General features: G+C 40.9%; 3 protein-coding genes and 1 non-coding gene across 4 annotated transcripts; 3 read left to right on the top strand and 1 right to left on the bottom strand.

Annotated features, from left to right (window-relative positions):
• The first annotated feature begins 3,334 nt into the window (after positions 1-3,334).
• Positions 3,335-6,485, top strand: LOC119736335 (cytochrome c oxidase subunit 7A1, mitochondrial-like). Its single transcript, XM_038210365.1, has 3 exons — positions 3,335-3,505; positions 4,783-4,935; positions 5,333-6,485. The coding sequence occupies exons 1-3, from the start codon at positions 3,434-3,436 to the stop codon at positions 5,468-5,470; spliced, it is 363 nt and encodes a 120-aa protein (XP_038066293.1). The 5' UTR covers positions 3,335-3,433; the 3' UTR covers positions 5,471-6,485.
• A 515-nt stretch (positions 6,486-7,000) lies between these two features.
• Positions 7,001-19,662, top strand: LOC119736363 (coiled-coil domain-containing protein 170-like). Its single transcript, XM_038210378.1, has 10 exons — positions 7,001-7,433; positions 8,512-8,582; positions 9,702-9,753; positions 11,074-11,172; positions 12,027-12,416; positions 13,250-13,435; positions 14,841-15,158; positions 15,777-15,977; positions 16,509-16,925; positions 17,518-19,662. The coding sequence occupies exons 1-10, from the start codon at positions 7,236-7,238 to the stop codon at positions 18,037-18,039; spliced, it is 2,454 nt and encodes an 817-aa protein (XP_038066306.1). The 5' UTR covers positions 7,001-7,235; the 3' UTR covers positions 18,040-19,662.
• A 2,118-nt stretch (positions 19,663-21,780) lies between these two features.
• On the bottom strand, positions 21,781-53,493 carry LOC119736351. Its single transcript, XM_038210366.1, has 19 exons — positions 53,365-53,493; positions 50,931-51,158; positions 49,782-49,967; positions 47,988-48,184; positions 46,563-46,677; positions 46,002-46,178; positions 44,934-45,137; positions 42,675-42,788; positions 40,568-40,762; positions 38,717-38,866; positions 37,266-37,471; positions 35,758-35,881; positions 34,155-34,358; positions 32,441-32,641; positions 31,555-31,671; positions 29,595-29,739; positions 28,027-28,301; positions 24,697-24,833; positions 21,781-24,337 (listed from the first exon to the last, which is right to left on the bottom strand). Exons 2-19 carry the CDS (start codon positions 51,097-51,099, stop codon positions 24,068-24,070), a joined length of 3,186 nt encoding a protein of 1,061 aa, XP_038066294.1. The 5' UTR covers positions 51,100-51,158; positions 53,365-53,493; the 3' UTR covers positions 21,781-24,067.
• On the top strand, positions 32,130-32,202 carry Trnam-cau. Its single transcript has one exon. It is a non-coding gene; the product is annotated as a tRNA-Met (tRNA).
• Positions 53,494-60,607: the final 7,114 nt, after the last annotated feature.

A 60,607-nucleotide genomic window follows, 5' to 3' on the forward strand; every position in this document is an offset into this window, starting at 1 on the left:
TTAAGCACTGTGTAGATGCTGTAGACCCCTTAAGCACTGTGTAGATGCCGTAGATCTCTTCAGCACTGTGTAGATACTGTAGACCCCTTAAGCACTGTGTAGATGCTGTAGACCCCTTTAGTACTGTGTAGATACTGTAGACCCCTTAACCACTGTGTAGATGCTGTAGACATCTCTTCAGCACTGTGTAGATGCCGTAGATCTCTTCAGCACTGTGTAGATATTGTAGACCCCTTAAGCACTGTGTAGATGCTGTAGATCTCTTAACCACTGTGTAGATGCTGTAGATCTCTTCAGCACTGTGTAGATGCTGTAGACCCCTTAAGCACTGTGTAGATACTGTAGACCTCTTTAGTACTGTGTAGATGCTGTATACCTCTTTAGTACTGTGTAGATGCTGTAGACCTCTTTAGCACTGTGTAGATACTGTAGACCCCTTCACCACTGTGTAGATGCTGTAGACCTCTTCAGCACTGTGTAGATGCCGTAGATCTCTTCAGCACTGTGTAGATATTGTAGACCCCTTAAGCACTGTGTAGATGCTGTAGATCTCTTAACCACTGTGTAGATGCTGTAGATCTCTTCAGCACTGTGTAGATACTGTAGACCCCTTAAGCACTGTGTAGATGCCGTAGATCTCTTCAGCACTGTGTAGATATTGTAGACCCCTTAAGCACTGTGTAGATACTGTAGACCTCTTCAGCACTGTGTAGATGCTGTAGACCTCTTTAGCACTGTGTAGATGCTGTAGATCTCTTCAGCACTGTGTAGATACTGTAGACCCCTTAAGCACTGTGTAGATGCTGTAGACCTCTTTAGCACTGTGTAGATGCCGTAGATCTCTTCAGTACTGTGTAGATATTGTAGACCCCTTAAGCACTGTGTAGATGCTGTAGACCTCTTCAGCACTGTGTAGATGCCGTAGATCTCTTCAGTACTGTGTAGATATTGTAGACCCCTTAAGCACTGTGTAGATGCTGTAGACCTCTTCAGCACTGTGTAGATGCTGTAGACCTCTTTAGCACTGTGTAGATGCTGTAGATCTCTTCAGCACTGTGTAGATGCTGTAGACCCCTTAAGCACTGTGTAGATGCTGTAGACCTCTTTAGCACTGTGTAGATGCCGTAGATCTCTTCAGCACTGTGTAGATGCTGTAGACCTCTTCAGCACTGTGTAGATGCTGTAGACCTCTTCAGCACTGTGTAGATACTGTTTATCTCTTCAGCACTGTGTAGATACTGTAGACCTCTTTAGCACTGTGTAGATGCTGTAGATCTCTTCAGCACTGTGTAGATGCTGTAGACCTCTTCAGCACTGTGTAGATGCTGTAGATCTCTTCAGCACTGTGTAGATACTGTAGACCCCTTAAGCACTGTGTAGATGCTGTAGACCTCTTAACCACTGTGAAGATGCTGTAGACCTCTTTAGCACTGTGTAGATAGTGTAGACCTCTTTTAGCACTGTGTAGATGCTGTAGATCTCTTCAGCACTGTGTAGATGCTGTAGATCTCTTCAGCACTGTGAAGATACTGTAGACCCCTTAAGCACTGTGTAGATGCTGTAGATCTCTTAACCACTGTGTAGATACTGTAGACCCCTTAAGTACTGTGTAGATGCTGTAGACCTCTTAACCACTGTGAAGATGCTGTAGACCTCTTTAGCACTGTGTAGATAGTGTAGACCTCTTTTAGCACTGTATAGATGCTGTAGATCTCTTAACCACTGTGTAGATACTGTAGACCCCTTAAGCACTGTGTAGATGCTGTAGACCTCTTAACCACTGTGAAGATGCTGTAGACCCCTTAAGCACTGTGTAGATAGTGTAGACCTCTTTTAGCACTGTATAGATGCTGTAGATCTCTTAACCACTGTGTAGATACTGTAGACCCCTTAAGTACTGTGTAGATGCTGTAGGCTGTGTAGATGGTGTACAGTACACCTTTTGATTTTGTGTGGGGCATTGTGTGCATGTGCTGTACATAGAGGGTACATTCCTCTGTATGCATATCGCTCATGCTTCCATAAGCCCATAAGATATGTCACGCTGTCGGCAGGTTGTGTTCGTCGATCTTTATCCCTGCTGCCTTTTGAGGGCGCTTTATTGGTGTAGTGTGTAGTGTATCTACACGCATATAGTGCCAAAATTTTTGGTCTCAAATCTGGCGGGGTATAAAAGTTAAGGTTCGTAGTCGTAGAGCAACTCATACCTTTTCGAAAAAACGTTGTTTGATCTCAATATTTTCATCCATCTGGCCACAAGACGAATTTCAGTCATCAGATTCCACAAATATCGTCCCCCATGCGATCCCCCATGCGATTTCAAAATGGCGGCCGCGCTGTAATGTATGCAATATGCAGGCGCGCCCGCGCAAACTCATGAATATGCATAACAGTCTGTGACGTACGACCTTGTGTTTTTGGACGTGCGTGCGGCGGGGCCGTACATCCAAAAACACGAGGTCGTACGTCACAGACTGTTTATGCATATTCATGAGTTTGCGTGGGCGCGCCTGCATATTGCATACATTACAGCGCGGCCGCCATTTTGAAATCGCATGGGGTATCGCATGGGGGACGATCTTTGTGGAATCTGATGACTGAAATTCGTCTTGTGGCCAGATGGATGAAAATATTGAGACCAAACAACGTTTTTTCGAAAAGGTATGAGTTGCTCTACGACTACAAACCTTAACTTTGGAAATTTGTGTCCTGGATGAAAAGATAATTGCGATCGGAAGATGTAGCAAACTCGCTACATCGGCGGCCAAAAAAATTCAGTCTTTTTGGAAGCATTCAGCGTCTGGCCGTACTACAGAGCTTGCGATAGTACTGTACGGCCAGACGCAGTCAGGCTAAATGTGTGGGTGACGGTATTTTTAGTCCAGTATTTCAGTCACATTTTATGACACTAATTCATTACTCACTCTAGCTAGGGCAGGGTGTTCCAAAAAGAGTATACCTTTTTAGACGTAGACGGTGTTCATGTACAACAATGTATCTGTTTTAGTGCGCCCTCTCGTGAACAAAAATTGGCGAACTTCAAAAAAGTAAATTTGTGAACAAAAGAATGAATTTTTAACAGAAAGTACTCAATTGCGAACAAACCTACACCCACTTAATGTATATGCTATACTACAAACTTACCAATGCTCTGTTCATTTCTAATTTGACCGATTTTCAAACGTTCTTTTTCCAACCAAACCCTCAACCTCGCAAATCACGAAATCGTATGGAAAATGGCGTACGTGACCTTTTTTCTAATAAACAGGTACCATTCTTCATTGAATGCAATATAGACTAATTGATACTGGGTACCAGATCGAGACCGGTTTAATGGCGCGCCCTCTTGTGGAGACAATGAACAGCGGCCGGCCGAACTGCTTGCTGATGAGCGGTGATTTTGTTGCTCGACCGAGTCCGAACTTGCTGGAAAATGGCGTACAAATTTAACTCAATGAGCGGTCGAGTTGGTGCTGCACCACCACAAATGGCATACGCACCCGCGGTAATGCAATTTGTGCACTATATTAAATGTTACTCATGAAACTTTGGAAAAAATGTTGCAACCTGACGCCGCGCCACTTCGTTTGTTGTGTACAAAGTCTATGGACATGATGGCGAGTCAAGAAAAGTATTTCCTAACAAAATTGGAAATGTTTCTCAGTACTTTGCTCAGTACCAGATATAGATTCAAATCATGTCTTATCATTTTTGCAATGACTGACCTTCATTGAGATGATATACGAAGAAAAAATTGGCGTCAGGTTGCAACATTTTTTCTGATTCTTTCACTTTCAGTCTTTGTCATGTTTGTTATTAAATTAAAATAGCCTAGCCTAGGCCTACACAGACATGACAGAGTGAAGTAGCTCTCTTTTCACACATTGTTGCTTTGCTCAATTGAAATGTAATCAGCCTATTTTAAAAATATTTTAGTTTTTATAAACTAGCCTTTAATTTAATGCATGTAGGCTAGCCTATGTACATGATGTATGTGAAACTGAGGGAAGAAAGTTTCTGGGGATCAGACCTCATATAATTTTATTCATGATGAAGCCATTTTGGTCAGATTCCCTGAATTTTATTTACACAAGTCATAAGCGATGTTGTCACGCATATTAATATGCATGCACAAATCAATGAGCATGTTTACATTTACGCGACAAAGTCATGCTAACTTCAAAAATAGTGCAACATATCGCGTATTAGTTCATTCACACATGCGCGTGTGCGACATTGCTGCGCGACGTAGTCGTTCCGAAAATATTACGTATGTGTAAATACGACATAGGCCTTGTAAACTGTTGAAAGGGGAAGTGCCTGACTATTTATGCATTCCAAGTGTGGCTTTTTAAATGTGGCTTAAAACATTAGCATACAAATTAATCACAAAATTTAAATTATTCATCAGAGCAAACTGATATTAATTTATTAACTTTATTTCATTACTTTCATTTCTATTCTCAAGTTCAAAAAATGAAGATTTTACCTCGCTTTCAATTTAATATGGCCGACCCGTGAATAAAACCAATTAATCTCCAGGTTCATGGTGGAGAATTCAGGAGAAATTTCAGAAGGAAGAAAGTTTTGGAAAAACCAGTTATTTTCTGAACTATAACTCTGAAAGAAACTGGAATAGCCTGCTCTTGTGTGTGTTTGTACTTTTTTTAAATTTTTTATTAAACAGGTTTGTTCTTCAAATTTTCAAATGCAGATTTTCTAATGCAGTTTTATGAAGTGTACATGTACGGCGTATTGACAATTCTAATTGTTTTATCACAGGGATTGAAACCTGAAGCACCTGCTGAGCCGAGCCAGATTGTTTGGGACCAGAAGCCCAAAGCAGTAGCCAGACACAAGAGCCCCATGGGTGGAGATGGCATTTTGGGCAATCTTATCAGAAACAGAGTTTATGAAAGTCAAAAAATGTTCCAGGTGAGGCAAAACTTCAACACACCCCTTTCCCTTAAGTCCATCATAAGAAGGTAAAGTTTTAGAGGTGGGAGGAAATGCCCAGAAGAATATTCCTGGGAAAACCCACGGAATCGGGTACTAGGGACTGAAAACCCAATCCACAAATTGGTCCAGGCGGGGTGCAAACGGGGTCACAGAGGTGGAAGGCAAGGAAAGTACCGCTACACCAACCTGACTCCCAAACAGTTAATGCAGGGCCTAATTTTTTGTATGATGGCAGGATCTTTGTCAAAACCACCTCCATTTTAGAGACACATGTACAATTGTACATCTCCCAACTTCTCCCAAGATGAAGTCTCAACCATGCAAACCCGCTAAATTGAAATTGATGCACTGTTGTTTTACTTCTTATTTGCAGAGACCCGATGGTCTACCCGTCCATCTCAAGAAAGGTTTCACAGATCGAGTCAGTTACAGCGTCATCATGGCTCTGACTGTCTTTGGCACAGCCTGGACGTGCTACTCCCTCTATAATCTAGCCAAACCCAAAAAGTGACCTTAAATTAACTAGGATCTTTTACTATTTGAATTGTTTTATTTGGTTGCACAAAAGGAAATAAAGATTGATTGAAAAATTCTGTTTTACTAACAATTGAAATTACATGCATGGAACATATTAATTGAATTATTACAGCACAGGGGCTTTGTTCAACATGAAGAACACAAAGCAACTAGATATGTGAAAAAAACTGCTTAATTAAATATTTACGTCAATTCCATACACCCAACATAAGAATACATGTACACGGATATTATGCACATGTACATACTGGTTGATATCATCAGGGTAAACGTTTCTTAGGCTTGCAACTTTTCCTCAGATCTGCTGATTTCCTCATTTTTTACTTCTCATGCCATTATAAACTGAAAAATACAGTACAAAGTCATGTTGGGTTTGGAATTTCCTCGTTTTTATTTCTAAATTCCCAGTTGCATGCCTGGTTTCTGTAACACTAGTACTGCTTAAAATGTCCACCCCATTCTGGCTGCAGTCTACTTTCTCGCTTAATCATTTCCTTGAGATCAAGTCCCAATCTCATGCTTCATGTATGTGAAAATAACTGCTTATCACACATTTTTCTATAAAGCAAAAGGAGGTTACCAGTTGGAATTACATTTGTTTTATATTACTTTTGTCAGGTATGCGTCAAAGGTTTTGGCTTAAGTAATGTAAGTTAGCTCAGCTGTGTTTTCTACTTGGTGGAAATCAGTTTTGGATGTTTTTCCTGAAGATTACTATGACCCGTGAGTCAGCAGTCATGTAAAGTGAGCTTTTTTTGTGGACTGTTGTCTTAACTTTTGAATTACTGATGAAAATTATCAATAGCATTAGAAATACAGTGGTGTTAACCTATCAAGTTTTAACTGAGTGAACATGTTTGACTGAAGAGGTTATATTCTAAAGTTAATTTCAAATTGTGAATTTCAGTGAAGTGGTGATTTCATTGAAGTTGTTGCATGATTAATATGAATAAAAAGTTTGTGCAGCGATATTATGTTTGTCCACATTATGTCTATTGTGTTTGTGCGCATATTTCTTTGCTTGATAGATTATTTCTTAAAAGTTGACAAAACATTTTTTTTCTAAAATCAAATCTGTTTTTGTTTCTCCTCCATAATTATCTCACTTAACTAAATGTGCGCGGTGCGCATCCTGACGGGATAAAAATATTGATGCAGGCCCTAATTTGGCACGTGAAACCGCGGATTCATCACCGGTTGTGGCTTCAGCAAACTTAATTATGGCCGTGGACATGAGGGACGTCGAAGGAATATGGGTGCTCCTTTTTGCTTCCGTGTATTTAAGACCAAAAACAAGAGTATTCTCCACAGGATTGGATACTGATGGTTTAAAACTACTTTTAATGCCAGGGAAGAAACCGCAGCTTAAAATTAGGCCGACGTTTTGAAAACTATGCAGTAAAATATGCGTGACGTCACGTTGACAAACACTGGTGAGCAGCAACCCTTGCCGCCTGGCTTATACACGCGCTCCATCAATTACCGAGTACCAGCTAAATACAGGTGCATTTTTGCAGGGAGAAGTCCATCGAGCGAGCAGGTTGTTGTGTTGATGCAGTTGCCCATATCAACAGCGGCATAGTTTACGCTCGACCAAAATATCCCTCATCAATGAATGAACGGTGGTCGAGTAATACACCACAACACCGCTACTCGCACGCTGCACCCGAACACGTTTTTACAATCTAAACTTTCAAGATACATTCTTCCGATTTAGATCGGGGAAAAAAGTGTGAAATATGTCGTACTTTGGGAGGCAGTCTCCGAGCAATGGACTGCCGAGGATTTCGTCAGCGGGCCGGCCCGTTGATCGCGGCCTGCTGCTTCTTGACGAGGAGATCGAGAGGTTGAGGCATAATCGGTCCGCACCGCCCGTGGGAGCAACACACGGCGGCTACGCTCCATCGCCTCCACAGTCCAAGAAATTACTGCAAGATGTAAGTCCTTTGTCTGTAATCTTATACTGACTTTTTTTCCGACAGATTAAAGGTTATTTATCATAATTTAGCAGCTAATAATATTTGGAATTGGAACTAGATACTTAGCATTTTTTTTTATAAGCAAACCTAAAATTAAAATCAGTTTTGGCTAAAAATTAACATTTACTCTCGGCATTAAAAGAAAAAGCTACCCTTAAAAGAAGAGAGAAATAGATAAATGTCCAAAGTAAAAGAATGTTTAAATTATTAGTTATGAAATGAAAAGGGACAAATTTCTTCAAAACAAACAAATCAGAACAATGAGGTCTAATTAAAACCTATTCCTTTCTAACCTTAAAAACTACATTTTTTGGCCTTTTGCACATGTTGTGCATTGTAATTCGCTTTGAAACTGCAAATATTATATAGCCAACTAATTCAACACTTTAAAAACTTAAGGACCTAAAATGAAAATATTTCAACTGTCTTTACGCACATGTTTGCTGATTTATATTATGCAAATTTGTTGGATTTTAAATGTTTTGCTCCTTGTATTTGTGTGAACAGAGGAGAGATAATTGGAAAAAAATATTGAAAATGAAATGGAATCAATTACTTAAATAATTACTTGCATTTGGGAATATATAAAAAAAAATTTGGAATGTAGGTCACGATAATTTTAATTAATGTCATAGCTATAATGGTGTTAATGTCAACAGAAATTTTACAAAATAATAACATCTCACATCAGAATGATACCAAGTAATTCAAGTTTATTGACCTTAGGATATTTTTGGTGATTCTGTGGTCCTTTTTATTTTAATCTCTGTGTGATGCGTGCATGTATGCGCCATACAATATGCCCATTATGAAAATCTTGTTCACTTGCCTGGAGCTGTGTACGTGCTACAATTCATCACGTGCCTCCATCACTGGTGTGCAATAAATGGGTCCATCTCGTATCCATAGCAACACCAGTCTCCTGTTGCCTTCGTATCTTATGCTTCATTGCCTGCGCTAACCACTTGATGTATTGATTTTGTTGCGTATACGTGTTCAGTCCGAGCCTTACTTTTTTTATGGCCTGTTTGTGTAGATGAACGACCAAGTGAAACTGATGAAGAACGAATTGGAGAAGAAAGATAAACTAATCCAAGAGTTGTCTAGGTAAAGAATATTTCTTCCTCTATTGTTTATTTGCTTATGCTTACTTAAAGGGAATATACAACATTTGCAAACATCGAAAAATAAAACTACCAAGTTTTTACGAAATACCTTACTAGGATGTTGGTAAATGACAGTCTAAAGCATCCTGTAAAATTATGGCACCTGGTGTGAAGTCATTTTCAAGAAAATGGTATTTTTGTATACATTTCCAACGGTGGTCGGCCGACCACCGTTGGAAAAACCTAACTATTTTTCAATTACTGCTCCAACTTTACACTTTTTTCAGTCTAAATTTTGTTTGCTATTGGTTACATGTTCATGAACGGGTGCAGGCCAGCTAGACTGGTTCCCTTACCTTACAATTTTCCGGCATCTATAAATTGGTCCATTTTATCTTTAGTGGAGTCAAGGAACCAGACTACTTGAACATTTTTGTTTTTCTAGGTTTTTTCAGCATTTTCGAACACAAAACTTCAAACATGTCAGTGTAACAATATTTTGATCTATTATACTAACCCCTCAAATAGCTCATTTCTGAAAATTACAGCAAAAGCTAATGATGTACATTCCCTTTAAGTAATTGTGATCAAAAATTTTGACAATTCAAAGTATGTTTAATGTTTTCGTTCAGTTGATCTAATTAATTTGCATTACAACTTTGGATTTTTTTGTGGGGGGGGGGGGTGTGGAATCTGTTGGTTTTTATCCAAATTCATCTTTATGGAAATCTGTGACAACACACAATTCAATGCAGAGACCTTTATTTTCATGCTTTTATTCAAGTTACTGTAACAAGTATAAAGAAATAATATAGAAAATCAGAGGTATAACAGTTACTCAGAGAAAGAAGTCACGAAACAGAAAGTGGTTTTTTTGGCAGTACACATCTATCAGCACTTGTGAAAAAATCTTTTTAGTCATTAACCACAAGCTAATTGTTATCTTGAATACCTCATGTAACTTACTTTTGTATTTCTCAAAGAATTTGTTTTTAAATTTTAATCAATGCCTGATCATGCACTTAATATTTAAAAAAAAAAAATATTTGAAATCATATTTTTCGTTTTACTTTTTCTTTGAATGAAAAACTGATTGAACTTCTTTTGAATCTCTTGACAGGGCTGACCTTGGAACGCCAGTCCACAGAAAGCATGTTTCATTTGACGAAAAGGTAACAAATAATTTACTATTTCTGGTTAAAACTATATTCTGATTAAATAGATTGTAGATAATTTAAGACGCATACCCATGCTCTTAAAAAAAAAAAAAAAATTCTCCTCACGATATTTCAATTTGTATGTTTTGTATTAAAGCTATAGTCCATCATTTGCAGCCATCCGAAAAGTAACTGGCGTAATTATTGTTCAAAAACAAACTTGGTTGAAAGATAGTAAGGGAACTAAACTCCCTGTGAAATTATTCTTTCTGGGAAGCTGTCATTTTGAAGTAATCAACGAAAGAAGGCATTTCCAACGGTGATTCTTAAGAAGCACCGTAGGAAAATTTAAATTAGTATTTCGTTTTGTTATTCAGCAGAGCGCGCACAAGTATTGGAACGACGCACACGCGCGCGCGGTTGTTATGATTCGTCGGATCAGTGCGCGACGTCGCGTATAGCTGCAATTCAAAACATGATTCAGTAACTTTTGATTTGAAATTGAGATCTTAGAATGCTGTTTTTCTCGGAATGTACAGCTGAAGCTTAGCTGAAATTTTATCAGGTTAGTTGCTTAGTATCCTTCATTAGATTTTGAACTCTTTTGTTGCTTCAAACGAACAAAATGCACAAATTACAAATGATGGACTATAGCTTTAACAAAAAACTACTTTATACCGATTTGGGGCATCTGCAACCCCGCGAAAATAACCTGTCCTGTGAGAGCCGAGTTAATTGGCTGGCAGCCAGTAAATTCAAATTCTGTGAAGAAATATTCAAAAACTAATCGTCGGTGGATTGTTTTGTTCAATGTCTGATTCAAAAGTGAACAATACATTTATTGCTAGGAAAATAGCAATTGAAAAATAAATCTATTTTTCAAGGATAGCCCTAACAGTCCTGAAACCTCCTAATTTAATATAATTTTGCACACCCCCTAGGGAGTTGGGGTTAAACTCGAAAAAAGCATGGGGAAGCATCTTTAAACTATTCCCCCCCCCCCCCAAAAAAAAGATTCGGATGACTTGCATGATTGAATTTGAGGGGAAATTAATTTGCTAATATTATTGCGTCTGCCCCGCAACCAACTATTATAAAATGAAAGATTACTTCTTTGCTTGAACTGGCTTTAGAAATTGCAAGGAATCTCAATCCATTCTCGTGTACTTTTCTGATTCAGATTGATGTCTATGCATGTATGACCCATCTGTTTCAAAGAGCACTTGGTATTCACGTATTTTGATGGTTAATCATTTGATGAAGATCAATACTTTCATTCAGTTAATACTTGTAGATCAATTTATTCTGTTTTTCTGTCCATTCAATTCTTTTAAGCATGATGCATTTTACACACGGGACTCCATTTTGAAATCCTCCGTGGACTCGAGCACTTTTGCAAAGCTGCAGCTGAGGAACGAACAGCTTGTTGAAGAAGTAAGTAGATGATAATCAGTTTTTTATTTTTTATAAAATCTTGCCAAGTTAATAAAAAAAATTCCCCCTTGAGTAAATATTCTAATATATATTGATTTATGTATTTTTCGCACTTTTTTTTTTCATTGTGAAAATTTGTGTGGATCAATCTTTAAAATATGTCAGTGCATAATATGTCTTTCAAAACAAGTTGGAAATATTAATCCCACGATTTGATACATGAATCCCCAAACATGGTGAAAATGGTATTTTTTCATCAGCTTTTTTTGATGCCGAACTGCAATTAAGCTGAGACTGACTTCTTTTCAGAAAAATTTGGTTTTACCTTTAGGAACATTCTCCATGGCAAAAATTCCAAGCTTTGAAAAGCCTCTTATGTCGATACACTGTATTTATAGTTACGTTGGTGAAGGGCACAACCCAATATTGAATATTTAAACTCCTCAAATCGATCATATTCATCATGTATTAAGAGTCGCACAGATGGCATTATTCGTTGACTAATAAAATACAGGGCCAGCCTATATTTTGGCCTCTGACCAACTCACTGACTGACTTACAGTGTCACTCAGTACAGTCAACTCTCGTTAGTACAAACACTGTTAATACAAATTCTGGTTATAGCAAACACAAAGCCTTGGTCCCAACTGTGTATTTATGTGCACAATGAATGGGACTGATGTTCCTCTTGAAATACAAAATTGTGATATAACAAACATTTGGCTAGGTCCAAACGAGTTTGTATTAACGAGAGTTGACTGTATAAATAATGCCATAAACAGCCTCAAATTCTGTGAAAATTGGGATTAGGTCGATAGAGTTAGAGGTAAATATCTTAACTTTTTTTCTAACAGTTAAGAGACACTCAGAGCAAGGTCCTTGCCCGGGAGCTCCAAATGAAGGAACTGAAGGCGGAGATTGACAGGCTGAATGAAGAGAACTCCAGCCAGTCCAACTTAATGCTGTCGCTGCGGGCGCGCATCGGCGACCTGCAGGAATGCTCCAGCAGCACCGAGCAGATCAAAGCCAGGGGCCAGTACACCATCGAGGCCCTGCAGCAAGAGGCCAAGGAACAGCAGGCCAAAGTCTTGGAGCTGGAGGCGAGGGTGCGGATGCTGCTGGGGGAGAGGGAGGAGGCGGAGCGAGGAGCCCAGGCCTGGGAGAGGAAGTACAACGAGGTGTTCCTGAACCTGCAAGGGGTGGTCAGCAGGGAGGAGATGACGCCTGAGAAGGTCGTCAAGAAGGTGAGATTCGGGAGTTTGACTTCGGTGAGATCCTGGCAAAAAGGCAAACTGTCTTTCAGCAGAATTTGAGAAAAATTATTTACAAACATATTCAGGCATGCAACTCAAGAACTTCCAAACTTTACAGGACTGCAAAGTGAAAATCAAGGAAATCGAGCAGCCGATTTCACGCAATGGCGCAACTCCGCTTGCGCCAAAATTGACTGCTTAAGTTGCGCAACATTTCACTTGTGACACATTTCACCAAAGTCGGATAGTGTGTAAGTCCGCGCATTAAATTATGGCGTAACTTGCGCAATCATTTTAGGTGGCGTAAGTTGTGGTGTGGCCACTGAAAATGACGTATTTTACCAGCAAATCGTAACTGTCGTGGAGCCCGTTATTGCACAACTTATCGAGGTTGATACAAGACACTCACAACTTTATGTTTGAAATAAACACATTTCTATATTACTCGTAACTTTATTTTTTAGAGTTGCCGAACGATTTCCGAATAAAGGCGGATCAAATAATTTTCAAAATGGCGGGCTGAGTTGATCCAACGACTGTTTCAGGAACGAACAAATTTACACACAAACAGCCGTCGTAAATGCTGCTTTTATCCTCGTCCAAGGTGTTTAAATTATTTAAAATGTCACACAGTTTATTGTGCAGCTGTGCAACAAATTTGTTGCGTAAGTTTGACGCATGGTGCAAGCTGCACATTTTTTTTGTGAAATCGGTTGCAGCTGATCCAAGAAAAAGTTGTATGCCTGCATGTTGCTCAAGTTGCAGTTGTGTACAGAACTGTATTAATTATGTACGTGTGTCGATTAATTACTATCTTCTTTTAGGTGACGGGGCTTACCCAGGAGAATCTGACATTGCGAGGAAAATTGTCGTCGCTGGAAGAGAGTCTGAACAGCAGCGAGTTGGAGTCCAAGGCCAGCCGGGAGACCATCCAGCGTCTGGTGGCTGAGATGAACCGGGACCAGAGGAACAACATGGACACCAGCAACACGATGGAGAAACTCAGACTGGTAAGTTTGCTTGACAGCTAGGTAGTTAACCATTTAAATGTTTCTCAAACTCTCCTTGTATAAGTCGCTTTCCTAGACTCTGGAATCACTTACCTACTTCAATCCGGGATTCTGCAGTGCTTAATTCACTAAACTCATTTCTAGCCAGTCTCAAGACACACTTCCATGACCAGCTCACATTATAGCGCAATTTACTTAATCTTAAGTTTAATCTTCGGGCTTCCCTTTATTGTGTTATTTCCCTGCCATTTGTAATCTTGTTCTTGTGCATGTGTTTGCCTTTTTTGTCCTGTTCATTTGTCATTATGTGCGGGTCCGCATGCTTCCGAGCAACAGTGATTAGATTCGCTTTTGCGGTCCCTGACCCACATAATCGTTTTCTTTGTGATTTTTTGTGTCTTACTGGTTATTGTTCAACTCCCAATTGGGAAGCCCACTCCAGCTGTCATTTAAAGTGCATGCCCTCTACTTCATGATTTTTTTAATAATTTAAATTACATGTTTCTACGTTTCTTTTGTTGTGCGTTTTCAACAACTTTTGCGTAATTTTTGTTTGGTTTTGTATCACTGTTTGTAATTCTTTGTTGAGGTCGAATAAATAATAATAATAATAAAATAATAATAAATCTAAAGAACAATTATAAAACATTGCATTTTCCTTCTCAGTGCACCCAATTGAACAAGAAACTGTCGAATGCAAACCTGGAAACTTTTAGATGATTGACCTAGAAGGAAATTTTACAGTCAATGTAATCACTTTGTCTTGTCTCATCCGACAATTTGGTCATTCTGTACATCTGTTTTTCTGTTGTGTCTGTCTGATTTGTATGGCTCGTCATTTTTATACTCAGTATTTCTTTAATTAGTTATTATTTAAAGGCATCTCTATACAAGCTTCGGCTTCCAAAATATGCCTCCATGTACGTGCCGGCAATTGTATATTTCCTTATATCTTGTTATTTCTTGTGTCCAGGGCCCAATTTCATAGAGCTGCTTAAGCAGAAAATTTGCTTAAGCATGAAAAAACATTGCTTAGTAAAATTAGGTTACCGGCCAAAACTCCATGTGATGTACATTGCTTGTGACTGGTATTTAGCTGTTGTTTACTTAGCATAACAATCGCATGGAGTTTTGGCCGGTAACCTGATTTTATTAAGCAAGACGTTTTTGTGCTTAAGCAAATTTTGTGCTTAAGCAGCTCTATGAAATTGGCCCCAGTGCAGAAGGGCAATAAATGTGAACTGAACTGAACTGACTAAAAAGTCACATTAAACAACCAAAAAACAATTAAATACTTCTGGAATGAGTGTCAGCATAACCCTTCAGTAAAAAGATACATAACAAAATATCCCTCTTTCAGAAGTTGCTTTTATTAGCCATGTGTTTGTTGTCTGTTTATTTGCAGGAGAGGGATGCAGCACTCCAGATCCGCAATGAGCTGGAACGCGAGAACGCCCTGCTCAAGGGGCGTGTCGACGCCAGTCAGCAGGCCTGGAGCAGCCACCGACAGGAGCTGGACCACCACGAGAGCAGGATGTCCACCCTGGGCAAGGAGACCAAGACCCTGCGGCACGAAGCCGAGGTGGCCAAGGCAGAGCTGAGGGGCTTCAAGGAGTCGCTGGCCCTGCTACTGTCGCGGGAGGGCAGCCGGTGCGATGCTCGGGAGGAGGCCATCAAGGAACGGGTCAAGCATCTGCAGGTGGACAGCAGAGAATACTCAACGGTGAGCTTTTCATTCAGCAATCCTAGGGGCTGAAAAAAAAGAACTTGCTTTCCAAAACTGTTAGTTTTCATAATGGATTCATAGAGCTTAAACTTTGACAAACTCCACTAAAGAGTCACTTGCAGCACTTTCGCCAGCGCCGGGCATTAGGGTGGGGGGGGGGGGGCAACAGTACAGGCTAGGGGGGCCCAACACAAGAAAAAACTGATATGTAAGTTTTACGCTTGTGGTTTTTGCTGATGGGGGGCCAGTTGCTTATCGGGGGTTGTCCCCCTTTGGTGACGGGCCTGGTCACATGACTTTTAATGGAGATTTTCAATTTGGAAGAATGTAAATTTTAGTGTTTCGCTCTTTACCAACCTAACTTTACGAGCACTGTATCCTCAATGCTGTCTGAGAGATTGTGACAAAAATTTCACAAGTTCTGTCAGACACTCCGTATATGCAGTGTTTATGTAAACTTGTGTAAAGTTACGTAGACAAGTCACATAGAAAAACAACCTATTCAGCAAACTTCGATTTTCTTATTGCTTGTTTGTTTTTTCCCCAACTGAAATGTCATTGTTCCCGTCGCAATCTTTAAGTTTATGCATCTCGTCTCCTTTTACCTTCACACAGCATGTTGACCTGCTGGAGACCAAGATCAAGAACCTGACCGAGCAGCTGGACAGCCAGGCCAACCTGCACCAGGCGACCATCAAGCGGGCCAAGGAGGCACAGGAGGATTTTGGGGATCAGAAGGCTCGCCTCAGGCAGCTGGAGAGCAGCCTGTCTGCCGACGGGGTCCTGCTGGAGAATCTGCGCGGGGAGAGACTGAAGGTGTGTTGCAGTGGCACTCGATTCCACACAGAGTTGTAGTCAGGTTATTTCAGCGGACGTCCCGGGATTTTCTTTTGGGGAGGGCTCACCAGTATTCTTCTTCAGCCGACTGTGACAATTCAGAAATATGGCCCTTAACTGAGGCTAGTGAGCGCTGTTTACGATAAAGTGCACCGTACATCAAGCTGCTTCTGTGCCGCGTCTTAAATCTCTTTCTGACAGTTTCTAGTGTAAAATTGAAGCTAAATTCAACCCTTTTTTTTGCTTAAGCAAAAATACCCTGAATTACAATATCCAGTTGACAAATCCAAAACAATCTTGTTGCCTCCTCTCAAACTCCATCAAGGTCCCAGAACTTTTGTCAGAAATCTAAAATAATGTAATGTTAAACATAAAGAAAGTAACAAGTTTAATTGCACATCCATCCCCCCTTCCAAAAAAAGGGCACATTTTAATGAACTATAGCTATTTTGATTTGAAAATAATTGAAACATTTTTGTAATGATTTAACTTTGTAATAATTGTCCACAGTACATGGCATTCCTGGAGTCACTTGCCTCTGTGCTGAAACTGGACACCATCGCCCTGGACCTGGGCTTTGACCTGAACGGGGATGCCATCATGGCCCGCGCCAAGCAGCTCATGCGCAACGAGGGCGACACTCTCGCTGACAAGACCACCCACGTCTACTCCCTGCAGCGCAAGCTCAAGGCCAACAAGGAGCAGCTGGAGAGCAAGGATTTGCACTTGGACCTGCTGCGCAAGAAGATCACCCAGTTGGAGGAGGCCATGGCTGGACGCTCCTCACTTCAGAAGGAGCGGGATGATACCGAGATGGGCCGACGCAAGCTGATCAAGGAGGTTGACAGACTGAAAGGAGAGCTGAGCTTGGCCAAGAGGCTGATCATCGACATGAAGGCACAGATGCTGGACGTCAGCAATCTGAAGGTGAGTTTCACTGGTATTTGATAGACTTCTTGGATTTTCTTGTTAGATCAGAATGTTTCTGAATTTTCCTCGCTGAGAATCCGTCGTAAGCAGTTTCCATTGCATGACAGTTTTGTTTGTAACCCGATTGGGGAAAAAATGTTAAAACCTGCGTGACGCCACTTTTTCTTCATATATCATCTCAGTGAAGGTCACAGTCATTGCAAAAATGATGATATGACATGCATCTGAAACTGAGAAACGTTTCCAATATTGTTAGGAAATACTTCAAAAATTTGAGACTTTGTACACAACAGCTGAAGTGGCGTCAGCTGTCATGAAAATTTTTTCCCCCGATTAAACTATGAAATTATTGCTGTGCTAAGCAACTTTTGGTGTTTAGCAGCTTCACGATATATATATAATATACTAATTGACAGGCTCCCTCTGATGATATAGCAAAATTACTTACCACATGACTTCGCCTTCTATTGATACTTCCCTATAACCAATTTGCATTTGGATATTCTGATTTGGTAAACCTGTTGTCAATCTTAATTTTTGTTGAGAAAGTGGAAGTAAGTGTATTGTTTATTCAAATTTGTGTTTACAGTTGACGTCCATGCATCAGTACAACAGTATCTCAGAGCTTGAGGAAGCCCTGCAAAAGCTGGAGAAGACCAAAGAGAAGCAGGCACGCAAGATCGCCGGCATGAAGCAAGAGCTGGAGTTCACAGAGCACGAGGCCAACCAGCTGCACAACCGGGCCGAGCAGTCGGTCAAAGCCCTGAGCGAGGACCTGCAGGCCACCAAGGCTCTGCTTCAGGAGGTCCAGCGGCGGGAACGGCAGCTGGTGGACTTCAGGCAGGTCATCGCCCGCATGCTCGGCATGGACGTCACCACGCTGGCCGTGCCCGACTATGAGATCATCTCCAGGCTGGAGAAGCTGATACAGGCGCACCACTCCCACGCCATCACAGCGTTCGGGCTGGACGAGAGCCTGCAGAACATGGAGAAGGGATTCCGGCAGGGATACGAGGAGGCCACGACGCTGATTGGCGGGCACTCGCGCCGTCCGCGGCCCAGGTCGGTCTCTCCGACACGACGCAGGAAGCACCACGCTGAAGTGTACTAAATCTGGGGCTTTAAGTTTTCAACTCCTTGACTTCATCTCAATTTCTTGCTTTAGGTTTGGTTTGGGCATTCCATGCTTCTATTTGTTTTTGTTTTTTCCAGAGGTATGACCAGAAGCGGAGATGAATTTGAGGTTCAAAATTGGGCCAAGACTACTCTGACTTTAAAGTTACTGAAATATAAAGTAAATGTCAAGAATAGCTGCCGAACAAAAAAAAATGTTAATGTTGTCGCTGATGATGTAAATGAATTGTTTGTGAGCCTAGACTTGTGACTTGTCAGATACATTTATAGTGATAACATAAATCATCCACTTACGTGGTCTAATTTTTTAGATTGCACCCTTTTTAAAGTCAATTTCAGTACATCAAATACAGGGTAAGTCTTTTTTTTCTTCAAAGAAAAATTAGGTTGAATCTAGATTTTTTGTTGTTTTACTTCAATCTATTTTGTCAACTTCATTAACCTTTGATAGTGGTATTTGAAAACATTTTCATAGTTTAAGTAGCTTAAATAAAAAATTAACAAAGGGAGAATACAATCCAGTTGGGAAATTTGCAAGCTACTGTGTTAACGTATACTATAATTCAAATATTTGTGTTACAGCAAAAACAACGAACTCAGTAACTCTTAAAACCAGAAGTTAGTGGAGTGTCATGGCCGAGCGTTTAAGAGCACCGGACTCAAACTCTGGTGTTTGTAATCAGCAGAGTGTGGGTTCGAGTCCCGGTCTTGACACTTGTGTCCTTAAGCAAGACACTTGACCATTATTGCTTCGTCCTTCAGATGGAACGTAAAGCCGTAGGTCCCATGTGTTGAATAATGCAGGTAAAATAAACCAGTAACAAAAAAAATTGCTAAGAGAAGGGGTTTGCCTGCGTTTATCTTCAGCTATGAAGTCTGCACTTGTAAGGAAGAAGAAGTTTGAAAACTACTGCAATTTTTTATTTAAATGTACATGTATTCAAGTTAGAGCATCAGACAAGAAAGGACGTACAATCAGCGCTGGAAAAAATACTATTCTGTACATTGTAAAATACCGTTTTATCGACTCTACATTCCTAAGAATTATTTTTAAAATCTTTTTAGAACTAGAACGTTTTCGTTTTAAAACAATCATGTATAAAACTAGTCTGTAAATTAAGCTGAATGTGCAAAAATATATTATTATTAAAAACTAAAAATATTTTTTCGTAGACAGTTATTGTGTCTTTTGTGTACGTAGTACACCAGGTATGAATGTTGAAAAGAATTTTTGACTTGTAAAATGTGAGTGTGACAATTGTTGGTAGCTACAAACCCCAATAACTCAGGACTTTCTACTTTTCGCTTTAAAAAAGAAATTAAATCTAGTGTATTCTATAAAACGAGAGTTGTATTATAACAACGTAAAAACAACTTTTCGTTTGAAGTGGCACTCCACCATCCGAGTTTGAAAATCAGCCTGGCATTTTTAACTTGTGGTTTGGTAAAAAGTTGATCAAAACAGATGAAGTTATTCTTCAGATTAAATAGACACCCATTTTGATGAACATTTATGTGCTTAATACTTGTACATAAAACTGTTGGTAGGTAGCAGGACAGGTCAATATTAAAATGATGAGCCAAAATTATGCAGACTTAATAGATTTAATTTATTTGCGTTTGTTTGTAGTCTCCTCAAAAATGAAAGAAATAGTCAAAATTATTCTGAAAAGGGTGTAAAAATGGTGTAAATCCCAGAATCTTGGGCATCAAATGGAAACTGGCTTGCTCACTTTTAAAGTTGCTCACCCAGTGAATTTCAATTCTCTTTATGAATTTTCTATTTCTATATTATATTTTAACTATAAAAAAAATTCTTTTTTATTCATCTGTGTTGCTTTTGGGTCACTGACACAAAGATTCATTACAGGACGGAACGGAAAAAAAGTAGAACGGGATAGGAATGTGATGAGAAAAATAGAGTTAAATGGATAGTAATGGATTTAAACCGAATGCTTCCAAGACAAGTCAGGAAAGAATGTTGCAACCTGACGCCCCTTTTTTTCTCTATATATCATATCAATGAAGGTCAGTCATTGCAAAAAATGATGATAAGACATGAATCTGGGACTGAGAAACATTTCCAATTTTGGCACTAAAAAGCTAGTTGTGCACAAGGCACCACCATGGCGCACTGCATCTAGTTCACACTGAAATATTCACAGGGGTGGAAAGATCTAAATCTTTGTCTTTAAGTTGTTTAAATTAATTTTGGGGTGTTTCAAAGTAATTCTTTGATTTCACCGAGGGGAGGGGGGTATTTTCACTGGTGAAAACAATCAGTCAACATGTTTCAAAACTGAAGGTTTCAAGAGAGATAACACACATACAAAATAAAACAACGAAACGTTGTTCGACTGTTGTTCGACTGTCGGTATCTAATTAAATATATTTTCACATCACTCACGATAATCATCTCTGCAAAGACAATTCTACTGAAAAAAGGTGAGGGACTAAAATCCACAACTGGTAATACACAACATATTAATTCATGCTTTTTTAAAATATAGGAGAAAATGCTGTGTCAACTTGGCATTTATGACTATAGGAAGCGCACTGCATCCCAAATTTATTTTATGGTACAATTTTGTGGTGCTGTAATCAGAATATACACACGCTCAGGGCCTAATTTCACGGTGCAGCTTAAAGAGGATGTGGAATGCTCGAAGACATTTCCGTCATTTTTCGGGTATATGTAGCCTAAGGTGTGATGAAATAAAAACGACTATTGTTTCTGTCATGAAATGAGTACAAAAGGTACTTTTGAGAGCTGTTTTTCAGGTCCAGTTTCGACCCGAACGTGCAACTGTGTAAATGTCGTCGTTGCGGGCAGCAAACAAAACACAGTAAATCGTGACGTAATAAACAGGACTCCCGATGCGCAGTATAGTAGCCAGTGATCTCCATATACACAGACTGTGTATATGAAGATATATGTGTCTGTGTCTGTGTATATGGAGATCAATGGCAGTAGCATACACGAGTCCTGTTTATTACGTCACGATTTACTGTGTTTTGTTTGCTGCCCGCAACGACGACTTTTACACAGTTGCACGTTCGGGTCGAAACTGGACCTGAAAAACAGCTCTCAAAAGTACCTTTTGTACTCATTTCATGACAGAAACAATAGTCGTTTTTATTTCATCACACCTTAGGCTACATATACCCGAAAAATGACGGAAATGTCTTCGAGCATTCCACAACCTCTTTAACAGCAGAAGAGTTGCGCTTAGCAAAGCAAACAAATTTGCTAACCTCAAGCACTATTTCACCGCATGGATGTGCTAGCGGTCGTGTGTGCATGGAGATTTCTATTGTTACGTCACTTTAAGCAAATTTTGTCTTTGAAGTAAGGGTACCTTATGCTGTGCTTATGGTCTCCATGAAAAAGACGGAGGCTTTGCTTAGCAGAAAATCATGTGCTAAGCAGCACCGTGAAATTGGGCCCAGCTCAGACATGTCAGAAAACGTTTGCTTTAATAGAAAAAACATACCAAATGTACATGTATATTGATTGCTATAAATGGTTGCTTGATTTTTGCTCGGAAATTCTGCTAGCAGCTTGCAAGAAATTTCCCAAACAGTAATAAGAAAAAAACTATCTGCAAATGTTGGTACTCTGGATCCATGCGAATGCCCTTAGTAATTAAATGTGTAATTATTAATTACAATAAGAGACCCAATGTACAGGTTTACATACTCAACACGCCAGAAGATGTACTTTCCAATATCAAATAAAAGACCAGAAAACACTGTAATGATGTGAACAGTGATGTCAAACATGAATGAATAATCAAATACAGAAAGAAAAAAAACCTTCATGCAAACCGAACCCAAGTCCGTAAGTTCATAAAAGGCCTAACTACAGCAAAACAAATATTCAGATTTTGCTGGAGTATATTTATGATTGTCACAGAAGTGTAATTTATGGACGGCAAATGATTTATGTCTGATAAATGTGACAACAGAAAAACAGTTTCTAATCATACATCCACTTGCCTCTCAACATTAGAAGTGCTTGTTTCGTGGATCCTTTCTGTAATCTACAAATCTGGAAAAATCCCAGCGCTTAGAATCGGGCTTTAGAATAGGTTCCTTTCTTCTTCAAGACCTCTGACCGTGAACAACTAGCAATATATCTGGAAGACCTATGCAAATACTATTGTTTAGGGCATGTTCAACTGATCACAAAACTGTTTTTTTTTTGGTATGTTAATTTGAATACTACAGTCGAACCCTGATAAGAAGAGCACTGTAATTACAACATTCTGCTTATAACAAACAACATTTTAGGTGCCAAGTCTTTGCTCCCCATTACTGTTAATACAAGGTACCTGTTATAACAAGGTACCTGTTATAACAAGGTCATTTGTAAAGTCCCAAGGACCTTGTTATAAAGGTGTTTGACTTTATTATATTCTGGAAGTTAACAGAGAGTCAGGTTGGCGCAGCGGTTCTTTCCTCGCCTTCCACCGTTGTGACCCGGGTTTGATTCCTGCCCTGGCCACATGTGGTTTGGGTTTTCTAGCATCTGATTCCGTAGGTTTTCCCCAGAATATCTTTCTAGGGTTTTCCTCCCTGTAAAACTGTAATTTCTTCTCATTGTCTTCTCTCTACAGGTTTCTTCAGGCTCGCGAGCTACAGTGCCTAGGGCGCTTTTGAGGAATCCTTGGTTTCATTACCAGAAACAAAAAACAAGGTGTTCTTGATGGCATTTGGCAACATTTTTGTGCCATTTGATTTGCACGTTTAAAAAATTCCCACACTGTGACTTAATACAAAAGAACTATAGGGCAAATAAGAACAATGGAGAGTAATTCTATTAATGTTCTTCAAGTCACATAGCCATGATGGTCACATAATTAACCTTTTCCATTAAAAAAAACCTATCAAGAAACAGTGACTTTTTAGGGGAGGGGCTCAGGGGTAGTCCGAGTATCATCCAGTGTGCAGCAGAGCCCTCTCCGTAACCAATGTCTGATATAATTATGTGAGCATGCAAATTTTATGTGACCCCACGCGCCAGCCAATAGGAGTTTACTTTAGAAATTGTGACGTCATTGCGATCAGAAACGTGGACTAAGCTGTTGATTGGTCAATTTGACTGCCATGTTTTTGCAATACAATAGGTTAACTTGATGAGGGGCCCGCTGAATGGTCAGAATCTCGAGGTCAAGACGCAGTCTTGTTTTGCATAATTTTTACCCCTTTACCCCTTGTAATGCAAGGGGATATTCCTTAGACTGCTCAGGGAGAGACCAACACATAAATATCAATCGGTTTCTAAAAGACAAACTCCCTTAAATTTGGTTTACACAATTTTGGTCTTTGGGAATTTAGGGGGGATAATTTCACGTCCCCTTTTAAAACCAAAAACACACATGTAGCATAAACTCGATAAAAATGCAAATTTACACAATGGTTATCCAAATTCAAACATGTAAAATAGAGCTAATTTGATTACGGATGTGAACAGAAACAAAACTAAAATACTTTTAGGTACACACAATTTCACATAGGAACACTCTTCCTATTGCACCGGTGCATCATTTCTTCTCCAAGAGAAATAGCATAAATGCTATACACATATACGTAGCTGCTTTTTTTGTAAAATTTCCTCTTTATAAAAAAAATGTACACTCCTGAAATCATGCATCTACACGTACGATGTGACTTCCTTTAACAGCACATGCATTAATTATCACACTTGAATTTAATTTTTGAGCAACACAGAAAATTAGCGTTTTGCATTTCAAAATTTTTTACAAGTTTCTTTTGATAAGTATAAAAATGTGTGGTTGTAATCTTTCTCCACACAGCGGATTTGGACAAACCCAATTTGTGCTTAAAATATTACGTTTGGTCAGAGTTTTCCAAAAATCGGATATTTAAACTAAAAGTGGCATGCCTACCAAACCTTTGGCCCCTTTTTCCCAAATTCATTTCCAAGGCCCTGAAATAAGTTCCTAAAAAGACATATCATAGCGATGAAAAATGAAGAATCTTCACAAGATGGAGCACATTTTGGATTTCTGAACAGACCCCGACCCTTGACCTCCGACCCCGGCAGATTGTGCTCTGGGTTTCCCCGACGACGCCCTGTTGGCTTTGCCCGCTGGTGTGACGCTCTGGGGTCTGCTCAGGGGTTTGTCCTGGGGTGGGGAACCATTGGGGGAGGTGTTACCAAACGACGTGGCCTTCCTGCGATCGGCGTCTGCCACCGCTGTCTTCAGTGCGTCTGGATCGCTCTCTTTGTTAGCCGTCTTGTCCCCTTTCTGTTAACAAATTGTTCACATAAAGAGTTGTCATATTAGCTGGAGTGCATTTTTGCGAACATGACCAGAAACATGTTTGTGATGTCAAAGTGATAACCAGAAACATGTTTGCCATATGAGCACAAAAATGCTGAACCAAGAAAAGTTGTGACATTTTGACAAGTTCTGGCCAGTCCCAGCGAAATTCGGACAATGCCTTGTAGGCTTGTAGGTTGTACAGCATTTGGCTCGCTGGCTACTTGCTGTACATCTTTGAGTGAGTATTACACATACGTGCATGTGGTCAAATCATTTCCCTATCCATACAAGAGAAAAGGGGAACACAATCTAAAATCTCCATCAGTTTAACTTCAACTTACCTGTGCATCAGTGTAGAGCATCTTAGCAGCGTCGCCCAGCTCCACCTTGATGAGCTTCCCGTTGTAGCCTTTGCCCTTGAGGTTCAGGGTTTTCTCCGCGACCTGCTCTACACCCCAATCAAAATCCTGCGTCATCTCTGCACGAACACAAAGAAATAAAGTGGGAACAAATTTCAAACTTCCGATCAGGTTGAAGTAAAGATGACAAGTGTTAGATTTTGAGAAAAGGGTCTTTAGAGATAATAATAATAATAATAATAATAATGGAGTCTTATATAGCGCACGTGTCTACCAACAATTAGGTACTCAAGGCGCTGGAAATTATGTCAATTATTAAAGAAAGATAAATAAAGTTTATGAGAAATATGAGACCCATTATGTAGCACCTTATAATGGTTTACAAGGTGCTGCGGCGCACATTGCAGCCACTGCCAGAAACACCATTGCAAACCCCTTCTCTTAGCGATAAGTGTTACTGGGTTCTTTAACGTGCATTACACAACACACGGGACCTACGGCTTTACGTCCCATCCGAAGGACGAAGCAATAATGGTAAAGTGCCTTGCTCAAGAGCACAAGCACCATGTTCCCACGGTCAAGATTCGAACCCATGCACCACGGCACACGGGTCGAACACCGTAACCATTGGACCACAGCGCCCCATGGGAGTTTTACCACAATCATTTTAAAATGAAATATTTTATCATGCAATAAAAATTGATGTTGAAGTTGTTCAAAAAAACAAGAGGTTCGTGACCACAGCTTTCTCAAAACACACTCTTTTACAATTTTTTTTTTTGAGATGTACATTTGTTATGAGTTGATAAATGCATGATAAATACATGTTCAAGTCATCACAATTCAATTGATTACATGTATCACAGACGGTCCACCTGAATGCCCTGCAAAGTGAACTAAACATACAAAACATTTGAAGCGAAATTCACTGAGGTTGAAACTTTTACAAAGCTGTATCACAAATTCTCACTGTGACGTCAAAACTTTGTGATGGTGTGCACTTTCACACCAGGTATGATAGCTAGATCTGTTTTATACTTATGACCTAACTTGACTATCCCAAACTTTGATTTGTGTTTAAAGGGAAAATACAACATTTGCAAACATCAAAAAATAAAACAACAAAAATCATTTTGAAATACCTTGCTGGACTGTTAGTGAATGACAGTGTAAAGCATCCTGTAAAATCATGGCACCTGGTATACTGTCATTTTCAAGAAAAGTGGTATTTTTGTATCAATTTCCAATGCTGATCGGCCGATCAGCGTTGGAAACTGGCTTTTTTTTCAAATACTGGCCCCAATTGACCATCACACTTGTTTGCAATCGATTACAAACCTATGAACGGGTACGAGCCAGCTAGACTGGTTCCCTGACCTTACAATTCCCCAATGTATGTAAACTGCTCTGTTTCTTCTTATATAGAGTCAGGGAACCAGACTACAGGAAAATGATCGTTTTTCTTGGTTTTTATAGCATTTTCGAACCCAAAACCTCAAAAAAGTCGGTGTAACTAGATTTGCTATATATTTCCAACCCCCCAATTCCATCCATTTCTGAAAATTACAGCAAAAGCAAATGATGTATATTCCCTTTAACTTTGAATAACTTTGTAATTGGCATGTCAGCTTACTCTAGAAAATTAAACATTAAATTCAATTGTTGTCTATGCCATTACATGCCAATAAAAAGTCCAAACACATGCCAATCACAAGTCAACTCACCAGTCTGCTCCGGGAATGAACAATAACGAAGGAATGTCTTTATTACAGTTGATGTGAACAGATTGGAACTTGACTTTGAACTAAACGACTTTTGATTGGGTTTTGACAGTCTCTAGAAGAGGACTTGCAGAGATGCCAAATTTACAGACTAGAAAATAGTAATGATTCTTTGTGCAAAGAGTAATGCTAATGTAAATACATAGGACAACAGTCAAGTTTAAGAGTAACCACAGTACTTTTCAGAGTAGCCACAATGTTGGCGTATAGGACAGCTGGAATTTTCAAGAGTAGTAACATGCCTCAAAATCCTAATAATTACTCCAAAAAGAGTCATGGTTGGCATCTCTGGGACCTGCTCTACGCCCCATTTGTCTTTTGTTGGTTTTTCTACATTCATACCGTTTGCTTTAATTGTGCTTTCTTTTGCTTGCATCATCCATTTTATAAACTGTGTCGTTGTATCACTAGTATGTTTCGTATGTCCGTCTGTAAAGTTTATTAGGTTTACGTCCACTCCGTTTGTTTGTCTGTTTCTGTTTTCATTGTTTTGTTGTGTTTTGTCTTTGAATTTAGTCTTCCTTTTTCAGTATTGTTTATATGTATATATATATATTTTTTGTTGTGTTCAAAGCCGTGTTCCCGTTGGACTTTTTCTTCAGCGGCCACGCGGAAAATTATCGTGATTGGCTTTGGTGTAATTCTACCGTGCATTCCCACCTGGACTTATATTCCGCGACGGAACGGTTCATTCGCTGTTCGAGACTGGCAGAATGTCACACATTGCGGGCGTTGTGCACAGTCACCTTTGACCTATGCGGGATATGACGTGCCTGTGACGTATTTTTTGCGCGCTGAATTTAGTCGGCCAGGTTATTTCTCCTGTGCCTTCATCAGCATTTTCACGTTCATCTAGCCCAATTAAACTCCTCACAAAATCGATCAAATCTGCCATGTTTCTAACTAGTAAAGTAGAGAAACTGCAGCAGCTGGACGAGATTGAAAAAAGCGCTGCAGCTGAGCGTAGTACATGCTACACACGCTGTGTACGGTACGATGATAATATCACACCGCCATCAGTGCAAACGAGACAGGGAACCATACTACCATTTTCGCGCGAATTCTGTGTATACAGTAAGTGTTGTTGTTTGCATAGCGTTTTACAGCGTGGACACGTTAGGTTTACAGCGCGGAGCGTTCCCATTGGACTTTTTAGCGGCCCTGTTAAGTTACCGTGGCTGCGCGGAAGTCTTCCGCGTCCTCTTTCGGCCTGTTAGTTTTACATCACGGTCGCGGTAAGTTGACAGGGACGTCAGTTTACCGTGTGTCCCCATTGGATTTAATTTTGTCATTCTACAGAAAAGTCGCGGTACTTTAACCAAAAAAAGTCCAATGGGAACACGGCTTAAGGCATTCCCTTTGTAAGCTCCGGCTTCTTGTGTAATGCCTCCACTTAGTAGTTTTTTATGTAACAATTGTTTTGTTTTCTAAAGTGCTTGTTCATGTGAAAATAAATGTTTCTAAAATGAAATGGAAATGGAAATGTGTTGTTTTGTGATGAACCCAATTATACAAGACTGTCTACACGTACCGATTTTGTCCAGTGTCAGCATTTGGAAGTGCTCCTGCGTCAGCCCCTCAGGCGGCCACGCCACGTGGGCCAGGATGCAAGGCAGTATGGGTCGACCGCTCGCCTTGCACACGTCCAAGACGGTAACCGCCCGCTGGCTGGTGCCTATCTCAGGCCCCAGGCAGCATACCAGCGAGTCACAGGTCTTGACGGAGGCTGTCAGGTCAGAGGTCAGGGTGGAGTTGTTGAGGGCGTCCTTCTGTGGCAGAACGGTGGCGAAACCTTTGGTCTCCAATCTGATTGGATTAAAAAAAGGGCGAGGATTGTTAGGCCAAAAAAAAAAGTCTCTGGTCAGACCAAAGTTCCAGAATTGATGCGGGAATGTGGTTTTTTTTTTCCGTGCTTTGATTGTACAGCCGTTATATGACACAATACCGAACAGTCTAAGAGTTTTAACTCCACAAACAACGGACAAGGAAATAAGTGGCATATTTCATGTATTTAGACACGCTTTAGTTCACAATCACAATTGCTCACATCGCATGTCATCGTGTTGATACGAGTGTAGCTGACTAGCCGCCATTGTTGTTGATCAGCTGGCAGCAACTTCGTACCCATTGTCTACTTTCATTTGTTCAACATCAACCTCGTAACGGATCTATCACTGGGTACGAGCTGCCCACGAACATATGAGGCAGTGCGGCAATAGAGGGTGCTGTTGTTGCTAGCGCGGAAAATTTTGAGAAAAAAAAACCCAACTTTGACTTGCCCGATCAAAATCAAAGCAAGCGCTGACCAGAGACCTACTATTTTTTTTTTGGCCCTATTGTAGATTCCACGATCTTTTTTAATATCCTAATGTGCATGCCATCCATGATTTGTGTAAGAGGCGTACTAGTGCAAAGGATTATGGGGTGATTTTTTTTGTTGGCACACACATTGTGAAGCGTCCTACCGTCTGAAACCATATTTAGATTTTTGTAAACTTTATGAAAATTCTTGGTAAATCTGATGCTATACCCTTTCAAGTTGTGATGTTCTCAGGAGATGGTCATATTTGAATTACAGGGTGAGTAAAAAAAAAAAACCCAAAATATCAGGGCCACTGTCTAAGTGAAGTTCTGCATGTAGCACTAAACCTCGGATATGAAAGCCCAATTCATACACTCTCATTTGGTACATAAATCATTCAAATCACTCATGTACTTTTCAAGTTTTTCAAGAATTTCAAACGCAACCATCGTTTTAAAGTTCTGTCCACAGATCACAAACAATGTAGCTGTTCTTTCAGCAAAACAAAAACAATTCACATAGGGATGTGTGTGAATTGTTTTCCTTGTGCTGAAAGAACGCACACCTTTTTTGTGGACAAACTTTAAAACGGTTGTGTTTGAAATTCCGCAACTTGAAAAGTACATGAGTGATTTGAATAATTCTTGTACTACACGAAAGCATATGAATTGGGCTTCCATATCCTAGATTTTAAAAGTGCTACATGGAGAACTTCACTAAAACAATAGTCCCGACATTTGGGTTTCATATTTTTTTTTTTCACCCTGTATTTGGCATTCGAGGGGCTATTTACTCACTTTGCCTGTATGTGTGTAGCCTCATTGTAGCGCACAGGGTCACAGTAGATATAGATCTTGTATTTGTTGAGGTGGTTTTGGGTGCGTTCTGCTGGGGAGGCCGGCCGGGCCTGTCTGTCCTCTGCTGTCTGTTTGTGGTCTCCAGCTATGAAAGGTTCAGATTAAAATTGACGGTACATACTTCGAAAAACTTACAGGGAGAAACCTTCAAACCTAAAGATATAGTCCATCATTTGTAATTTGTGCATTTTGTTCGTTTGAAGCAACAAAAGTGTTCAAAATCTAATGAAGGATACTGAACAACTAACCTGATGAAGTTTCAGCTCAGCTTCAGCTGTCTATTCCGAGAAAAACAGCATTCTAGGATCTCAATTTCAAATCAAAAGTTGCTGGATCATGTTTTGAATTGGGCCTGAATTCAGCATCCGAGACACGTTCTCACTGAGCCGGTTGCAGCTATATGCGATGTCGCGCACTGATCCGACGAATTGTAGCAAACCGCATGCGTGTGCGTCATGCCAATGCTTGTGCGCGCTTCACCGAATAACAAAACGAAGTACTAATTTAAATTTTCCTACGGTGCGTCTTAAGAGGCACCGTTGGAAAGGCCTTCTTTTGTTGATTACTTCAAAATGACAGCTTGCCAGAAAGAATAATTTCACAGGAGTTTAGTCCCCTTACCATCTTTCAACCAAGTATGTTTTTTAACAATAATTACGCCAGTTACTTTTCGGATGGCTGCAAATGATGGACTCTGGCTTTAATATAAATCCAGTGCAATGCACCTTCATCACATGACACAGTGAAGTATTACAGATTTTGTGCATGGTCAGTTGAATTGGCTTCATGATCACTGTGAAAGCTTTGTGTGGTCAACTCTGAGTAACTCTATCCCTTAAAAATTTGTTAAGATACTTTTGCCTTGAAATTTATCTGCATTATTTAACTGTAAATTTAATTATTTAAGTTATAATAATGGGACTAAACCCTCTGTGAAACGTCCATTAAAAGACGCATTGTCAGAAATTTCCGTTACGTAGTTGGTTTTCAATTCGGCGAAGCGCACGCAATCATTGACATGAGGCACACGCTCGCTGTTGCTATAATTTGTCGGATCAGTGCACGACAATCGGCTCAGTGAGAATCTGCTCGGATGCTGAATTTAGGCCCAAAACTCTGACTCAGCAACTTCTTATTATTATAAGATGGAATTTTTGCGTCGGGGTGATATAAATCAAATTAGGTTTTGCCCTTCACCGACGTTTAAACACTGTATACTCAGTGTGTTACCTCCCGAGTGAAAGTTGGAAAAAATCACTCGGGTGGGACTCGAACCCACGACCTCCTGCTTTCTAGTGCAGATGTCTTACCACTTGACCACCGAGCTAACGGGATCGGTTGGCTGGGCTGCTATGTACATCAGATTCGAACCAGCCAACCGATCCCGTTAGCTCGGTGGTCGAGTGGTAAGACATCTGCACTAGAAAGCAGGAGGTCGTGGGTTCGAGTCCCACCCGAGTGATTTTTTCCAACTTTCACTCGGGAGGTAACACACTGAGTATACAGTGTTTAAACGTCGGTGAAGAGCAAAACCTAATTTGATTAACTTCTTATTAGTTTTCTCGAAATATACAGCATTCATTGAGCTGAAACTTCATCAGGTTAGTTGTTAAGCAGGTTAGATTTTGAGCGCTTTTGATGCTTCATAATGCACAAAATTTAACTACAAATGATGGACTGTACCTTTCAATTATTTAAAATGTTGCACAGGTATGCCAAGTTTTGTAAAAACCAATCGTCGGTTCATTGTGCAGCTGTGCAACAACTTTGTTGCGCATATCCTATGCATTGCGTAAGTTACACATTGTTTCATGAAACTGTCTGGTTAGCGTAGAGGTCATAGGTTTGACATGTGATGAGTTATGAGGACCTGACTTCCAACACTAACTGAGAGCTTTACCTGCGTCTTTCTTGGCCTGGGTAATCGCCTTCCCGAGATGCTCGGCATCTGCTAGCCAGTTGCTTATGTCACCCATAGAGGGCGGGCTGCAGCTGTTTATGATGTCAACCTCACTTCCTGCAAGAAGGAGAATAGAAATGTCGAAATCTTTGTCTTTCCAAATACCGATTAGAAGCTTCCGATTAGATGTCTAGGGAGCATGCACGGCCAGTAGGCAGCCATTTCGGCACTCTTGGCCGTAATCAACCTCTCACAGTCACGAACACTGCCCACACAGGTACCCATTTACTCCAGGGTGGAGAGAAGCAATGAGTGACAAAGCGTCTGCTCAAGGGTACAAGCACCATTACCCTGGACTCGACCCACAACCTGAAGGATTACCCGCAGACCACAAATTCGATGCTCCAGACCACTAGGCCAGGGCACTCCACGCGTACACAATGTGGAACAACAGAATGTTCAATAACCGTTACTGATAGCTATACATATGTGTACACGTACATGTATCCGTGCAGATGTGAAACTACCCTCTTGATGGTAAGTAATAACAGGCCCATTTAGCTCTCGGTATAGCGGGCACATGTGGTCCAATGGTAGAGCACAGGATTCATGATCGTGAGGTTGTGGGTTCGAGCCCCACCGTGGCCATGCGTGTTGTGCCCTTGAGTAAGGCGCTTTACCTCAATTACTCCTCTCAACCCAGGTGTTAAATGGGTATTATTCAATGCTGGGAAGGTAACAGACTCGCTGTGAAGGAGGTGTGGCGATCCCCCCACAGCAGCATATGAGTCTGGCACAATCGCTAACTAAAGAGAGATAGGCACTCTGCTCCTGTGAACACATGCAGGTTCGTCCCCTTAACCTTTTTTTTTTATTCAGTACTCACCATACTTGTAGAGTGAGATGATGGGATAGAATCCCCCCGCGGGTTGCTGCATGGCCTGGTGGTGGATGACAATGCCGTTGATAGCGCAGTAGACCACCACGACTTGTTGGGCGCGATCGTTTGGTTGGTTCTTCACGGACGGGTAGACGATACCGAAGCCCAGACGGTCCCCACTCTCAAGGTACTGCTTCTGGGACAGCACTGGGTCAAAATGAAGATTAAAATGAGATTGAATTTTGAGTGGGAGATGAGTATGATTTCAATATTGGGTTTTTCAGTTACCATCACTAAATTGCTGTACGTTTTGTAAGCACTGCATAAACTTATCTGCCGATCACCATCACTGAATTTGGGCAACTCACAATGCAGGAGTTTGCCACGGAGTCTTTTTTTTTCCCAGTTCATTGTGGGGGGTGGTCGACACATTCGCAGCGCGGGACATTTGAAATTGTTCATTTTTTCCGGTCAGTAGTTTGGTCAGTAGTTTTGTAAGCATATGATTCGAGTATCTGTTTGCCCTTTTCTTTTCTTTTGATCAATATGGCGTTTTTAGTATTAAGGCGGCAGAACGCTATGCCCCAATCTATAACAAATTAGCTCAAGTTGTCTACTGACACTCATTCAAATGGGCCAAGTTTTGTCGACTGTAAACTTGAAAAATGGACTCTCCATGGCAAACTCTTGGTGGCACACTGCAATGTGAATCCCCTGAATTGTTGCCACACTTCTGTGCATCACACCATGCATTCTTAATTTGAGGTGGACTTTGAAAATCTTAAATCAAATTAGGTTTTGCCCTTCATCGACATATTAACACTGTATACTCAGTGTGTTACCTCCCGAGTGAAAGGTGGACAAAATCACTCGGGTGGGACTCGAACCCACGACCTCCTGCTTTCTAGTGCAGATGTCTTACCACTCGACCACCGAGCTAATGGGATCGGTTGGCCGGTTCGAATCTAATGTACATAGCAGCGGGTACTTGAAAATCTTATTGGTCGATGGACCTCTGAGCAATTTGCCACCTTAAGAATGGCTTCCAATATTAGTTACTGAATAAGTGCTGTATCAGATTTGGACTTGCCAATGAAATCTCTGTGGTCAAAAGAAGTCTGCACAGGTAAACTCTTGCACAGCATTGTGTATGCAATCGCAGACCCACTTTTCAATTTCAAAAGATTTTAAATACATCTTGCACAACGGAAATTAATGTCTTTATTTGTTGGGATGTCAGAACGTTTAATCTCACAAGATGAGGATGCTCTTTGTAAACTAAAGTAAAGTCTGTCCCGAGCCAATATGGCCCATCAGGCCAGCATTTATCTCCGGTTTCAGTGGCATGAAACGACTTGAGAATATTTCTGTTCCCCCTGGATGGGATAACAGTCCATCGCAGGTTACTCCCCAGCTAATGCCGGTACCCATGCATACTCATGGGTAGAGAGAGGCAAGTGGAGATGAAGTGGCTCGCCCAAGGACACAACATATGACCAACGGCTGGATTCGAACCCCTGACCCTCTGATCATGAGTCACGAAACCCTAACCGCTAGGCCACACTTCCCCTCTTTGTAATGGGTATGAATTATGAATCGGTTAAAAACTCCCCAAGACCATTCTGTGGGAACTGGGTACAGTACTAGATTCCCAACAAAATCAACAGATCTTTCAACAACCTGTGACAAATTGACATGAACGTTTTTTTGGAGTACTTACTATTGTGAGACAGGGCGTCTTTGAAGCCGATACTATTGCTGTTGCAGTAGTATCGGATGTCCCTGGTGGCCTCGTCGTGGGTCAGTTTCTTGAACGGTTTGATGCCCATGTCGTTGGTCAGTCCGATGACCGGGGCTTTGCTGACCTTCTGGGTCGGAGTGGACAATAACTTGGAGTGGACAACCACTTCAAAATAGCTCCAGGCTGCAAAGAGAAATCACAAGTAAATTAAACCAACTTAATGGCAAGAATGTTGTATACATAGGTATGCAACTGGGAATTTAGAGAACAAAAAACGAGGAAACTCCAAATCACACAAGACTTTGTACAATTTGTAATGGCATTCACGAGAAGTTAAAAACGAGGAAATCAGCGGATCCGAGGAAAAGTTGCATGCCTGTATAACCCAGTGTGGTCATTTAAAATTAACCCTCCTTGTGGGAAGTTGATATTCAGACAAATATGAGAAACCCTTTAAAACCCTGCATGTCTGTTTCAGAGGAAGGGATATGTGTTAAAGTAACTGTGTCACACAGAGAGGCACTGCACAAAAACAGCACTGTGGAGAGCAGTGAAGCATGACTGCTTCTGCCTGCTAAATCCAACAAAAGAACTGTGTATGAATTTGAAAGTGTTAGGCATAATCAACAGATTTCATCATCGGAATTTGAGGTGTGAGCGCCAACTCTATGGGCAAAAGTGGTTTTGTAAACTTTGTGGGGCTGTATGTGAAGTGCAGATGACTTCTGAAAGCCCTTGCTTCACTTTCCTTAACTCTAACCCTGCTAATTATGCAACAAAGCTACAAAGGTAAACAGTTGTTGCATACTGTTGTATTTAACAGGCAACTCAAAACCCTGTACATTGTTGCATTTAGCAGGGGTAACTTTCTGCTCATAGTGCCAAAGTGATACAACAACATCCACTGTTGCATTTGGTTGCATTTGGCAGGGTAACTGCTTGGTGCCAAGGCTGGTATGGTACTGGGTTCACTGCACAATGCACCAGAACCCACTGTTGCAATTTGTTGCATTTAGCAGGGTTGGATTTCAGCCAGCTTGCATGTTGTTGCATTTGGCAGGGTTGGATTTCAGCCAGCTTGCATGTTGTTGCATTTGGCAGGGTTGGATTTCAGCCAGCTTGCATGTTGTTGCATTTGGCAGGGTTGGATTTCAGCCAGCTTGCATGTTGTTGCATTTAGCAGGGTTGGATTTCAGCCAGCTTGCATGTTGTTGCATTTGGCAGGGTTGGATTTCAGCCAGCTTGCATGTTGTTGCATTTGGCAGGGTTGGATTTCAGCCAGCTTGCATGTTGTTGCATTTGGCAGGGTTGGATTTCAGCCAGCTTGCATGTTGTTGCATTTGGCAGGGTTGGATTTCAGCCAGCTTGCATGTTGTTGCATTTGGCAGGGTTGGATTTCAGCCAGCTTGCATGTTGTTGCATTTGGCAGGGTTGGATTTCAGCCAGCTTGCATGTTGTTGCATTTGGCAGGGTTGGATTTCAGCCAGCTTGCATGTTGTTGCATTTGGCAGGGTGCCTAGAGAAAACCTGTTAATTAGGTTAGGGATAATACCTGAATAAACTTCTCCACGCTCATACTTACCCCTGGTAAGAGGTTGGGGTGATCGCAAACACATGGCTCGTAACCTTCTCATCTTCTTCAGTACACTGAGTCTGGAGTCACGGATGCAAAGCCCAGTACACTTCATCCAACTGGACAGCTTGTCCTGTCACATTTTCGAATGTTAAAAGAATCAAAACTGCATTTGGTGTTGGGATTAATTCATCCTAAATCATCTTCTCCCATCAAAAGAATTTTTTTTCTTTGTTTCTCGAATTCGTGGAGACAAAGGTATTCCTTATGCAACAAATTTATTGCGCAGCTGCGCGATAAACTTATGCACAAAACTTGGCATAGCTCCGAAGGGTCTTAAATAATCTGAACATCTTGGACTAGAAGACTAATAGCATTTACAATGGCTGTTTGTGTATGATTTTGTTCGTTCTTGAAACAGTCGTTGAATCACCTCCAACCGCCAATTTGAAAACAGTTTCTTTTCTGGCTTTCTTCAGAATCATGCGGCAACTCTAAAAACTCTGTCACAAGAAAAATAGAAATTCTTTTACTTCAAACACAAGCTGTGAGCGTCTTGTATCAACCTTGAAAAGTTGTGCAATATAGCAGGCTCCACCACGATCAGGATTGCCGATAAAATAGGTCATTTTCAGTCGCTACACCACTAATTATGCCACCTAAAATGATTGCGCAAGTTACGCCATGATTTGTTGCACTTTCATGATAGTGTGTAAGTCTGCACTTACACACTATCATGAAAGTTTCATGAAATTGTCATAACTGAAATGTTACGCAATTTGCACAATAAATTGTGCTGTGCAAGTGGACTTATGCCATTATGTAAAGTTTCGTGCAATCTGCTGCAGATTTGTGATGGACTTGTGACCATACTTGTGATTGACTTTATTACAACCCTGCATGCGTTTGAAGCTAAACGCTAATATTTTCAGAGGCCCAACCCACATGAAACACTTGCAACCTACATGCAAACAATGCTATGGCAGACCCTATGTACATTGAGAAAGATTTGAGGCTTTGCATGGTGGAGACACTAACGAATGAAAGGTTTGCAAAAACACCCGGTTGGAATAATATCTCAAACTAAGAGAATGGTTCTGAAAAGAACCGGGGAAATACACTCTCATGTACATTGTAATATCGTTAATGCTTAAGACCTTCTTCCAAAAAGAAATGGGTTACGTGCACATAAAGATAAAAGAGTGCGTAGAGAGACAAACCAATAAGAGTGACTTTTGCAAAGCACAGCACGCTACACCTGTATTTTGACCAATCAGAACAAAGGTGGTTGTGACATCATTCAGCTTTGTCACGATGTTGACCCTGCAAAACTTCCACAAATTTACATAAATGTACATCATTTTTGCCATTTTACATAATAGTTACATTTCCTTCTTGTTTTTTACAAGTCTAGTGTTACCTTTTCATAAATCGGCCAATGCGATATGCAGCTTTTCACATTATCTTTTAATCACCCTGTTCCCATGTAAATAGACCATATGCTTTGCTTCACATACCTTGGAAAACGTCGCAGGCGGGCTGGGTCTAGATTCAGGCCACGTGACCTTCACGGCGCAGGGTTCTCCCACAAACCCTAGGCTAGGGTACAGGTCCCGACTCCCACCGGTCAGTGAGGTCAGACCCACCAACTGACCGTTCTTGACAAATTGCACAATCTTGACTGATTCGCTGAAGTACTCCACGTAGCATCCAACTACATCACCTGAAGTAAGGAAACCAATGCAGTGGATAAACATTCATTCAAATGAAAAGAAATGAAAAAAAAAACTATAATCCCCTGGGCATTTGTAGCTATCACGAACCTTTCTCAATCTTCCAAAAACAATGATATGTAAGAAACCAACGAGACAATCTTTGAATTTAAGGGACATCAAGCAACATGGTGACTAACATGTTCCTTTCTAAATCCTAAATTAAGATAAAATTTGCGGTGCAACATGTAAGAGTTTGTGAGGCTCTGAAATGTACCGGGGAAACTCACAATTAAACTCACAAAAAATGATTTCTTAATACATATATCTTTACCATGCAAAACTTCAAATCTTCTCCCAAATCCTTCCTTGATACTGAAGCATTTAGGAGGATTATACCCCATTCTCTTCCAATCAAAATCTGTACACGTCAGCCTTATAACATTACATGGAGACTGATGTCCTAAGTTTAGTTTCACATACAATTAAAAATTGTTGGCTGCTGTGGTGTGGGATATGACGTTTTTAACCACCGAGGGGCGCATAGCACCCGAGGCGAAACCGAGGTGTGCATAGCACCTGAGGCAAAGCCGAGGGGCGCATAGCACTTGAGGCGAAGCCAAAGGTGCTATGCATATCTAACTGTGTATTTTCTTTACAACACGTTCGGAGAACCTTTCATGATGTGTATTTTTTCATGAGGATATTTCAAACGAGTGTGCTTCACATATACACAGGCATGCAACTGGGAAGTCACAAAAAAAGAGGAAATTCAAATCTTTCCCAGACTTTGTACAGTGTTTTTCTATTTTCAATGGCACACATTGGAAGTGAAAAAAGAGGAAATCAGCTGATCCAAGGAAAGGTAGATGCCTGTATACATATGTAAATCTTTCCTAACAACACACGTTCTCTCTGAGATTTCTTAAGCAATTTATTACATTGCCAACAAAAACTGACTAACAGGAGAATGCTAGCACAGTACTAACCACAGGAGAACTCAACCCATCAAACACCAACGGCATGTTGTGTTGGAATCTGTCAGGATGGGTACAGTACCCCTAAAACTGACAGTCTTTTACATTGGCTTGGCACACCTCCAGAATTACGTCAGAAATATGTGTGTGCAATTTCTCGGATGGTTTTGGAATTTGCCAGGATGGGTATGGTTCCTAGTAAATCATGCTACGGAGTTAGGGTTTAAGATACAGAACTACCGCAACAACAACTGCTGAGGAATAGGGCTCAATTTTTACCTTTGGTATATTTGTCAGTCTTGAAGTAATCTACGCCGTTGCAGATTTGACCCTCGCAGGAGTAACCGACCGAATCCACCAGACCCCCTGGCATGTCGCCAACACTCTGTCCATCCCGACTTATGCCCATCACTACTCTACCATCAGGATCTGTTACAAAAAATCAGGGCGGAAGATATAACAAGTTTTTTTTCAGGAACAGTAGATGACACTCTATGGTTTACTTTAAGGGCCTGTCACACTGTCACGTCCATTCATGGCGTACATATTGCGTTGTTGAGATTCTTAAAAATGTAACAAAACGCCATGAAAACACAAGACCAGTGGCTTGCAATGTGTCTCTGTGAAGTCCACCGAAAATCTAAGACATCCCTGTGGCGTTCTATAGTGTCCTTGCGGCGTTCTCTCTGAGTTTCATTGAAGACCAATTAGAAGTTTGCGCCGCGTCCTTTGCGCTCGCTGCGTCCTCGTGGTGTCCAATAAGTTCGTACAATGTCGTGGAGTCCTTATCGTGCGCTTGATGCGACCTTAAAAGGTATGCGTGACTTCAGCAGCAAGAAGCGCAGCGTGTATACTTGGGCCAAAATGGGCGATATTCATCATGAGTCTTCACATTTTTAACGGCATAGACGCAGGAAACGCAGAGGAGACGCACAGACCTGATGCATGCACGTTCATGAAGTTCTCACGACGTCGACGTCGGCCTGGACGTTGCCAGTGCGTCACGGCAATTCGCAAGGAGTTCGCACAGAGTCTTTACGTGGCAGTCTTTACGTGGTCACGGTACAAACTCCATGCCAGAACGTGACAGTGTGACAGGCCCTTTAGAGCCAGGGTGTTTAACCAGTTCACTCCGGGATTGTTTTGACATCAAACTGACCCAGTTGCGGGCTTGTATTGTTTCAATACCAGACAGGTTCAGGCTGCACCTGCGGTAAGCACACCCTGATATTTCCAGCCTTGCTCGCTGCGAGCGGGTTGCTTACAGATATTTCCGGCCTCGCTTGAGGCGTGTTTATCCGTCATCCGTTCCGAATACCACAAAACCTTTGCGTGTATCCGACCTGAACTGGTATATTTCCAGCCTCGCTCACTGCGAGCGGGTCGCTTACAGATATTTCCGGCCTCGCTTGAGGCGTGTTTATCCGTCATCCGTTCTGAAAACCCCAAAATCTTTGCGTGTATCCGACCTGAACTGGTTAAAGGTGCCCACAGACACATCTTTTTAAACTGATTGTTTTCTCCTCATGATACAATTTCAAGCAAAATAATTTCAAGCAAAATAGTTTCACAGGGTATTGGGTACCAGTCGCTTTGAGCAAGGATTTTCTCGTCAAATCGGTAGGTACGTTTCCGGGTTACTGTAAATGCTCCTAGATGCCTTTAACCCTAACCACCCTGAATCCTTCAAAATCCTCTTTGCCAAAGTGGAGGAATTTGGAGGATTGATGTTACGTGGCAAAAGTGTGTTACTGATTTTGTAGGATGCAGTTTGTCAAGGTCTTGGGGCCGGACCTTAATTGTGTTGGTTTTGCTCAGCCATGCATAAATATAGGCCTGGATTAAGCTTGAAATGCTCCGTACTGCTCCAGGATGTCCCTGGCCAGGCCTCAAAATATTGACATTTTCTGCGGCAGGATTTTGCAGGATTCAGGCTGTGGTCACCCCTCCACGGACCATGTTCAAGAAATAAAGGAGGAATTTGCAGGATTGAGGCTATATGCTATTTTTCCATGAGGCCAATTGGAAGATTTTGCAGGATTGAGGCTACATCCTCGTGAAAAAGGCCTAGGGAGTTAGGGTTAAAGTTGGCAACATTTTATGCTAAGGGAGTTTGCTTCTCCTGCTTACCGTCCTCTGTGATGGTCACTGTGAAGTATGGCTGCTCGGGCGTCATCGTTTTCAACAGCTGTATCAGCTGCTTTTTGTGAGTGTTCTCCTTCAGCCTGATCACGTCGTTGGTGGGGACTCCTAGCAGCTCATTGAAGCGGTAGTGACCCGATTTCTGTCCCTCTATGTGCTTCGGACCATGGGATTGTTGGGGACCTGCATCAAAAGGGTAGAGTGTGCTAAAAATCAATGTCTTTATTCCATTGGGGGTGCCAGTATCAGGATTTGATAATAATGATAATAGTGGGTATTTATAAAGCCCACGTATCCACCAGGACTGGTGCTCAAGGCGCTACATCATTATTACCCCTGCTCATTGGGCCCATTTATGTATTTATTTATATTGGTTTATTTTCATACAACTGGTGGCCCCCAGGCCAAATTGCAAGAATGTTACAGTATAAAATACATTGCAAAATACATAACAATTATAGTCCAAATGAAAAAGAAAAATATGGAAAAGTAATGGTCCAGCCAAAATAACAAAATAAAATGAAAACAAAATGCATACACTGGATTTAATTAGATTAATTGATAAAATTGACCTTAAAAGATGGCACAGCCATCAGGAATAAGGAATAAGTTTTTGCACTAAGTACACAATATAGACCCATACAGACATAACATGATATTGCGTGAAGCGCACAGCAGACCCAGACGTACATGTATTATGAAAATCAAGAATTTAATAAGTCAATGTAGTGTGGAATCGGGCTCTTTCTGAATCGATTGGTCTTACAGGGTAGCAATGAGATGGAGTGAGAATTACACAAATTTCTACCATGTGTGTTTTTCCTGGAAGGGGGGATGAGGTTTTCTGTTTGCTTGCATGAAACATTCCAAATACCATCTCAGCTCCCTGGGGAGTATACCGCTCGATGCAGCCTGTTAGGCACGAGCAAGCTAATTCAATCACATAACCATCTCTGCCCTCACAGGTACCCATTTACTCCTGGGTGAGAGAAGCAATGAGTGACAAAGTGCCTGCCCACACACACCATGACCCCAGGCTGGACTCGAACCCACAACCTGCAGCTTTACCCGCAGACCAGGAATCCAATGCCCTTAACCATAGAGCCACAGCACTCCACAATGATTTTCCTTTCAGTATGATGTATTGGCCGTTAAGATTTGTGCAATTTTTAAAAACATCCTAGTGCTTCAAACCAGCCCCAGGTTCACACGTGAGCATGTAAACAGCTTCAATCATGAACCCCCCATTGTACCTCTTTTGTTTGTACTTAATCCGAACATACTCTTAAAGTTTCAAGACATAGTTCTGCCAATAAAGGTGGTCTTTCGGATATTTGTAGAGATAGACCTGTTCAGGAAATGCTACAGCTACTTGAATTCTAAAGGTAATGTACAAGATTTGCTTTTGCTGCAATTTTCAGAAAAAAATGGATTTGGAGTTTTAGTATGTTATAGCAAATGTTGTTTAACTGACTTGTCTCACGTTTTGAGCTTGTTTATGCTGGGAAAAAAGAAAGAAAAACCAATCATTTTCTTGTAGTCTGGTTCCCCGACCCCACTTAAGATGAAACGGAGAAAGGTAAAGACTTTGGGGAATTGTAAGGTCAAAGAATCACTTTAGCAGGTTTGTACCCCTTCACAAGTGTGTAATCTATTGCAAAATGCGGAATAACTAAATATGAAAAATAGGAGCAGTTTCTGAAAATAAGCCAGTTTTTTTCCAATGCTGGTCGGCCGACAAGCGTTGGAAAAATACAGTTTTTCTTGAAAATGTCAACAGACCAGGAGCCACGATTTTACAGGATGCTTTTAGATTGTCAATCCCTAACAATTCAGTAAGGTATTTCGTGATAATTTGATCATTTCGTTTTTTGATGTTTGCAAATGTTGTATCTTCCCTTTAAGAGCCAATCTCTCTGATTTCACGTTTGCGCCATCAAGAACAAAATTCTGCCAAAATTATGCCAAATAGAAGTCCATCTCATGAAAACTCAAGTTGTCGACATAAACAAGGAAAATCTAAATTTAACATGTAACAAGCCAATCTTCAATGACATGCCCAGAACACATCGCAATGTGACCGTGTTTAACGTACCTAATGGACCAAATCCACCAAACGTCATGGTCTTCTTGATTGCTTCGGCCCTCCACGCATCAATGTCGAGAGCGGACGGTGTTGGACACTCAGTGTTCACTTTGACAGTGCAACCTGCATGAGAAAACAAACTACTGTTTTAAGGGTATAGTCCATCATTTGTAATTTGTGCATTTTGTTCGTCTGAAGCAACAAAAGTGCTCAAAATCTCAAGAAGGGTGCTGAACAACTAACCTGATGAAGTTTCAGCTCAGCTTCGGCTGGAATATTTCGAGAAAAACAACATTCTAGGATCTTGATTTCAAATCAAAAGTTGCTGAATCATGTTTTGAATCGGGCCTGAATTCAGTGTCCGAGACACATTCTCACTGAGCCGATTGCAGCTACGCGATGTCCCGCACCGATCCGACGAATTATAGCAACTGCACACGCATGTGCGTCGTGTCAAGGCTTGCGCGCGCTTCGCCGAATAAAAAAACGAACTACTAACGGAAATTTCCAACAGTGCTAATCTTAAGACGCACCGTTGGAAAGGCCTTCTTTCGTTGATCTCTTCAAAATGACAGCTTGCCAGAAAGAATAATTACACAGGGAGTTTAGTCCCCTTACTATCTTTCAACAACGTTCGTTTTTCAACAATAATGACGCCAGTTACTTTTGGGATAGCTGCAAATGATGGACTGTGGCTTTAAAGGTAGAGTAGATCAGATTTACGGAGACATTCCACCTATCTCTGCTATTGTTGCTCAACAACGAGTTCGCTTTGCTTTGCTGGCCTCTGCTACTGTGCTGTAAACCAGGCCATATCTAATGTATTATGTTGGAGACTTTCATGCCCTAATAGAGGACGAAGACCCTTCAACTACATTGATGTGATTGGCAGAGACACCCAATGTGAAATTGAAGACCTTTCGTACATGAGAGATAAAGACACCTGGCGTGGCGTTGTAAAAGAGATCTCGGTAGCGAATGCTAGATGATGATGATGAGACCATTTGTAATTTGTGAATTTTTTTTTTCACTTGAACCAACAAAAGTGCTCAAAATCTGAACACGGCTGCCTAAACAGTTCACGCTGGGACTACTTTGACAAGAACGGAATGAGGCGCAGGATTAAGCTGCGAGCGGGTCGCTGGTAGATATTTCCGGCCTCGCTCCGTTCAGAATACCGCAAAAGCATTGTGGGTATACGCGTCATCAAGCGCGAACTGGTTAATAACTAACCTGATGAAGTTTTAGCTCTGTGAATGCTGTATATTTCGAGAAAACAGAACAAACGTATACACACTATTCTGGATCTGGATTTCAATTCCAAAGTTGCAGAGTCATATTTTGAAATGCGCCGTCTCGTGACACAATCCCGAAATCAGCATTCGGGACAAGATTCTCATTCACCCGGTTGTCACCCATTCACGGATTCGCCCAATTGAAAACCGACAACAAAGTAGAACGCATTTGGAAGTTCTCACGGAAATTTCCAAAAATGTGGCACTTGACACATCTTTGGAAAATGACCTGCTTTTGTTGTTTTCTTCAAAATGACAGCATGCCAGAAGGAATAATTTCACCTGAGGTTTAGTGTCAGTACTATCTTCAAACCAAGTAAGCGTTTTAACAATAATTTGATCGGTTACTTTTTGGATAGCTGCAAATGATCTACCCTACCTTTAAAGGGAAAATACAACAATTGCAAACATCAAAAAATAAAACTACCAAATCATTTTGAAATACCTTGCTGGACTGTTAGTGAATGACAGTGTAAAGCATCCTGTAAAATCATGGCACCTGGTATACTGTCATTTTCAAGAAAAGTGGTATTTTTGTATCAATTTCCAACGCTGATCGGCCGATCAGCATTGGAAACAACTGGCTTTTTTTTTCAAATACTGGCCCCAATTGACCATCGCACTTGTTTGCAATCGATAACAAACCTATGAACGGGTACGAGCCAGCTAGACTGGTTCCCTGACCTTACAATTCCTCAATGTATGTAAACTGCTCTGTTTTTTTCTTATATGGAGTCAGGGAACCAGACTACAGGAAAATGATCGTTTTTCTTGGTTTTTATAGCATTTTCGAACCCAAAACCTCAAAAAAAAACAGTGTAACTATATTTGTTATATATTTCCAACCCCCCAATTCCATCCATTTCTGAAAATTACAGCAAAAGCAAATGATGTATATTCCCTTTAACTTGAAAGGACACAAATTACATGATTCGACAATCAGCAGGGAGAACGGTTTCATCCATTTTCGTACCTTGACACGCTAGACCAATCGTAGGATAGAAGCCTCCCATTGGTTGATCCAGAGAGCGCTGGTTGACCACCTGACCGTTCTTGGTGAAGTAGACGATGACGTTGGCCGGCAAGCGTGGGTTAGCGACGACAGTGTCCACAAACACCAGGCCACAGCCCATGGTGTCCCCCGCACTGCACTTGCAATTCTCACCCAGTTGGGTGGCTGTTACAAAATATTAGACAATTGTCGATTTACAGACACAAAACAATTTGTCGATTTTTATTACACCTCACACATACATGTGCACACATACTGGAATTTGTATCCTTGTGGAGTCATTTCTTTGTTGTCGTGTACCAAAGTTTTTGACTTTGAAAGTGTACTTTCAAAATGCTCCTATTTTAACCAGAATTCATTTCCTGGGCTGAAATTCTGACTTAATATTCCTTACATAAAATACTTCAATTTACAATGGATCCACACAACTTGGAAATTCCTAGGTTTTGTTTTTGAGTAAAATCCATATATCTATTTCCTGATAACCTTGTAGAGGCGTATTCACCTGTGCACATGTGCACATAATCCAAAGAGTTGGAAGTAATAGTAAATATTTGCATGACCGGGTTGAGAAAGTAGTACCCAAAGATAAGCATCTAGACTCTTAACTTTGCAACAGATGCTATCCCAAGTGATGTTGCTGTTGGTACCATACTACAACATACACGACACAATAGATCTTTCTCATAGGACGTCATTTTTGTAGGAAAATTACAACTGCGTATTCAATGCCATCAGGTGCGTGTGCCCGCAGTGTGCCAAATGTTCTAAACATGTGGTGTTGCTCAAAATTTCTTCGAAATAAGGTGCATGCCGATGCGCATCACGCAAGTTTGACGCCCAATATGCCGATGCACGTGACGATCTGTAGGAAGTGACGTCATATGAGAGAGACATATTCCACAAATATTTTCACTTTTGAGCATGACCCTAAATACATAGTTGGTATTATAAATAAATACAAAATGGTACCGGTGCATTTCAAGTAAGAAGTGAAAAAAACACCAAAAAAATAGATGGTTTAAATACCATTTTCAGGAGTTTCAAAGTAAATTGTCCCGTCCACTCCGCTATATCCAACTGCCTCCATCATCGTCCCTGGAAGCCTGTTATCATCCAGCAGGGCTGATGTCAGACCAATCACGGGGCCTATTGCAGCCTCCTCCCCCATCGACACAATGGTCATTTCCACGTACTGGGTTGAGCCTGTACAAAAGGATCATACCATTACCAACGTGGGGGTTGATTTCAGTATACATGCATATCTACACAAAAGTGCGGTAAAGGAAAGCGGAAACAAACAGCAGTATTTTGCGCGGCAGTAAATATTTACCTACGGGCAGAAAAACGTACAGGATTATGCTAATTTATGCAAATTACTGAAAGGTTTGCAGGGTAACGTCAAGGCCAGCTCCATAGCATCATAACCACCAATGCACTGATTGAACAGAATGCAGGTTTATCGCGCGGCATTTAGGGGAAAAGTACTCAGCTCAGCGGTTTCTACGCTCAAGCGGTTAATAGCTTTACTGTGTAGAATATACATGTGCAAAGTAAATTGCCAATTTTAACTAGCAACTTTTGATTTACTTTTATGAAGAGGGTATGGTGCTTGGATGGCAGCCACTTTGGATGACGTCCGTAGGCTCAGCAGGTTGTCGTTTGCCGTGACTGTATCAGGCATGTTCCAGTCCGATAGGTTATCCTAAAAGATACACAACAAAAATCCATGAAAATAATGTTGATAACCTCCTGCATGTGTAAGTCTTCTTCCAAATCAACCCTTCTTGATTTAGTTTCTGATATAGAGTGTTAAGATCCCAGCTAAGCATTTCCTAACACATGTATCTGCAATATTGCTTTTTCTTATTCGGCCATTTTTGTGGATTGCTTTCGGCAGTGTTCTTCAGCAAAGTTTAAGCCAAAAAAAATAGTTCTGCTTCCGATTACATGGCATTTGAAAATTGGGTAGGTAGGTAGGGATTTTTATTTTGGCTATTTTTTTTGTGTGTACGATCATATGGAGGTGTCTGTATGTAGTCATTGGTAAAAAGGTAGTAATTGATGATTTTGGGTTTTTTTCCTCATTTTCCCCCCAAAAAGGGTAACCGGAAGCAGAATTGTTTTTTTGGCCTTTGCATGGCAGCACAGAAGGAAAAAGTCAATGTTATGATCAAGAGCTTTTACTATAGCTACAAACCATCGTTAGTATAGATTTTCTTTAACTGACAAAACACCAGAAGCACTGATATCACAGGACGCTTGATTCTATTATTTACTTACGATCAATAGGCTACTTCATAATAAATTGGCAGTTGCATTTCTGCATGTCTATGAATGTTGTTCAAGTCTTTGACATTATTTTTTTAAGAATCACACTTCCACTATATATGGTAGTCTTCATTTTTGATGCTGGGTTCGAAATTAGCGGTAGCCCGCTAGCCAAATGCTAGTCAAAACTGTGGCGGGCTAGTCAAACTATTCATTAAGTAGCCTGGCTGGCGAGTCACAAAATTATTGGGATACGGCAAAGATGAAAGGACAGGAAGAAATAAATCATGAAATTCAGAAAGAAAACCTCATCAATTTGAGTCAAATTTTACCAACTGTTTTAAAATGTTAAATTATTAGATCTGATTATTAAAAACACTGACAAAAATGCCTCAGAATTGAGCCTGAACATATGCCATTTTTTATTTGAGAAAAACAAAATTTAAAAAATGGGCTAGTGAAAATGCCGGCGGGCTAGTTAAAAGTCTGTTTCAGTAGCCTGGCTGGCTACTGAACAAAAAAGTTAAGGTCGAACCCTGTAAAATGATGTAAAATATGACAGGGCAGCAAAATTTGAGTACGGTGACAAAACTGGTATTGATCGACAAAGTGTAATGGGAGCAGCAAGCTAGGAAACTGCATTCTGACGGAGGTACAGTGTGACAATGTTGGGAGGAAGTTCGCAAGAAATTGCATTAGGACTTTCAGTTTTTAATAGTTAATTCTCCCTTTCTGTAACTTTACCAGTGAGGATATTGGTGGTGAGGAGCTGAGCCAATCCACATGCAGCTCGGCCGTCCCCCACCAGACGTTGATGGTGGGTAGCAGGAACTCCTCCTTCAGGGCCAGCCACCGGCGGTGGACAAGCTGGTCGTTCTTTGAGACGCAAACTAAGGACTTGTGCTTGGAGTGGTAGTCAATGTACAGACCCACAACATCACCTAAAAATGGGGAGAAAATGTGCAGTTATTCCAAATCCCAAGGGGCCTAGGCTAAGCCTGGTCTATTTAAGGCCAGAGTCCATCATTTGCAGCTATCCAAAAAGTAACTGGCGTAATTATTGTTGAAAAACATACCTGATTGAAAGATGGGGACTAAACTCCCTGTGAAATTATTCTTTCTGGCAAGCTGTCATTTTGAACAAATCAACGAAAGAAAGCCTTTTCAACGGTGTGTCTTAAGAAGCACCGTTGACACGCGTGTGCAGTTGCTACAATTCGTCGGATCAGTGCGTGACATCGCGTAGCTGCAATCGGCTCAGTGAGAACGTGTCTCGGACGCTGAATTCAAATGCAACTTTGTGTACATACCCATTCTTGAATTTCAAGAAGTTGTACTGTTTAAAGAGGCTGTGGAATGCTCAAAGACATTTCTGTCATTTTTCGGGTATATGTAGCCTAAGGTGTGATGAAATAAAAACGACTATTGTGTCTGTCATGAAATGAGTACAAAAGGTACTTCTGAGAGCTGTTTTTCAGGTCCTGTTTCTACCCCAACGTGCAATTTGGGGGCAGCAAACAAAACATAAGTCAATCGTGACATACCGGTAACAAACAGGACTCCTGATGCAGCATAGTATAAACGAGTCCTGTTTATTACGTCACGATTTACTATGTTTTGTTTGCTGCCCCAATGACGACTCTTGCACAAATTGCCCAAATATATACCCAAAAAAATGACGGAAATGTCTTTAAGCATTCCACAACCTCTTTAACTTCCCCGCCACACACAGTAGTAACATACACACGTTTGTTTACTTTGACCGAGCTGATGGCGTTGTCATAAAGCCGTTGGTAAGGTGGCGGGGCTTACGACCAAATCCCGACTGGTCCATTAGGCTACCTTTGCCCCAATGCCTAAAATTGAAAACTTGGTCCAATGGTCAATTTGCCCTCTCTTGGGAAATTACTCATATTTCTGTCAAAACCATAGAGCTATATATTAAATTACTAGAGCCCTAACTCGATGTTCAAAGTAATGCCTGATGGGCGCATCCATGTTTGTGCACAAACCTATGGAGACCTAGAAATTGTGTACGGCTTTTGTACGGCTTTTTGCATATCTGCGTTTGTATTCCATACCGGTGTGTTATCGATGCCGATACGCCCAAAACCGAAACGTATGATCAGCAAATGAGCGTTTCATTTTGCTTTACGCAAACAGCGCATCTTGTACGCGTCCCTCCGCTGCAGATGCTTTTCGCCGTGACGTTTTTTTGAACCGTCATGACGCGCTTAAGTTGTTTGCGTATCTTCTACTTGCGCGTTGCATTTAGAGTACACTTTCAAAATTCAATCCATCTATTTTGATTGTGTTCTACAAACAAGCACATTAATTCAAAATATCTGCGCCCACAGCAGCTTCAAAGCGTCTCCCAGCTCCGCGCGCAAGAATGAAGAGTTAGCGCTCTAGTAATTTAATATAGCTCTTTGGTCAAAACTGATCTGATTCGGACGTTTGATGTCTCATTTGATGTCTCTTGTTGGTTACCGTTATATCTTGTTTGCATTTTTTTGATACACCCTATATAGTACCTACCCTGGCCAAAAGTCTGCACAAACTCCTTGGAGCTGTTTGCCGGGCTAGAGATGCTTCCATCGTCACTGAAGTAGACCACCGCGTCGCTCTTCCTCTTGGAGGATTTGTCCACCTCATCATCCTCCACATCCTCTGCATCTAAATCCGTCTCTTTGCTGATACCAATCGCGATGACAGCTTCTTTGGCTACGAGCAGGAAGTGAATGGGACATCTTAGACAAGACCATTACTCCTTATTATTCACATAATGGCCAACTCATATCTTTTATACCCTCAATAAAAAAAAATTAAAGGGAAGATACATCATTTGCAAACATCAAAAAACGAAATGATCAAATTGTAACAAAATATCTTAGGACTGTTAGTAAAATGACAATCTAAAGCAACCTGAAAAATCGTGGCTCCTTGTGTGGTGATGTTTTCAAGAAAACTTATATTTTTCCAACGCTGGTCGGCCGGCCATCGTTGGAGAATTTTTTTTTCTTCTCAAATACTGCTCCTAATTTTTCATCTTTAGTCATTCTGCATTTTCTTTGCAATTAACTACACATCTGTGAAGAGGTACAAGCCTGCTTGGCTGATTCTCTTTACCTTACAATCCCCAAAATCTATACATTGCAATGTCTCATCTTAAGTGGGGTCAGAAATCAGACTACAAGAACCTGGTTGGTTTTCTTGGATCTTCCAGCATCTCCGAACTCAAAACGTGAAACAAGCTAGTTTCACAATAATTTCTATAGCACACTAATCCTCCAAATCCATTTATTTCTGCAAATTGCAGCAAAAGCAACTGTTGTATATTCCCTTTAACCACCAAGTTTGAGGACTCAACTAAAATTTTAAACTTGAGTTTTAAAGTTTAAAATGAGTCTTTGCACCATATAGTGCAGCCAGAAGTTTTTAATATTTTACACATGATTGGCAAATGTCGGATTTCTTTGATGGACCAATTCTTCGGCAGGACTGTGGTCTGACTGCATAAACATTGACTGAATAAGTGACTTACGAATCTAGTAATTTAGCATCAGGTCCGAGTCATGAAGGTCAAGTTCTAGTCCCAGTTCGAGTTTTGAGTCAAAGTCCTGGACTGACGCTCATCAGTCTGGCAAAAAAAAAATCATCTCATTGTTATCAAAGCTTTCCACTCACCTAATTGAACAACTTTGACTCTAAAGTAGGGCTTCTCCGGGGACAGTGGCTCGCTGGTGTACTGTGCAAACACCACATGATTGGTCTCGTTCACTAGGTCGGGCACTTTGATAATCTTGATCCCATCCTGGAGACTTACGAGATCCGATGAGTTGACATCAGCCATCATCAGTGTGCTTTCAAACTTCTCTCTCGGTTCTTTTTTTTTAATAACACATATACCTCACTCTGTAAGAAAGAAAAGAAAAGAACCAAAAGTCACAAAAGTCACGCGAAAGCCGGCCTCAGGTCGACCTTGCAATGACACAGATCAGTCGGCAACTGACTTTTCAGGATCAAGCTGTGCCTGAGCTACGACCGTCGGGAACAACTCAGTCGCCCATTTTTTTGCGACCTGAGTGTAACTGCGACGACATTAAAATGATCGGCATAAGTCGGCGCTAAAAAAAATAACAGTCGCAAGAGTAGAAAATTTCAACTTCTGCGACATGTTCTGCGACAATCACACGATTTCTTGATTTTGTGACTGTGCATTACAGTTTACTGTTCTGCTTGATGCCGACGATTCCGTCATGGTGCAAGCAAATCGTGGGTCGACCTGAGGCCGGCTTAACGATCCCCATCCAGCCGAACTCCAACACAAGGGATTGGTGGAGTCAGTCCAACTGTAGTTTAATACAATACGATATGGCATTGGAATTTGCAAGGGTGAGGAAGGTTCCTAGTAAATCACCCTAAGGCGTTAGGGTTTTAGTGAAAAGGTCCATGACATATTTCTACGTGAAACATGTTTTATGCAAATATCCATTCAGTGTGGCCCAGGACCATCTAAAGAATTAAACATAAAATTAATTTTACAGAGTAGAGATCGAGAAATAATAATAATGTGTATTACGAAGCACATGACATGTATCCACCAGACCTTAAATTAGTCAGAAATAGTCAGAAACTTTTGGTCTGGGAAGATTATTTTATTTCTAATTTTAAATATTATTTGCCGTGAGCATATTCTTCTAATTATGTCCCATGTAGGATCTGATTGTACTTGATTTGTTTTTGTCTTGTCCTGTTTGTGTTGCCATTGGTCCCTTGTCTCTAGTGAAGCTTATAAAAAAAGTGTACTTCATTGTGTAGAACTTTAACATAACATAGTTAAAGGAACAAATATAATATGTATTTCACATGATATATATTTTTTTCTACACATAATGGACTTCTCCAGTTGACAAGCTTGCTTTTTGGTGAAGCCAAGCACTTGAATGTATTAGTTTTATATCTAAATGTCTAATAGACATTTTTTCTAAACGATTAAGTGGAAATAAATAGGAATATGAAAATATGAATATGAATGATAAAGTTTCAAAACTGATTTTTTTTCTTATTTTTTTATCCATAAATAGGCCTAATAGGTGAATCCATTAATGATCAGTTAATCTGGAAAAGTAATGAGTAGGCCTAGGCCTAAAGTAAAAATAACTCAAAGTTTCAAGGCAGTGTATATTTTGCCGGAGACGGCAAACCTTTAGTAAACGTTAGTTTGCCGGATATGCACTGAACATGCGCAGTTACTGTTTTTTTGTACGTAAACATTTTCCGGTGTCAAATTTTAGTCTGGCTCCATGCCAAAATTATCGTTGTAACCTCGTATTCACAAGTTGGGATTCAGACCATTTTATAATTTCGGACTTTATTTCCCTTTTAAAAAAAATCCTCCAGAGCCACAAATCTGAAAAAGAAAATGTAATACTCTGCAAAAAAATGTTTGAGACATGTTAAAATAATAAAAGAAGAATATTCTTATTTATTTGGGGATGAGAAAAAAAACTTAAAAATGTGGTGCGGTCGGAATCGAACGCGAGGCATCCCGCTTTCTAGAGCCTTTGCTTAACCATTACACCAAACGTGCTTGACAACTTTTGGTGGGAATTTAATACATTTTATAATTCAGCCCTATCTTAAAGAGTACAGCGCCCTCTGTTGATATGGATTGCTGCCGGCAAACCTTTAGTAAACGTTAGTTTGCCGTCATTACCTCCGGCAAAATATCCACTAGGCCCTACCAAGTTTCAAACAGGTTCACTGCCGGCCCACTGGCACTGCCCATGATGTTTGTTTGGGTTAACGAATAATCATGATAATGTTTTGGAAAACAAGTTGCAACCTGACACCACTTTTTCTTCATGTATCATCTCAAAGTCAGTCATTACAAAAATGATGATAAGACATGAATCTGAGACTGTGAAACGTGTCCAATTTTGTTAGGAAATAAGCTTAGACTTTTTAGAGAGTTAGAAAATGTTCTTGACTCTCCATAGACTTTGTACACAATCGCTAAGTGAAGTGGCGTCAGGTTTTTTCCAACGTTTGTCATGCAAACGTAAGTGGCGAATGCAAAGGTTTATCAAATATTCCATTTTTGATAGTTTCAACTTACCCCAAAATGCGTTAATAGGTGATAATATGCACATCATAGAAGTAAGAATTTGACATCAATCACTGAATTTGCGTTTCGGTTCACCACTCACACACCACGTACTAAAGAATGCATGTTGCTATGCGTGCAATTTACATGATTTACATGACACAGGAGGGCGCTATTTACTCGTACGTAAGCTCTTCTTTTTTGGCGTTTACAAAAACGAGGGTATGAGTGGGGCGGGTCGATCGGGTTCGGCTCAGGCTGATCGGGCTTTATCAAAGACAAACTTTAAAAAGAATGGCGGCCAAACCATCACCTCCAATATTAGTCGTTCATCCCTAATTCGATCGTCTCATGACATTGTCATCCAGTATTTCACCAAACTTAAATTTGTGAACTGATCAGCGGCGGCGGCACGTTTTTCATTGGGGGCATCACCAAAAAAAGGGCCACTTGCTCAGGAAAAGGCATCTCAGTTCCGTCGGTGTGAAAGAGAAGAAAATTTTGAAACTATTTTCGCTCACATTGCAAGGAATACATGTTACCATGGAGCTTCCTTTTTTATAGCTCCATGATGTTACCCGGAACAAATTTTACTAACAACACTGGCATACACTTTTAATAATGTTTGCGTAAAATAAAAAATAAAAAAAATAAAAAACCAATAATAACTCAAACAAATTGCAGGCATATTCCTGAAATAGTCTCAATATAGCCGTATTGTTCTCCAATAATGTAACTTTTCACTTGAGAGAGCCCTTCGGCCTCACACCCGCATTCAGTACCCTCTCTGGGTCCGCCCTTGAATTTAGTTAGGCCTATGCAAATTAGGGACCGTTTTTTAATCGTAAAAGGGGCTGCACTGTTGCTGTTGATGGCCAGTTCATAACATTCGTGTTGAGGAGCACTATTATTCTTCAAAGGCCACTTTTCCAATTTGAATTGGGAACTAATAGATCGTGCTTTCGAGGGGCAGTTTTCTGAAGTTTTGTTGGCCTGCATGGGAAAATATAGGGGTGGGGCAAGCGCCCCCCCCCCGGATCCGCCCGCGTGTCGCCTGTTGTGTTCCACACTTTTGGCGGCTCGTTTCCATTCATCATCGGAAGTTTTTTTTTTCTCAAGGAGTCAAATTGCTACTCTTTGTATTTAGACAGATACAGATTCTCAACTCCGTCAACACTATTCACGGACGTCCTTACACAATTTTTTTTTAAAAAGGAAACGATACTGTATCGTTTCGGTTTGCGGTAACACCATGTGGTAATAACTACTGCTTAGAAGATATTAGTTCTGAAAAGAACGTATCCTGCTTATTATCAACTTTGCTAAGTAGTTTTTTGTTCTGATAAGAACAGTCCTGCTGTAAGTTCTAAACGAACTTGTCTTTGGTCTCAACGTTTCGACTAGCCTGCTCTAGTCATCGTCAGGAGACTGAAGATAGTTGGAGATGATACTGTGTTGATACGGATTTGTATGTAAATCAGACCTCTTTCCAGTTCGCTGTTCCCAACAGTCCTTCATTAGCATTATTTTCCTAAAAAAATAATAATGTGAAAAGTACGTTCTCATCCTTAATTCTAAAAAAATAAAACCACTAAAATGTACACGAAAATAGCATTACAGCAGGACACCACATTACACCAGGGGGCTCTATTCATGACGTGCATCTTCATATGATAGCGCTTCGCTCGTAACCTCCGCCCTACAAACAGGGCCTAGGGCGATAGGCCGGGAGGAGGGGCATGGCATTCTGGATAACTGTCATGACCTGAAGACGTCTGCAAATGTTTCAAGGGGGCAGACCAGTAAATCGTTCCAAAATTGCCTACGCCGACCAAATCACGATCTGCATGCCCTCAAATTCTTCAGTATTTGAGCAAATTGTAGGCCATGAAGTTGAGGGTTTGTAAACAATAAGGGTGGAAGCCGTACACAGGACAGAGAGTTTGTATTTCTGTGCAATTTGGATGACATTGGGGCCCTAAAAGCGTTCTATTTTGCAATGGAGAGTAGGCACCGTTTTTCAAAAATGGCGATGGACTTCAGGACTACTTCAAGGGGTGATCGTATTCGGATGGAAGTTTCTCCCAAAAGTCATCAGAATACCCCCAAAAATTGAAAAGAAAAAGGAAGGTGATACAATAAGCTTTAGTTTTGATGTGTGTCTCGAACACCTTGGAATATAAATTGTGAGTATTTTCCCTAACTTCTGAAGTGGGGGCATTTATCATTGGGGTCTATGGCAGTTTATTGCAGACCCTGCACTGTCAAAAGCGGACACTCATGGACACTCTCGGACAGTACGCGGCGCTCTTCATCCCTGCCTACTGACGTGACACGCTTTACCGACAGGCCGATGTCGCCAACACATTTTGCTTCGCGCGTCCCCGCCTGGCTCGCTCTTAAAATCTCTAGCCGGTTGCAATTTGCGACTCTGCAGCAGCCCACCCCCATGCTACTGCCCTGAGGTGGGTAGAATCGGCCCCATCGGCAAAAGGAAGACAAAAAATATCAAGCAACGCAGCATCGATTTTTAGAGATCATCGAAATACTGCTTCGTCACGCACATATTTTCATGACGTATGACAGTTTTAAAAGTTGGTATGTGGGGCACAAGTGCTTTTTCAAGATTTCGATATTTTTTTTTTCCGAACGAAATTTAAAGGACAATAATGGCCTGTAACAAATACACTTGCTTACTTGTTTTTGCAGGTCTTTAAACAGTTTTAATACTAGTTTGTTTTAAATGGCGCGCTCCAGTTCCATGGGCGTCGCGAGGCGGGGGGGGGGGGGGGGGGGGGCAAGGGGGGCGCTTACCCCCCCCCCCCCCACCACCACCGGAAAAGCAAGCAAGTTCAAATTAATTACTTGACATGAGCCGATATTTTTTTCTCGTGCGATGTCCCATGTACGAAACCCCGTTAGGGCAAACTTTTTTGGGGGGGGGGGGGGGGGTTTTTTTTTTGGGGGGGGGGGAGGTGTTTTTTTTTTTTTTTTTTTTTTTTGGACACTTTACGAAACGAAAGTTTGGTACGCGGGCACTGCCGTACTTCATGTCCATAATGTACAAAAACAATTTTAGGCCAAAGCGAAAGTGCCATTCTTTTTCCATGGTTTCATGAAGGCTGCGCAGTCTATTTTTAGTAATTTTTGAAAAAATAAAATTTTGAAGGTTTTTTTTTCTTTGGAAATTTTTTTTGGTAAGTTTTTTTTTTGGTTTTTTGAATTTTTGGGGGGAAATATTTTTTTCAAAAAAAAAAAAAAATCCAAAAAGAAATCAACTAAAAATAGACTGCGCGGCCTTTATGAAACCATGGACCAAGAAACGGCACTTCCGCTATGGCCTGAAACCGTTTTTCTACATTATGGACATGAAGTACGGCAATGCCCGCGTACTAAACCTTCGTTTCGTAAAGTGTCAAAAAAAAATCCCACCCCCAAAAAAAAACAATTTCAAAAAAAAAAATTTAAAAACCCCAAAATACACAATTATGAACCCCCCCCCAAAAAAAAAAACCCCACTTCCCCCCCCCCAAAAAAAATGTTGGCGCTAACGGCTTTCGTAGGGCAAAGCTCCTCTGAACGTTTTTTTTTTTTTCTATTCATATAAAAAAAATACGTAAGGTGCGAGCTCCCCCCACCCCCCCCCCCCCCCCCCCCACCCCCCGCACACACCGCCCCCCAAAAATAGTCTTCCGTTTTCCTGCAGCAAAATTTCTGGACAAGTTTTTTCATTCCGTAAAATATACATACTCTTAACATGAGTTTGGACATGTGTACACGGTTGTGGGTGAAATAACAATATGTACTAGGCCGATTACAATATAACATGTTTCTTGTCGGGGTTTTTGAAAAAGGAAGGAAGCGGGGCTTTTTATTTGTTATTTTGTATTTTTTTCAAGATGGCCGCCATTTCAAATTTCCTGCAACCGTTGGTGTTCCACTGTTCAAAGACACTTTTAAAACTTAAACACAAGTTGGACAAGAGAACTGAACATATTTACAGTGTCATTTAGAGTTGTATTTGTATTGGTATTTATTTTCCGATGAATTTGTGGACTTTTTTCGGTGTTTTTACTACATTTTTCAAAAATAAAAAATAATAAAAAAATCCAGGCGGCCTCCAAAAAGGAAGCGGGCGGGGACGAGAAACATGTTGTTGTTTTTTTACTTTGCCTTAGATGTGCTAAATTATGTGTAGGTGTTTGGGCCGATGTGGTTGATTGTAATCACGCTAATTTCCAAAAAAAAAAAAATTCCCCCCCCAAAAAAACTAACCAAAAAAAAAAAAAAAATTCCCCCAACCCCCCCCAAAAAACACTTCCCCCCCCAAAAAAAATGTTGGCACTAACGGGCTTTCGTAGGACAGAGCTCCTTTGAATTTTTTTTTTCCATTTATATAAAAAAAAATACGTATGGTGCGAGCCCCCCCCCCCCCGCACACACCGCCCCCCCCCCAAAAAAAAGGGATTCCGTTTTCCTGCAGCAAAATTTTCGGAAAAGTTTTTCCATTCCGTAAAATATACACACTCTTAACGTGAGTTTGGACATGTGTACACGGTTGTGAGTGAATTAACAATATGTATGTACTTGGATGTACTATATTATGTGTAGGTGTTGGGCCGATGTGGTTGATTGTAATCACGCTAATTAGCATTATTAATATTTGCATTTACGGAAAGTCCGTAAAATTACGGCAAAAATTCGGAATATTTCACTTTGCGGAGTCAGTAAATTTACGGGCATGATAGACCATTGTTTCGTATTTTAATAATAACGTAGACCTGCCGAGCAGATGTAAATATCAAACTCAACTGAAGTTTTAAAAAATAGAGGATTAAAAAATCAAAAAGTTATGTGCTAGCCAAGCTTTCAGGGATCGGTCTGAGCCATAACAATGCCCCAGCCAATCCCTTAGTTCTCTTCCGGGGTCTCGGCGTCCCCGACCAATACACACTTCCTTCCCTATCCATCCATATAACCCCGGAGGGCCAGGCGTCATGTAAAAGCAAAGAGCTAAGGGAGGAACAGGGCGGCACCCTAAGCCCTGATCCTCCGAGTGGACCACATGCCCTGAACCTGTACGAAGGCGCCAACCTGGAACTCACGGACAGTACCAGCAGCAGTGCTTACCGATTAAGCTAAGGTACTGTTGGTATTTTACGACGGGAAATAAAACATCTTATAATGACTGAATGTGTGCGTTGCAAAGCAAAAAGACACCGACGGGATTCGATCCCGCGCTCCGCGATTCGTGGACGACGACTTTAACCGCTCGGCCATCAGGCTTCCTTGGAATTCATCTCAAAACAATTTGTCTTTATAGGCGGAGAAACGTGGAACATTGTTGTGTACATCTGTTTTGGCTTCATGGACGTAACAGAAGTCGATATTTCTGTCAATAATGTTTTCATTTTTTTGGAAAATAAGGCAGCCTCGTTAGTCGTAGGCCTATTCGCCTATACGTGTGCTATTACTTACCGTTACGCAACAATGAACACTATTATTACGTAGGCTTTTTTGAAACAGGCATCAGAATCGTTCAGGGGAAGGAGGATCCAGGAATTTTAGCGGGCCGGGAGGGGGTCCAGGCCCGTCAGATGTTTATATCCGATTGTTGCGCACGGGCGGACCCGTATCATTTTTATAACAATTGTACATTTTTGTGCGTTTCAGAGCGGTGGGGGGGGGGGGGGTGTTTTGACACCCTTCTGGATCCGCACCCTACTTCTACTCTTTGTGTTTGAACAGATACAGATTCTCAACTCACTATTCCAACATTATATGAACGTCCTTAAAAAAGGAAACGACAATCTGTTCATACGGATTTGTTTAACACTGTAAATCAGACCTTTATTCCGTTCGCATTCTAAACAGCCCTTCATCAGCCTGTCAACATTTTTATTATTTTCCTGAAAAAAATGTGAACAGTACGTTCTCATCATTAATTCTAAGAAACAACAAACGACTTATTAATTTAGATGAAAACAACAATACACCAGGACACCACATTGCAATAATTACGTATAATCTCGCTTCGCTCGTAACCTCCGGCCTGCAAACAGGGCCTAGGGCGATGGGCCGGAAAGGGCTGATGAGCTTCAGAGAATCTGGTGAAGGAAGTAAGGATGGCATTCTAGGTAACTTATCGTGAACTTACTGTGGGTGCAGGCCAGTAAATCGGCCCGAAATTGCCTCCGCCAGCAAAATCACCGTTTACATGCCCTCAAATTCTTCAGTATTTGAGCATATTAAATGTGGGCCATGAACTTCGTACAGAATAAGGGTGGAAGCCATGCACTGGAACGTAAACTTGTATTTGGATGAAATAAGGGCTGTTAAAAGCGCTCTATTTTGCAATGGAGTGTAGGCACCGTTTTTCAATATGGCGATGGGTTTCAGGACTATTTTAAGGGGTGATCATATGGAAATTTCTCCCAAAAGATAAAGAAAGATGATAGAATAAGCTATAATTTTGATGTGTGTCCCGAACACCTTAGAGAGTATACATTGTGAGTATTTTCCCTGACTTCCTGAAGTGGGGGCATTTAGCAGTGGGTCTAATGGCAGTTTATTGCACCCATAGGGACGCTGTTAAAAACGAACACTTATGGACACTCTCGGACTATACGTGGCGCTCTTCATCCCTGTCGACTGACGTGACAATTTTTTTTTCCGTCAGGCCGATTTCGCTGTTCGTTCATATCCCCCGCCCTGCAAACAGGGCGCTGGGATACGCTGATGAGCTTCACAGAATCTTGTGAAGGAAGTGACCTATGACAATGGGCGTCGCGAGGGCGGGCAAGAGGGGGGGGGGGGGCAAAAAAAAGGGGGGGGTGGAGAGAATGGGAAGAAAAAGGAGGAAAAAAGAAAAGAAAAAGAGTCGGGGGGGGGGGGCACGATTTTGCTTCGCGCGTTTCCGGCCCCGCCTGGCTCGCTCTTAAAATCTGTAGCGGGTTGCAATTTACCACTCTGCAACCCCCCCCCCCCCCCCCCCCTGCTATGCCACTGCCCTGAGATGGGTAAAATCGGCGCTAATTATGTCGGCAAAAGGAAGGACAAAAAAAATAAAAATGTCAAGCAACGCAGCATCGATTTATAGAGATCATCGAAATACTGCATCTTCAGTACTAGGAGCATTGTAAGAGCAACATTATATATTAAAAACAACATAATGAAATAAATTTTCAGTATAATCTCAAACAACCTTTGCTTTAAAAAAAAAATCAGATGAAAGTGGTCATGCATCGCCTCAGAT

The sequence above is a fragment of the Patiria miniata genome, unplaced genomic scaffold (assembly GCF_015706575.1).
Source record: "Patiria miniata isolate m_02_andy unplaced genomic scaffold, ASM1570657v1 HiC_scaffold_10, whole genome shotgun sequence".
NCBI lineage: Eukaryota > Metazoa > Echinodermata > Asteroidea > Valvatida > Asterinidae > Patiria > Patiria miniata.

Bases quoted from the DNA above. Each gene is read 5' to 3' on its own strand.
- LOC119736335 (XM_038210365.1), top strand. From the start codon at position 3,434: ATGGCGTACAAATTTAACTCAATGAGCGGTCGAGTTGGTGCTGCACCA. The intron at 3,506-4,782 runs GTAATGCAATTT...GTTTTATCACAG, and splicing joins AAATGGCATACGCACCCGCG to GGATTGAAACCTGAAGCACC. The intron at 4,936-5,332 runs GTGAGGCAAAAC...TCTTATTTGCAG, and splicing joins AAAGTCAAAAAATGTTCCAG to AGACCCGATGGTCTACCCGT.
- LOC119736363 (XM_038210378.1), top strand. From the start codon at position 7,236: ATGTCGTACTTTGGGAGGCAGTCTCCGAGCAATGGACTGCCGAGGATT. The intron at 11,173-12,026 runs GTAAGTAGATGA...TTTTTCTAACAG, and splicing joins ACGAACAGCTTGTTGAAGAA to TTAAGAGACACTCAGAGCAA. The intron at 13,436-14,840 runs GTAAGTTTGCTT...GTTTATTTGCAG, and splicing joins CGATGGAGAAACTCAGACTG to GAGAGGGATGCAGCACTCCA.
- LOC119736351 (XM_038210366.1), bottom strand. From the start codon at position 51,099: ATGATGGCTGATGTCAACTCATCGGATCTCGTAAGTCTCCAGGATGGG. The intron at 46,179-46,562 runs GTAAATCAAAAG...CCTTTTGTACAG, and splicing joins ACCATACCCTCTTCATAAAA to GCTCAACCCAGTACGTGGAA. The intron at 45,138-46,001 runs GTATTTAAACCA...ATTTTGTAACAG, and splicing joins CTTTGAAACTCCTGAAAATG to CCACCCAACTGGGTGAGAAT.